Source organism: Bos indicus x Bos taurus, chromosome 27, assembly GCF_003369695.1.
Source record: "Bos indicus x Bos taurus breed Angus x Brahman F1 hybrid chromosome 27, Bos_hybrid_MaternalHap_v2.0, whole genome shotgun sequence".
NCBI lineage: Eukaryota > Metazoa > Chordata > Mammalia > Artiodactyla > Bovidae > Bos > Bos indicus x Bos taurus.
The window spans coordinates 5,130,284-5,202,372 of NC_040102.1; the positions used below are offsets into that span (position 1 = coordinate 5,130,284).

At 39.9% G+C, this 72,089-nt stretch overlaps 1 non-coding gene across 1 annotated transcript; it reads left to right on the forward strand.

Annotated features, from left to right (window-relative positions):
• Nucleotides 1–1,166: 1,166 nt before the first annotated feature.
• LOC113885100 lies at nt 1,167–1,274 on the forward strand. Its single transcript, XR_003509141.1, has one exon. It is a non-coding gene; the product is annotated as a U6 spliceosomal RNA (small nuclear RNA).
• Nucleotides 1,275–72,089: the final 70,815 nt, after the last annotated feature.

Consider the following 72,089-nt stretch of genomic DNA (forward strand, 5'->3'; position numbering starts at 1 on the left):
GAATTACATGGAGCAGTTTATACACACTCATCCTAAAAACAGGTAGTCAGCTTAGAGCAGTAGATATATTTATTTTTAGTTGTTACTGTTCTTAATGCAAAGAAATAGATGAAAACAATAGAACAGGAAAGACCAGAGATCTCAAGAAAATTAGAGATGCCAAGGGAACTTTTCATGCAAAGATGGGCTCAATAAAGGACAGAAATGGTATGGACCTAACAGAAGCAGAAGATATTAAGATGAGGTGGCAAGAATACATGGAAGAACTGTACAGAAAAGATCTTCACGACCCGGATAACCATGATGGTGTGATCACTCACCTAGAGCCAGACATCCTGGAATGTGAAGTCAAGTGGGCCTTAGGAAGCATCACTATAAACCAAGCTAGTAAAGGTGATTGAATTCCAGTTGAGCTATTTCAAATCCTTAAAGGTGATGCTGTGAAAGTGCTGCACTCAATATGCCAGCAAATTTGGAAAACTTAGAAGTGGCCACAGGATTGGGAAATGCCAGTTTTCATTCCAATCCCAAAGAAAGGCAATGCCAAATAATATTCAAATTACTGCACAATTGCACTCATCTCACATGCTAGCAAAGTAATGCTCAAAATTCTCCAAGCCAGGCTTCAACAGTACGTAAACTGTGAACTTCCAAATGTTCAAGCTGGATTTAGAAAAGGCAGAGGAACCAGAGATCAAATTGCCAACATCCACTGGATCATCAAAAAAGCAAGAGTTCCAGAAAAACACGTACATCTGCTTTATTGACTATGCCAAAGCCTTTGACTGTGTAGATCACAACTGTGGAAAATTCTGAAAGAGACAGGAATACCAGACCACCTGCCCTGCCTACTGAGAAATTTGTATGAAGGTCAGGAAGCAACAGTTATAACTGGACATGGAACATCAGACTGGTTCCAAATTGGGAAAGGAGTACATCAAGACTGTATATTGTCACCCTGCTTGTTTAACTTATATACAGAGTACATCATGAGAAATGCTGGGCTGGATGAAGCACAAGCTGGAATCAAGATTGCCAGGAGAAATATCAATAACCTCAGATATGCAGATGACACCACCCTTATGGCAGAAAGTAAAGAAGAGCTAAAAAGCCTCTTGATGAAAGTGAAAGAGGAGAGTGAGAAGTTGGCTTAAAACTCAACAGAAGTGCTCGCTTCGGCAGCACATATACTAAAAATTGGAACGATACAGAGAAGATTAGCATGGCCCCTGCGCAAGGATGACACGCAAATTCGTGAAGCGTTCCATATTTTTCCCAGTGAGGAAAAGAGCAAAGAGAGGAATCAACCTGTTGTTGAATAAAAATGTTTTGAGATGGGAAAAAAAAAAAAAAAAAACTCAACAGAAAACTAAGATTATGGCATCTGGTCCCATCACTTCACAGCAAATAGATGGAAAACAGTGGAAACAGAGAGACAGACTTTATTTTTCTGGGCTCCAAAATCACTGCAGATGGTGACTGCAGTCATGAAATTCAAAGACGCTTACTGCTTGGAAAAAAGTTATGACCAACCTAGACAGCCTATTAAAAAGCAGGGACATTACTTTGCCAACAAAGGTCCATCTTAGTCAAAGCTACGGTTTTTCCAGTAGTCATGTATGGATGTGAGAGTTGGACTGTGAAGAAAGCTGAGCACCAAAGAATTGATGCTTTTGAACTGTGGTGTTGAAGGAGACTCTTGAGAGTCCCTTGGACTGCAAGGAGCTCCAACCAGTGGATCCTAAAAGAAATCAGTCCTGAATATTCATTGGAAGGACTGATGGCAAAGCTGAAACTCCAATATTTTGGCCACCTGATGTGAAGAACTGACTCATTTGAAAAGACCCTGATGCTGGGAAAGCTTGAAGGCGGGAGGAGAAGGGGACAACAAAAAATTAGATGGTTGGATGGCATCACCGACTCAATGGACATGAGTTTGAGTCAACTCCAGGAGTTAGTGATGCACAGGGAGGCCTGGCGTGCTGCAGTCCATGGGGTCACAAAGAATGAGCAACAGAGCAACTGAACTGAACTGTTCTTACTAGTGTCAGTTGGCATCTCAATATAATTTTAGTTGAATCAAGAATTTTGAAAACATGTTTCAATTAAAACATACTTTTGTTTTGTCAGCAACAAAGTTTTAAAAATCACAAATCATTAGATCTCAATTAAGAGTACGAATCTTTGAATGTGGTAATGCTAACAGCTAGCAGCCACAAAAAAAAAAAAAAAGGAAAGAAAGAAAACAATTATTCCCCAAGCCGAGGCTCACGTTAATACAAGAGCTGAATACAAGTACAAGTTTAAATGAAGGAAGAAAACTTCTTTAATCTTACTTATAGGTAAACCTATAAAACTCAAAAGGTATCCCATCCCAGAGAATTTTCATTGCTTAAAACAGATTTTTTTTTTAGAACTTTTATTATGTCCTTAAATATTTTAAGTGATTTGAATTTCAGTTATGTTTATCAATCTAAAAAATTTCCACCCATTGATTTTTAGATGATGGCTTGAATTAAGATGATACTGAGTCATAGTCAATTTGTAAATATGTACCTATAACACAATTTTCTTTTAAAAGTTAGTAACATGTAGATTAGCCAACTGAAAAAAGCTAACTTGCTTTTATCAGCACATTTTTAAATAACAGCTAATCAAAGAGTAGACATTCATTTGCTCTGAACAAAAAACACTTGCTTCATTAAACAACATGTCGACAGTTCACATGATAAATTTAAATAACAAATACAAATTCTGCAAGCACATTAAATGATAACGAGAGGCAAAAGAACATACTTTTGAAAAAGGTGATTTCTTTATGTAGATAATTTTATCACATTTACTTGAAATACACATGAAAGAGCACTGATGTTGAATAAGTTGTTACAGAAACCCAACTTTAATTTCTATTATAATACTATCAAAAGAAAAAGACTGTGAGTAGCAGATGAAGAAGAGGAAATAACAGATCAAATAAACTTAAGTTCAAAGGGTAAGCAAAGTATTCAAAGAACACTTTCATCCCTAAAGATACATTTTTGTTGAAACAAGATAGGAAAAAGAGTTACATGTATTAACCGCTCAATTGAAATTTGAGTACCCTATTATTGAAGATGGGCTTCCCAGGTGGCACAGTGGTAAAGAACCCTCCTGACAAGCAGGAAAAGCAGGAGATGTGAATTCGATTCCTGGGTCAGGAAGATCCCCTGGAGAAGGAAATGGCAACCCACTCCAGTATTCTTTCCTGGAAAAGTCCACGGACAGAGAAACCTGGTGGGCTACAGTTCATGAGGTCACAAAGAGTCGGACACTACTGAGTGCACACACGCACATTACTGAAGATCTCTTCCTCCATCCACTGCTTCCAGAATAAATCACATCTTTTTAGCAAGATATAAACACTTTGCTTCCTAATATGATTTCAGTGAAAACTGCAAGAATCTCAAGTGTCTTACAACAGTGAAATCTCTAGTTTGTGAAGCGGTTTTAAGCTCCAGGAGATGGTGAAGGACAGGGAAGCCTGGCGTTCTGCAGTCCATGGGGTCAGAGTCGGACATGATGTTGGACATGACTGAGTGACTAAACAACAACAAATTCCAAACAAAATGTTTAATTTATGGAGAGAATTCTTGTGCCTTTTTATTGCTTTTTAATATTATTGACAGAACTTAACTAGCACATAATAACCCATTTGTTTTCTGAGCTCCTGAGTTACCCAAATCAGCTAATAACTAACTTGTAGTGAAATTCTTATAGGTTATTTCATTTCTATCAGTTCAGTTCAGTCGCTCAGTCATGTCCGGCTCTTTGTGACCCCATGGACTACAGCACGCCAGGCCTCCCTGTCCATTGCCAACCCCCAGAGCCTACTTAAACTCATGTCCATTGAGTCGGTGATGCCATCCAACCATCTCATCCTCTGTTGTCCCCTTCTCCTCCCGCCTTCAATCTTTCGCAGCATCAGGGTCTTTTCAAATTAGTCAGTTCTTCACATCAGGTGGCCAAAGTACTGGAGTTTCAGCTTCAGCACCAGTCCTTCCAATGAACACCCAGAACTGATTTCCTTTAGGATGGACTGGTTGGATCTCCTTGCAGTCCAAGGGACTCTCAAGGGTCTTCTCCAACACCAAAAAGACAAGACACTGAAAGTTGAACTCCCCAAGTCAGTAGCTGCCCAATATGCTACTGGAGATCAGTGGAGAAGTAACTCCAGAAAGAATGAAGGGATGGAGCCAAAGCAAAAACACACCCAGTTGTGGATGTGACTGGTGATAGAAGTCAAGTCTGATGCTGTAAAGAACAATATTGCATAGGAACCTGGAATGTCAAGTCCATGAATCAAGGCAAATTGCAAGTGGTCAAACAGGAGATGGCAAGAGTGACCATCAACATTTTAGGAATTAGCAAACTAAAACGGACTGGAATGGGGGAATTTAACTCAGATGACCATTATATCCACTACTGTGGGCAGGAATCCCTTAGAAGAAATAGAGTAGCCATCATAGTCAATAAAAGAGTATGAAATGCAGTACTTGGATGCAATCTCAAAAACTACAGAATGATCTCTGTTCGTTTCCAAGGCAAACCATTCAATATCACAGTAATCCAAGTCTATGCCCCGACCAGTAATGCTGAAGAAGCTGAAGTTGAACGGTTCTATGAAGACCCAGAAGACCTTCTAGAACTAACACTCAAAAAAGATGTCCTTTTCATTTCATTTCTATAGTAACTCATTAAACTGGTTTCTGCAAATGTCTTCTCCAATGCCAGAAGCCAACTTACTGTATAATAGAAAAAAAAAAAAAAAAACTGATTCCTTATTAGATTTGTTTCTTTTCTTTAAACTTTATGCTTACTCATGCAACTCTGATTTAAGAATCATTCCTCAGAAACATGCTAGCCATCACAATCTGTATGTGTTCCAAAATCTCAGAGGCTTAACATAATAGGTTTACTTGTTTCCCACAAGAAATTCAAAAAGAGTGTCCATGGTTGTCAGGGAGCCTTCCATCTAGTCATGAGAAGACCCTGGATCCTTCTGTTTCAGAACGTCCTCTAGGGTTCAGTCAGTGCATTTGGCCAATAGTTGGAAAAATCAGATCCATCACTTCTAGTCCATTCTACTGTGTGGAAATCAGCTATATGATGCGCACCCCTGAGAAGGGAGTATAATATGTACAGTAACTGTATGACCAGAGAAGAAAGAAGTGTAGTGGACAGCTAGACAGTCACTGATACACAAGTGACTTGCCTGCTCTTCCTTGTGTTTTAACCTCTGAAGAGGTGTTATATTCCTTTGGCCCATACATAAGGACTCACAGGGGAACACAGCACAGAAACTATACTTTAGCATTTTACTTCTAAATTGTTCAACAATTACTTTCCTCAGTCTTCATATACTTTCTTAAAAATTTGAGTTAACACTCAAAATCCTCTCCCATGAGAAATGCAGTTGCTGTCACTCATCAAGATTTCCCACAGATGCATTGGTTTTTGGTCTGTTTGCTTTTAGAAACTGTCAAAGAAATTTGTTCTGTGAATGTATTTGCTTCAAACACACCTCTGTTCCAGCAGCTGCATCAGCCTTCATCTCGTGAGCCAGATCTGCACCCAGCTCTCTGCAGGCCCCTGAACCTTGGAGGCACACCCCCCTGTTCTCAAGCCAGGTCAGAATGACTTCACCTCAGGTTGGGTTTTCACTCGCTGCCTCATAAAGCTGTCCTCGATGTAATTTAGGAACCATCTGATGGCTGCAGTTATAACCCAGCAGATGTCTAGGTAGTTACAGCCCCCTGGAGCATGGTGCCGTACAATTTGGAACTCTGAAAGTGCTCCAGTATTTTGCACTGTTGCTATTTGCTTTGCCCCAAGGGACTCCAGCAGATGCCACAGATGCCCCTGGCATTTCTTCTCTCATCTCCATTCTTTATATACTCTAACACCCAATAATTTTCTTTTTATGAACCAACTACAGTCCCTTGGCAATACCAGTCAAAACAGCATCTTGAATGTAACTAATCCCTCCTCAAGAGGTGAAAAGGCTTCATGCGTGACGTATTCTCAATATGTTACACGAGACACAAAAGATGAGGTTGCTTCATTATACTGAACCAGCATTTTGAGAATTCAGAAGGAAAATAGCACTCTTATAATCTAATAATATTAAAATTTAATATTATGCATGCAATAATATTAAAGTTTATGTACTCTATTTCAACCTTCAAAATGAGAATTCATAGGGAAAAAAAAGTAATTTGGATTTTTAACAGAGGCAACTGAGTTCTGCTACCTTGCCAAATACTGTATTAATTATTCCTCTATGTGCTTTTGTTTAAATTGATTTCCATTGTACCACATGAACTGTCTATCACTGATTTAGAATGCAACATCCATACAAATTTTCTAAAACCCTCTTTCCTACCCTTCTCCTTCACACAGACACACACACTCAACACAGCACAGCCCCCTACAATCCAAACTACCCAGAAGTAGCATTAAATGGAGTTGAGGGTACAGATGCCAAGAACCCCATGTCATGTTCTGCAGAGCAGAATATTTTAACCAACACTTATTTATGATAGGATCTGTACTTGTTGATTTGCCAAGATGAAACAGGCTCAACCTAGAAATTGGAATCTGAGTTTAATGAGAACCTGACAATCCTTTAACTAAAACAGAAGGAAAAAATATTGTTACAGGATCATAAAAACAACTATATGAGTATGCACCCCAAAGAGAAGCCAAAAAATTTTGGCAATATTCTCCACTCACAGAACAATTTATTATAATGAAATAAATTTCCTCTCACTAAGATGATGTGAGAGCAGTTTTATTTTGGAGCTCCTATTTTTCACACCATACAGAATATTTTCAAATTCATAGGCCATGTTTCCATAGACATAATTATTTAATTCACCTACGCACTGCATAAATTCCACATCAAAATAAATAGCGCATATTAAACAGTGTATTTGTTTCAGAATTTCAATATTTATTAAATAGATTTTGAGATTTTAGGAGAATTTTTCTTTAGAGAGATTTTTTTTACCCAACTCTCCATAGCACCAAAACAAAGCTACACAAGGTAAGGAGCATCTTAAGGTGATAATACTTTATTTTAATGAGGATATCACACATATTTAACAGAAAATATCCGCACTTAACTCATCTTTCACTCCTAAGCCAGCAAAAATAAACAAGCCAAATATTTAATTAAGCATTGGTAGAACTCTTTGCTGATTCTTCTGGGATTGAATTGGCAAGTGGATATCAAAGTTGATTTACTGAAAATATTGTATCCAGTTCCTTGACTATAATTAACCCAAATGTCTGAAGAAGAAACTTAAGTTTATGCCTTTTATTTGTAAGCAACTTTGTTTACATAGTTGTTTGTGATCCTAAAACACAGTTTACAAAGAAATATTTTTTTTAAAAAAACGTATTTATTACAGGCTCCCAGACTTGGGTTTGCACTGTGATTCTTACCAGGAGGTACCTTCCACAACTTCTTCCACACGGTTTCTAAACTTTAATTCTGTCAATAGTTATGTAAATTTACACAATCAAGTGAGCTGAATAATGCCACATCTCTATTTTGACCACACCATACTTCTTCATTTGCTTTTTCCAGACAGAACTAAGGGAGGAGGTGTGGCTCCCTGTTGCTCAGTTTTCTGTCTTCATACTCAGAGCTGCTAAGTACCTACACTTCATTTTAAACATCCTTAGGAACAATGCAGTTGAGAGAGAATTTCACAACAGTTTTGTCTATAACAGTCCAAACAGGAAGTTAATGGGAATTTAATTCTCCTGCATAAGCCCTCACAGGTCTTGCCCCTGTGTTCCTGGGTTAAACAGTGAGACCTGAGGTGTGGGAGAAGGAGCCGGAGGAAGCTGAACTTCCAGACAGCCCCCAAAACCACCCTACCCGGGGAAATAAATGATACCAGACAAACGCCAGGACCTACTTTTAATGTGAAAAAGTGGAAGTGTTAGTTGCTAAGTCATGTCCCACTCTTTGCAACCCCTTGGACTGTAGCCCGCCAGGCTTCTCCATCCATGGGATTTTCCAGGCAAGAGTACTGCAGTGGGTTGCCGTTTCCTTTGACCCAGGAATCAAACCCAGGTCTCCTGCATTGAAGGTGGATTCTTTCATGACTGAGCCACAAGGGAAGCCCTATACAGGAATGGGTTGTCATGCCCTCCTCCAGGGGAACTTCCTGACCCAAGGATTGAATCCAGAGTTCCCGCTTTGCAGGCAGATTCTTTACCATCTGAGCCACTATAAACACAGATAAACCAGGACAAGAGGCTTCTCCCACCCCCACCATGCTACCTGAATTCCCACCTCCTCACAGGTCTCTATGCACACTTGGAACAAAAAGATCTTCCCTCCACTAACCTGTGTTTGCAACCAAAACAAGGCAATTGTAAAGAACAAAGTTTAATGAAGTAGGAAACAAATATAGCCTAGAAAAAGGCAGCAATGCTCAACTGATGGTTTTTTTTTCTTAAATAAAATAAATAAACCCTTAGTAAGACTAATAAAAAACTAAAAGGTAACAGTACCAATATCAGGAAATAGGAAAAAACAACAGTATAGATCCAACATATATAATATCTTTTATAGGAATATGAACAATTCTTTGCCAGTAAATAAAACATTTAGGTAAAATTGACAACTATAATTTTAGAAAACACAAATAACCAAACTAAGCATTTTAAGAATTTTTAATGAGATTTTCTTTTGTGTACTAAAAAATTAAATATAGAACTAAAGACTTCTCTAAAAAGAAAACTCTTTGCTTACATGGCTTCATTGGTGAATTCCTCCAAAACTTCAAGGAAGAAATAAAGCCAGACATTTACAGAAACTAAAAAAAGGTGGACAAATTCCAATTTTAATTTGTTAGGAGGCCAGAGGAGCTCATTACTAAAATCTGATGAGGGCATGATAAAGAAAAAACATCCTCAATAAAACATTAGTAATAAAATTGAGAGATATATTGAAAGACAATATATTTCTGCTTCTAGGGAGAGTGGTGCAAATTGTGGGAAATCCTAAATCACTAGAAAATAAAATGAACTATTCTCCCCACAAAAGAAAAAAAAAAAAAAAACCTATTTGAAAGCACAGAAGAAATACCGCAAAGTGAGAATTAGTGGACTTCAGATCCTAACCAATGTTGTGAACTCACAGGATGCCTGGGTACTTGCCAGTTTTAGATGCAAAGCAAAATGATAAGAATTTGGGGCTGCTGCCCCTGCAGAGTTGACAAACCAGCAGAATTTTTGACCATCCTCCAGGGCCAGAAAGACAAAAAATGAATGCTTGACAGATGTACAAAAGCATGGGCATTTTCCCCCAAAACATCTCCTGTACCTTGAAACTGCCTGGACAGGAAACTATATTTCTAATGGGATAGGCTTTGCAAAGCAAGTGGAGTTTTCCAGTTCTCACAGTGCGACAGAGACAAAAACTGGAGTTCAAGAGACAGCCTGCAAACAGAAGAGGCTTTTGGCCCCCAGGTGGCATGTCTCTATGCCCCAGCACCTGCGAGGAATGGCACGTCACCCTGTCCAGAGTGTGGCCCACCTGCCATCCAGTCCAGCTCCTAATTTCAACCATTCTTTCTCCCTAGAAGAGGATAAAGCAGGGATCCTCTATATTATTTATAAGAGCTTTCTCATTCAATAAAAATGAATAAGCACACTAAGATAAAACAACATGAAACCAACCCATCAATAAAAATAATAGAAATAGATTTATGTTTCATTCAGATATGAAACTTAAAAGGATTTAAAGTAACTATGATGAATATGTTTGATGGAGAAAAACAATGAAAATTTGGAGAATCTCAGAAGAAAAATAGGCTCTCAAGAAAGATTAAAGTTGGTTCTTTAGGAGAAAAAAAATAATACCAGTAAACATGTAGCAGTGAAAGTGGAAAGTCACCCAGTCGTGTCCGACTTCTTGTGACCCCATGGACTATATAGTCCATGGAATTCTCCAGGCCAGGATACTGGAGTGGGTAGCCATTCCCTTCTCCAGGGGATTTTCCCAACCCAGGGATTGAATCCAGGTCTCCCACATTGCGGGCAGTGTTTTTGCCAGCTGAGCCACCAAGGAAGCCCAAGAATACTGGAGTGGGTAGCCTATCCCTTCTTGAGCAGATCTTCCCAAACCCGTAATTGAACCAGGGTCTCCTGCATTGCAGGCACATTTCTTTACCAGCTGAGCTATCAGGGAATCCCAACATCTAGCAAGAAAAATATTGAATAAAAGTGGGGAAAAAAAACATTATAATATCAGGAATGAAAAGAGAGTATCACTAGAAGTCCAAGGAATACTAAAATATAACAGTTCTTTTATAAATGACTTCAAGCATAGAGTTTTGAAGACTGCTTGAAAGAACTAAATTCCATGAAAAATATAATTTATAAAATAAGACACAAAAGAAATAGAAGATGTGATTGCTTATAATGCTATTTTAAAAATTACTTTGTAGTTAAAAATATTTTCAAAAACAAAACTCTAGGTGTCTTCATCAGTAAATTCCTCCAGTAACTAAAAATAATGCCACTCTAATTAAAGTTATTCAGTTAATTTGGAAGGAATAAAAAGGACTTCCCAAATTTATCATGGTGATCAACTTGATAACTGCAGAAAAAGCATTTGATAAAATTCAAACCCCAGTTATGGTTTTAAAAATTAGCAGACAAGGAATAAAAAGTAATTTATTTAATCTGGTAAAAAAAATATGCAGAAAAATGCCTACAGACTGCAGCATACTCATTGATGAATTATACATAAAAAGCTTTCTCACTGAGAATGTATCATGACACTTACCACTGCTATTACTATTTAACACTTTACTGAGGGGATAGCCAATGTAGTAAGGCAGTAACATGGAAAATCTGAAGACTGCAAATAGGGAAAAAATTAGTCATTTTCCCCATGTGATATTTTCTTTACAGAAAATCCAAAGGAATCTAGAAACAAAGTATTAGGATTAGTGAAAAAAATTAGCAGTCTTTGAATGCTATTTTTAAAAATATCAGTTATTGCTACTCAATGAACAAACTGGAAAAGAATTTTAAATATCTTCATTACAATAGCATCTGAAAAGTATCAAATTTCAGAAGATATGCATGATCTCTACACAGACAAATAGAGCTAACAAATATGATAAATAACCCCCAAACTGGCCTTCACCAAAGAGCTTCCTATATTTTGACAAAACTCTAGGAGAAGTGCAGTGGAGAAAGAGTGATTTTTTTCAATAAATGGTTCTGGAGCCAACACATACAGACAAAAAGGAAAAAAAACTAACTTTGACTCCTATACCTTGGTGGGAAAAATAATTTCCAAGGGAATTCTAGACCCAAACACAGAAGCAAAGTGATGTGGTGAATGCCAAAATTTTCAACAGAATACATAAACAATAAACATAAACAAAGGAAGTAATTGACAATATCAATTTAATAACATCTCTTCATCAAAAAAACACTACTAAGTGAAAAAGCAAGTCTTAAACCTCCCTTTCCTTCATTCTGTGCAATAGCTGACAGTGAGAGACCCAGTGCAACAAGGCAGCTTCCAGTGGTTTGTGTCACAACCAGTAATCCATCCACTGACCCTCCATTCACACACCCACCCATCTATCCATTGACCATCTGCACACCCACCTGTATTTACATGTATACATGCATTTCTGTGTGTATGTATTTGAAGTGTAAGCGATAGAGCCATTAAAGGCAAATGGATTTACATCACTTTGAATTTGTACATCAAATCTCTTGATTGATGTCCCTGGGTCACTAAGTGAATGACTTTCAAGTCTGTAGAAGTATGTATAATAATACCTCATCCCATAGCTGTGTGACTCAATTGAAAGCACCATGAATCATATGAAGCATTATCTAGAGGGCAGCATATTTTGTCATATTTTTTTTTAAATACTGAAAGTTCTTTAGTTCTGTGACTAAATTCAGCATACATTGTCCTGTTCTTATGCTTATCACCACATAAATTTTGACCTTGGATGAATGATGGGATTTTTTTTCATATAAATGAATTCTCCAGAATCACAATCATCTTGTGATCTATCTTAAGGCTAAAAACTATCTGACGATGCTTCTAGCTACATAAGTATATGTTCCTCTGCCCTCAAGACACAAGGGGCCAACCAGAGGCCTGGTTCAGAGAATCAAGGTATGTATACACCCTCAGCAAAGACTGTCCTTCCTTTTCTTCCCTTATGATGGATTTAATATGTTATCTTACAGACATGGTTGCACAAAATTTGAGAACTGCTCTGGAGTCACCTTTCTCTCCTTCTACCGTGACCCAGACAATCACTTGATGGAGAGTAATACACGGCAGAATTCTAAGAAGTCAGTTTATGAGCATGTTTTCATGATGTCATCATATTCTTCGCTTACGAGGTGGAAATTCAAATGTTTCTAAACTCCTGAAGCTATGTATTACCCTTGGAAGTTCTTTAAAAAAAAAAAAAAAGAATGAAGAAATGTGTTACTTTTAAAAACTGATTAATGTTCACATAAGAATTTTGAGCACACTGTCTAAATAATAACTACTACTCATAATACACTGGCAAAAACAGTCATACAATGGATAGTAAATTCTACTTCACTGAAAACAGTTAGCTGGTGAGGTTGAACTTTTTTGACAATATGAAGTAATAAGAAACTTAGAAATACACTGCTTTTGAAGATGGATGATCATGCACCAGTCTACTGCAAAATGGACCTGAAACATTTTGATTTCTCACTTAGTTACAAAAAATGTTTCATATAACACTGAGCTGAGAATGATTCCAAGATGGACTTTGAGCTTAGAGTCAAAGAGAGATTGATTCATGGAGTCCCCCACAGACACAGGCAGATGCCAAGGCTGCACAGACTTGTCACTCAGATATACAGACCATCATTCTGTATGTTTAGGTGGTTTTCACAATCTTCTTCTCCTGTTCAGACCCCTATAACCATCTGCGACCTGGGCAGTGCTATCTAGCTCCACAAGGGAGACCCCCAACCGAGGTTTCCAATAGCATCAAATACAACAATGTACTGCAAAAATTGTATGTTGTTTATATGATTAACAGGCTTCCCTGGTAGCTAGATGGTAAAAAAATCCACCTGCAATGCAGAAGATCCCAGTTTGATTCCTGGATCAGGAAGATCCCCTGCAGAAGGAATGGGCTACCCACTCCAATATTCTTGGACTTTCCTGGTGGCTCAGACAGTAAAGAATCCAACTACAATGCGGGAGACCTGGATTCAATCCCTGGGTTGGGAAGACCCCCTGGAGGAGGGCATGGCAACCCACCCCAGTATTCTTGCCTGGGAAATCCCGTGGACAGGAAAGCCTGGTGGGCTACAGTCCATGGGGTCGCAAAGAGTTGGACAGGACTAAGCGACTAACCACAGCATATGATTAACAAAAGGTTATCAAGTCCAAAACCTGAACGTACTACCTATTGCCAAATCTCTTTTACTGATGTTTTCTTTTTCTGAATTGTGTCATTCAAATTCAGGGCCACTATGTACAGCTGTATAAGGCTCTTCTAACTCCCTGGTACCATTCATATACCGGGCAGTATTAAATGGTCCCCTAGAGGTGTGTATTAAATGGTCCCCTAGAGTTGGAGAAGGAAATAGCAGCCCACTCCAGTGTTCTTGCCTGGAGAATCCCAGGGACGGGGGAGCCTGGTGGGCTGCCATTTATGGGGTCGCACAGAGTCAGACACGACTGAAGCGACGTAGCAGCAGCAGCCGAGTTGTGTAGGGGCTTCCCAGGTGGCACAGTAGTAAAGAATCTACCTGCCAATGCAAGAGACACAAGAGATGTGGGTTTGATCCCTGGATAGGGAAGATCCCCTGGAGGAGGAAATGGCAACCCACTCCAGTATTCTTGCCTGGAAAATTCCATGGACAGAGGATCCTGGCCGGCTTAGAGTCCATGGGGTCACAAAGAGTCAGACACAACTACATGACTGAACTCACACACACAGAGTTGTGTGGCACAGGCGACCTGTCACTCCCCCTAGAGTGACATCAAAAACCTAGACTCCACCATGTCCTTAAATCCAGTGGCCAACACATCCTTGCATCTCAACATCCCCCAGCCCTAAGACTGCCTTATCTCCATCCCCACGCCCACTGCTTCCGGTAAGCTGTCTGCCTCTAGCGTGAGCCAGCATGAGAAACTGCCTCCATCTGTGGTCCCTTCTAAGCCAGTAACCACAACAGGCAGAGTCAAATGTTTAAAACACATGCTTGTTGTGACAGTTCCTTATTTAAAACACTCCAGCGCCTTCCCCTCCATCTACAGCATAAAGTCCAAACTCCTCAGCTCGGCACTCCGGCTTCCAAGATCAGACCTGCCTCCCCCTCCATCCTCTCCTAAGAGCAGTCCCTCCTCTGCTGAAGCCCTGCCCCACACCCCCCAGCTCCAGCCTCGGTGGAGAACACAGGCTGCCTCACACACGCTGTGGTGTGTGTCCACGTCACGCCTTCATGTCTCCGCAGCTCCACCATCCATAAAATGCACGTTTTCACCTGTCCCCTCGTTGAAGTTTCCTACTACTCCTCCCTCTGCCCCGCGTCACTGCTAATTCACCTTATTAATATCCACCCACACTGAGAGTAACTGTGTTCATGTCACTTTTCCTTACCAGACCGTTAGGTCCTTGAGAACACGTCAAAGGCACGAGCTACAGTTATATCCTAGACAGCTACCACAGTGAATGGTACTCAGTGAGGCCCAATAAATGCTGCTGAATGCATTAACAGAGGTTTTAAATATCACCAACTTCCTGCTTCTATTGTTCGAGTAAACTCATAAAATTAGTATTAAGAAAGAGAAGCTAGCCTATATACAGTAAAATCATACAGATACTGAATAGAAAAGATACAGAATACATAAGTACTTCAAAGAAAATGAAGGTAAGTTGCAGATGGAGATTAACCTTGGTTAATACAATTTTTATTTCATGAAAAGCATCTCATTGAGAATGCCATCATGGAAGATTATTGACCATTCATGGCATCTTGCTTTAATTCAAAGGTCAATGGGTTTCTTCATTAGAAAACCTATTTTCTTGTTTCAAAATGAGATTTGAAAAAGAATAAAATCTCATGGTTCTAATTCATAATAAAATATTTGAATAAATTTCATAAGCTCCATTTGAAAGGATAATTTTTTTTGCAGTGGATTCTTTTTTTTTTTTTTAATTGGAGGATAACTGTTTTACAAAGTTGTGTTGGTTTCTGTCATACAACAATGAATCAGCCATAAGCATACAATGTGCCCTCCCTATTGCCTGTACTGCAGGAGACCCAGGTTCTGTCCCTGGGTCAGGAAGGTCCTCTGGAGAAGGGCATGGCACCCCACTCCAGTACTCTTGCCTGGAGAATCCCGTGGACAGAGGATCCTGGTGGGCTGCCGTCCATGGGGTCGCACAAAGTTGGTCACGACTGAAGCTACTAAGCAGCAGCATCAGGATACCACAGGGAACAAACACTCCATATTGTGTAATTAAGGGGAAAGAATCTAAAACAGAAAAATATATACACACACATATATATAAATGAAGTGCTATGCTGTATACCTGAAACTTACATATTGTAAATAAACTATACTTTAATAAAAAGCAAATAAACATTCCCTTTTATAAATTCGACTATTTTGACTTTCTCTTTGAGCCTGTTACATCATCTGCCTTGGGCCCCTATATCATGAATTTAAAAAATCCCTTAACCCACACATACAGTCACACATATACATACACAAATCAGAGTCTGAAATGCAGCCACAGCTTTGTTGTTGTTCAGTTGCCAACTTGTGTCTGACTCTTTGCGACCCCATGGACTGCAGCACACCAGGCCTCTGTCTCTCACCATCTCCTGGAGTTTGCCCAAGTTCATGTCCATTAAATAAGTGATGTCATCCAGCCATCTTATCCTCTGTCGTCCCCTTCTCCTCCTGCCCTCAACCTCTCCCAACATCAGGGTCTTTTCCAATGAGTCAGCTCTTCACATCAGGTAGCCAAAATATTGGAGCTCCAGCTTCAGCATCAGTCCTTCTAATGGATATTCAGGGTTGACTTCCTTTAGGATGGACTGTTTGGATCTCCTTGCAGTCCAAGGGACTCTCAAGAGTCTTCTCCAATACCACAGTTCAAAGGCATTGGTGCTCTGCCTTATTTATGGTCTAACTCTCAGCCACAGCTACATATCCACAAACAACCATCCATTGACAAGGAAATCATGACTTGATACACAATCATCATCTTGCAAAACTCCAGGCTACTGCAGCTAGATGTTCGGTCAGGTTACAGTGGACATATGGTGAAGCCCATTATTCTGCCAACTCCTGCTTTAATTCAATCTAAAAGTATCCTCCAACTCAAAGCTGCAGCACTTTAAATTGTTTCAATGTTTTTAAAGGTAGACATCCAAGGACACAGAGACCTCTGAGCAGACATACCAACTCACAGGCAAGCTGAAGCACCAGGCACCTAGAGGAGAAGCTCTTTCCAACAGAATAATTGTGAGAAAAGCCACAGTGCTTGTTAATGAAAAGCACCTCCTTTAATAAGTGCTGATAAAGATTATAATTAAAATTTAGCCTTTGAACACAAAGACTGAGAAATGTTTGGAAGAAGTCTTGAAAAATCCTTATAAAAAGCCAAAACCTTTCCAAAACAGACTGGCACAAGGCAAAAAAAAAGTAGCAAATGAGCCAGAAATATGGATTTAAAACAATATATAGAAGATTTCCATTAGCACAGTCTAAGGCTTTCACAATGCTTTAATAAGGCTGTAATAGAAGTTACATACAAAGCACATGCATGAATATATATGCACAGACACCTCACAAGGCGACTGTATTCCACATGGCATGAGGGTTTCATCCCCTTGGTGGAGCTCCAGTTATTCACAAAGTTTCCTTTCCACATGTGTCATACCTGGGGTCCATTTTGACTAGTAGCAGCACTGTGCTGTGCTTAGTCGATCAGTCATGTCTGACTCTTTGCCACCCCAAAGACTGGAGCCCACCAGGTTCCTCTGTCTATGGAATTCTCCAGGCAAGACCATGCATATTTGTAATTTCAGCAGCTAGAAAATATTTGCAAAGTGCCATTTTAACACTGGATATCTAAACGATGAATATTGTACTATCTGAAATTACTCTATGGATATAAGCTGCAGATTGCCTTGAAAATGCTTTGGTATAGGCAGGGAAAGTGTGTGCTTTTGTTTTCCTTTATAAATTCATCATCTAGTATGGGACAGACAAAGAAAGCTGAAATCAATAATATTAGGGACAGCCAAGAGACCTATTCTGAAACTTAATAGCATGTAAATTTGTTCCTTACAAGATAAAGAATCCCTACCTTGTTTCATATCATCTCCATCAATCTGAAAAGAAATTAAATTTAGACTGTAGTCAATCAAGATAAAATCCGGGGCACTGTAGTCCAGTTTTTTAAAAAATAGAACTAGAAAAACACAGAATGACAAACTAGGAACAAAAGCATACCACTGAAGAGGCGGTGTGTTCAGTTGCCCAGTCGTGTCTGACTCTGAGACCCCATGGACTACAGCACACCAGGCCTGCCTGTCCCTAACCATCTCCTGGAGCTTGCCCTAGTGCATCACCACTGCAATGAACATGAATGCATGAAGAGGTCGTAGGACATTAATACTGGCATCAAAAATCTGCCAATTAGAACTTACAGATATTTTACAAAAGAAAACATACAAATGGCCAACAACACTAATTATTAGAGAAATGCAACTAATTATTAGAAAAATGCAAATCAAAATTACAATGACATATCACCTCACACCTGTCAGAACAGTCATCACCAAAAGTCTACAAATAACAAATGGTGGAGAGGGCGTGGAGAAAAGGGAACTCTCCTACACTGTTGGTGGAAATGTAAATTAGTGCAGCAACTGTGGAAAACAGTGTGGTTTCCTTTAAAGGCTAAAAACGGAGTTACCATACCATCCTGCAAGCCCACTCTTAGGCATATATCTGGAAAAGATGAAAACTCTTGTGCCGGGGACCAGCCCCGGCTGATCCAGGGTATTCGAAGCGGGGACGGCGTCGGCGAGGATCAGGAAACAACTGCTTAATTAAACGTTAATTAAGGATATAAAGAGTAATAGAATGAGGATAGCTCAGTGAAGAAATTCAGTGGAGAAAAGAGGCTGAATAATTCAGCCAGAAGGTAAGAGAAAGAACGACATGGTGAGACCAAGTTTCGGTGAACAAGGCCCGCACTTTATTTTTCAAAGTAGTTTTTATACCTTAAGTTATGCACAGAGGATAATGGGGGAAGGGGTAGAGTCTTGCAGCAAACTAGGCTTTCTTCCTGCAAACTTATCATATGCAAAAGCTTAGGTGATTTGCATCATCTTCTGGCCCGGAGGCCTGTTAACATTTTAAGACCTTTTCTTCAGGAAACTTATTTTTCTCTAAAGGTGATTGGTCAGGAGCCACCCTCCAAAAGCATTAGATAAAGTTGCATTCCTACAGAGCAAAGGTGTGGTGGGCTACAACAAGAAAAAGAATTAACTCAAGGGTCCCAGGTTACAAACATTAAAGCTACTATTTACACCAATTATATTAATCAATACACTGCCAGGGACACAGCAGGTAAGGGATATGGAGACTTAGCAGCAAACATTGGCCCAACAAGTGAAAATCCCTTCACCAATACAATTTCTAATCAATCTTTTAACTGCTCAAAGGAATCTGTATTTAGACAGTTTAGAACACCTCATGCCTCTCACAGTTTGGAGGCTCTGAGCAATCACATGTGGCCAGAAAAACCTATTCAGGCAGGCTAGAGGACTTCCAAGGGAGTTTGTAGGTTGAAACACTGTCACACCCAGGAATTATTAACTGGAGCTGTAAGCTAACTCTTTTTTCAGAGAGGTAGTGGGGGACAGCCCCCCATAAAGTCAGAGGTGTAGGTGAAAGCACAAAGCAGAAAGTAGGCAGACTCTGGTTTTCGGGGTAGATTGCTCGAGAATTTCCAGGGAGACTCCTGAGGCTTGATCCCGCCTTTGCGTATGCCAAGCCTCCTTCCTCATGACCTTTGCCAGAGGCGGAGCTCGCTCCCCGCACTCTTGATTTTAAAAGATGTATGCACCACAATGGTCAAAGCAGCACGGTTTACAACCTCCAAGACATAGAAGCAACCACTGATGGATGAGTGGATAAAGATGTGTGTATGCACACACACACATAAAACGGAATGCTACTCAGCATAAAAAAGAATGTGATAGTGCCATTTGCAGCAACATGCTTGGACCCAGAGATTATCATATTAAGCAAAGTCAGTCAGACAAAGAAAGATAAATATCATCTGCTATCACTTATACGTGGAATCTAAAAAACCCATACATACGATCTTATTTCAAAACAGAAATAGACCCACATAGAAAATAAACTTATGGTTCCTAAAGGGGGAAAAGGAGAGGAGGGGAAAAAAAAGCAGTTTGGGATTAACAAACACACACTTCTTTAAAACAGGTAAACAATAAGGATCTACTGTATAACACAGGGATCTATAGTCACTCTTGTAATAATTTATAATAGAGGTGGGAGGGGGGTTCAGGATGGGGAACACATGTACACTCATGGTGGATTCAAGTCAATGTATGGAAAAATCAATACAATATTGTAAAGTAAAATAAATTAATTAAACTAAATAAATAAATGTTAGCAACTAAAATAACTTGTAATGGAAAATAATTTGAAAAGGAACATATATATGTATATATAACTGAATCACTTTGCTGTATACTTGAAACATTTTAAGTCAACTATACTTCAATTTAAAAAAAATTTTTTTAAGTATAATTGAAGAATACGTTTAAGGAATTGAAAAGGCTGGAAATCCAAGTGGGCTAAGAATGCCCCAAGTAAAAATTAATAAATATAAACCAATGACAAGACAAATACTGATAAAATTCTCCAATTCTTCTAAAATTTAGGAATTCTCTGCTTTTTGAAACAGAGAGTGACTGAGAGAGATGCAGGTGACATGGAGACAGAATGAAGGTAGAGAGGGCAAAACTGAGATTCTCTTCATAGCAGGGGCTGCTCTGGGTGATTTTATCACAAAATGGTAATGTGAGAATGTAAGAGTATGATTGTCTAAGAATCCTTTAAAAACTGTGATGCAAGAAAGCCAGGAAATGAAAGAAGCCAAGTCGTCACTTTTTGTGAAGGCAAAATGACAGGTGCTGAGACCCACAAGCTTGAGGACTGAGGTGCTTCTCAGTCCACAGATGGTGGTGGGTGGGCTGAGAGAGGGAACAGGAATAACCTTGCATGAAGAGAGCACTGCAGAACCTTACTGACAGGATGAATAAGACCAATTAAACAATTTGGAGAAAGGAAAATATCATGAATGTAGGTGATCTATTCCTGACACAAACCAAGAATAAATAAAACTAAGCATGAAGAATGTTGCTAATTAGTATAATTAACTATAGCAACTAATGAAACAAACAGGATTTTTTTAAGGATGGAGAAAGTCTGGTTTCCAGTCTGCAAATGAAACTGATCACAAATACAAAGACAGGCAACAGGATAGCTGAAAGGCTAAAAATTCTTCATATTCACACAAAGAAATGCAAGACAAGGTGTATGAATGGAGAATAGTTAGACAACCACAGAGATGCAGCCATAGACACAACTTCCTTTCGAAAAGGAGAAGGACCCCATGGGGCTCTCTGAGGGCAAGGTGACGGGGACAGGATTTCCCCCACCTCTGCTGTTTTAGCTCCTCTCTGGAGTACCAAGATAACAGTATTCGAGGCACATTTCCTGAATCATTTTGCAGATGTGAAAAACCCCCCACCAAATGGAAGATTTAACCACTTGATGGCCATGAGTGCTCAGCCCCAGGCCTCCTGGAGCCTGAGGCTGATAAAGATACTCCCTGTGACACCACCCGATTGATTCCCTTACCTCAGAGAACTGTGCACAAGCTGATCACACACTCTGCAACTCCCCCCAGCTCCACCGCCATCACCTGGCTTTTAAAAGTACTTGGGGGTGGCGGGTAGCTCGGGCTTTTTAGGGCATGAGCCACCTGTCTCCTTGCATGGCCCTGCAACAAACCTTTCTCTGCTCTGAACGCTGACATTTCTGTTTGACTTCACTGTGCATCAGGCAAGAACCTGGGCTAACACTTCCAATAAATAGCAGGAAGGATCTTGATACTCAACGATGTCTCACTAAAATGAACATTTTTGCACTCATTCCACTTCAAGGTGCAATTGCTTGGACCACCTACAAGGACTTTGGGGTCCCTGAAGCCTCTTGCCAAGATGCCCAGATTTGAGGGTTCAAAGACTACATGAAACAAGTTGGGGTGTAACCAATAGGACCTGAAATAGATTTGAGCAAAAAGCTATACTTGTGAGGTGCAAGACAGGTGCCTGATGGACCACAGACTGTACAAGGGTTTTCACTTGTATATTTGACTTTCAACAACCCCGTGAGATAATTATTACCCACTACAGGAATCAAGAGAAGTAAGATTAAGCAAATTGGCAGAAATGCTGGCTTTGGTTGCTGGCTTCTAGCCCCCAATCCCTGGTACTTGCCAGTAATCCTCTTTTTCCTGGAAAATGGGGTATTTATTCTGTTCATTCTGTAAGCCTGGGGAAAGATAGTCTAGACTTACCACTAGGCTGGAATAAATGCCACCAACCACCATTTACCAAAGTGCCAGGTGTGCCCTGGTTCCCCCACACCAGAAGGGGCACATCTCAGTCTGTTCGAGCTGCTATAACAAAATACAATAGACCCAGCAGTCTGTGAACAGGAGAAATGTATTTCCCACAGCTCTGGAGTCTGGGAAGTCCAAGATCATGGTACCGCCAGATTGTGTGTCTGGAGAGGGCCCACCTCCTGGATCTCAATGTGTCCTCAGTGGTGGAAGGGGTGAAGGGGCTCTCTGGGGTCTCCTTTCTAAGGGCACTAATCACATTCATGATGGCTCCATCCTCATGACCTAATCACCTAGTCCCCCGACCAAACCCATCACAGGGGGTTAAGATTCAACATATGTATTTGGCTTGGGGCAGGGGACACACAAATATTCAGTCTCAGCAGGGCACATATGGGGACTGGTCAGCAAAGACCCTCCTATGCTATGACACTTTGAGGCTCTATCTGCTGCCCATTGGAGCAGATGGCTGAGAGGAGAGATGGCTGGGGACCTGGGATTCAATTTAAGAAATAATTCTTCTCTCAACCCAATACTGCTGGTTCACAATAAAGTATGTAACTGATGCCTAGATTCCCCTCAGACAAGGGCTGTAACTGCCACTGCATTTTAATCTGTGTTTCCACATGGCAGCCATCAGCCATCTCTGGCTGTTGAGCACTTAAACTGCAGGTGGACTGAACTAAGTTGTAAATGCAAAATGCACTGGATTTTTAAGATACAGTACCAAGAAAATGTACAACATCCAGTATAAATAGGTTTATACTGGTTACATGTTAAAATGGTATTTTGAGTATATCCAGTTAAGATGTTACTAAAATTAAATTCACCTGGTTTTTATGTTAATGTGAGTACTGGACAATTTGAAATTACACGTGTGGCTCATGTTATGTTTTAGCGCTGGTCTGAGTAGCCCTTAATAGATTACAGATGAGAGCAATCAATCAATCTTTTCAACACGCCCCATGGTCTAATATTCACAACTATGATGCTCACACTTGAACACATGTGAGAACTGCCAGGAGGGGCTGGTCAGGTGACAGACCACCGCCCTCACCCCCTCTTTCCCACAAACTGTCTGAATCAGGGGGTCTGGAGTGAGCCCATGTAATTGCATTTTGAACACAGATGCCAGGGATTAGCCTTTGAGAACCACTATTACCACATGTGGTCAAATTTACTCCACCAGCTCCAGTGGCCTGAGAATAACCTTGAGAAAACTGTTTTTTTGTTTAGGTTGTGCAGTACCTTCTAATTAGACACCCTAACGTTTATTTAAAAATAAAATAAAACCTTCCAGTAACAGACCACTCACCAATATATTCTGGGATCACACACCAAATAAGATTAAGGTCAATAAGACATTACTTAGTATTCTGAGGCTATTATTAGGTAACCTGCCTGAAGTTATCATTGATATACAATAACACAGAAAATGCTCAGGGCAAGAGTGGCCAGATTAGTGCTCAGGTTGTAAGAGGTGATGTATGCAGATGCGGAAATACAGAAGTTAAAGGAGGCAGAGGACTTATTAAAACTTGAACCTCAAAATGTACACTGAATCTATTTATCGCCTCTTACACCAAGCAGGCTGCCATAGTGCTGAGCACAGGGGTTTGCTTTTTCAGCCTAACCGAGGTTAATCTTTCCCTCTCCTCTCTTCATGTTATATTCATGACCTGAAAAGTTATTGCAAAAAAGGGAGTTCCAGGCACCAACTCGTCCCTTCTCCTAATGGGAAATCAGGGTATCTGTGAGCAAGAGTTCAAGATTGATTTATTTCCTGAGATTAGGAGCTACTGATCTCAAATGGTGATTGAAAGTCAACCAGCTTAGGTCAACCACTAAGAAAGTACTAGAAGCATAGGCCCATGGGGATCTTACAGGAGACCACCTCCACCAATTATTTCACTGGACTTCTGAGTCTTTATTTTCTATCATTTAAAGATTTTATATTTTAATGCTACTTTGTGACATTATAAAGCTAAGCTCTCCTATAGTCAGAGGACAACCACCTGCATCTCCCACCAGGAAATGTGTTGCATTCGTTTTTAGAGTTTAGTTTAGGTATGAACTTGATTTTAACCAGTTTACCTTGTTAATTCTCAATGAACTTCTATTTCACAAAGTCCACACTGAGCACCCCAGAATGCACACATTCAATCTTGCTGATTTACACACATATCATTGGTAGACTGCAATTAACACAAACTGTGCACCCACAAAGACATTATCACTCAGCAGAGGTTTCCAAGGTGCCTGTTCAAAAGTCCTAATTCTATTGGCTATATTAATTAACATATGGAATTTTAATTTAACTACTGAAGAGAAATGTCATTCTTGAATTTAGAGAAACTATTATCTAAAGAACAAAGTAATACAGTCCCAAGTAATTCACGCAGAAAAATACAAATTAAAAATAAAAATTTGCATTCATCACTCCTCACACCAATACCACTGCCCTCTCTAAAGGAAAATTCTATTACCATTTTGATGTAAATGTTTCCAGAACATCTGATAGGTGTTTAGATGTATATCTGCACATATGCAAATCTTTTGCTTTCACATAAATGCAAGTATACTAAACACATTTTTTGAAAAAATTTGTTCCTTAAGAATATTCTAATATTTGGGATTATATTTTGTATCTTTCTGAAAATAGAATTATTACTTTACATATACTCGAACTGCATGGGGGTTGGGATGGGCTAAGATGCTGAAAATAGAATTATATGTATGTGTTAGTGTGTTTACAAGCACTCAGGCATACATCAGTCTTTTTACTACTGGAAAGTATATCAGAGTATGGATATGCCTTTGTTTTCTGTTATTAATTATCTGCGTGCATGCATGCCAAGTCACTCTAATTGTGTTCGACTCTTTGCAACCCCATTGACTGTAGCCCACCAGGCTCCTCTGTCCATGGAATTCTCCAGGCAAGAATATTGGAGTGGGTTGCTATGCTCCTCCAGGGAATCTTTCCAACCCAGGGATCGATCCCATGTCTCCTGTGGCTGCTACATTGCAGGTGGATTCTTTACCGCCGAATCACTGGGGAAACCCATTAATTATCTAACCATTCCCTTATTTTAATTTTCTCTTCAATATTTCTTTATTGCCAATGATGCTATGATGAACACTGTGCTAATGAACAATGTATCAGGCGAACACTTTTCCAAAAGAGAAAACTAGAAACAGAATCGCTTAGGTGTTTTTTTTTTTTTTTTTGGATGTATATTGATATTGCCCACCTGCTTTTCAGAACAATTGATCCATTTTATACACCCAGCATCAACATTCTCATGCAATGTTAGATGTTATTTTTTACTGTTAAAATATGAGAATGAGAATGCACACAAATTTAGAATAAGTTTCATCAGATATTGTACATATCCCTGGAGAAGGCAATGGCAACCCACTCCAGTACTCTTCCCTGGAAAATCCCATGGATGGAGGAGCCTAGTAGGCTGCAGTCCAAGGGGTCACTAAGAGTCGGACAAGACTGAGCGACTTCACTTTCATGCATTGGAGAAGGAAATGGCAACCCACTCCAGTGTTCTTGCCTGGAGAATCCCAGAGGCGGGGGAGCCTAGTGGGCTGTAATTTATGGGGTCCCACAGAGTTGGACACGACTGAAGTGACTTAGCAGCAGCAGCTACATATCCATCTTTCAATGTATCCGACCCTGTGCCTACAGCACATCTGTTTAAATACTATAGTTTTACTAAAATTGAAATTATTTATTAAAGCTGCTTCTGGCTGTCTCTTTGACCTCAAAAATGCAATCCTCAGACAAGCTGCTCCCAAGCCCAAACCACATCTCAGTCTCAATCCCAATCTTCCTCAACGTGGACACAGTGCCTCTGAGGAAGACTACTGGCCTTCTGTCAACTACATTCTCATCTGTATGGGAATAACAGATGGGGATAACTATTTGTATGGGATGGGGATAACTATTTCTCCCTCGGAGTGACTTACAGCTGTCTGGTATACAGCTGGTGCCTAATTAATGTGGGTCCCCACACCTCACTCACTTCTGCTTCTCCAACACTCCCCCACTCTCATTAAACTCAGAGTGCCCTGACAGCGTTCCCTTCCTCACAACTCTATGCAATGCCTTAAAATTCAACTGCTTTGTCTGGCACATGCTGGCTCCTCGAAGTAGACTGTCAGTGCTGCCTCATTAGTAAAGAAACTAATCCAAAACTTGGCAAGCAGGAGGGCTCTGCTTCCTCCGTCCAAAAGGACCCAAGATGGCAAGTCAGAGGCACAAAATGCCAAAGGCCTGATTGGTCCTGATGTAATCCCCTGCCAAGGTTCCACAGTCCTCAGAGAGGGCGCTGTGCTCGCTGATGACACTGAAAAATTGTGTGAAAAGAAAATCAAAAGGAACTTAGTTCTGCCTAAGCACTTCAGCATGGGCTTGCTGCTGTCTTAGATAAGGAAATGTGCAGAGTTGTGTGAAGACTGCTGGCTGGAGGCCAGCGGACACCACAGACCCTTGGAGGGGTGCCTGGGCCAGGGTCCAGAGCCAGCCTGGGCAAGGAGCAGCCTGGCAGCCATGGAAGGGCAAGCGCTATCACTGTGGGTCCAAGGGACCTTGAAGGTCCATGGTAAGGTTCCCAGATATGATCCCCTGAATTGTAGTCCAAAGTGTGCTCATATGTGTACGTTTTCTCAGGGAGAATTCCATCTCTCTCTGCAGATTCTCCAAGTGGTCCAGGACTCACAGCCAAGAAAGAAAAGAGGAAGTAGAAAAAATAGAATCCAACATCTTTGCAAAAGCAGATGAAGCTGAAAGCCTGTTTTCGCCTGTCAGTCTTTTCTGTTTCATCCTGTATTTTACACTAACTAGCCCTCTTTGGTTGGAAGCTATCAAGATACTTCACCCACTTTCACCAGCCTCCCTTAAAAGATATGTCCCAATCTTATTAGTTTCACAAACCACTACCTCAAAAAACATGAGAAAATAAGAGATCAATTTTATTCAGTTCAGTGGCTCAGTCATGTCTGACTCTCTGCAACCCCATGGACTGCAGCACACCAGGCCTCCCTGTCTATCACCAACTCCTGGAGTTTACTCAAACTAACGTCCATTGAGTTGGTGATGCCATCCAACCATCTCATCCTCTGTTGTCCCCTTCTTCTCCCACCTTCAATCTTTTCCCAGCATCAGGGTCTTTTCAAATGAGTTAGCTCTTCGCATCAGGTGGCCTAAGTATTGGAGTTTCAGCTTCAGCATCAGTCCTTCCAATGAATATTCAGGACTGATTTCCTTTAGGATGGACTGGTTGGATCTCCTTGCAGTCCAAAGGACTCTTTAAGAGTCTTCTCGAACACCACAGTTCAAAAGTTCAACTGTATTAGTCTACAGTCTATCCTTCTGCCAAATTAAACTAAATATTTTTTCCTACTTTTCCTTTTTAAAAATTTCTGTATTTGTTGTCACTCACGAGACCTGACAGCGTAAGACCTTGAACCCTTTGTCCTCCAGTCACTTTTCTACTCTCCACTGAAGCCATTCTAGATCAATCTCCATTACTCCATATTGAGGGGCCCAGAGTGAACCAGGGCCCAGAGTCCAAAAATATCACCTGTCTGCTCCACCTGAAGGTATCCTACCCAGCATTTCAAAGGAATGCCATACTGGTCACAGCCAAACTCCTGATTATCAGAAACTGTATCTACCTTATATTTTTCCTCATGGGATTCATTTCTTTAATGCAAATCACTAGTGGTTTTTCTTCTCACATGGCTAATCTTAATTCTCATCCTTGATTTCATGCTGAACATCCACTAGTATTACACACAGCTATGGATTAACTTTGGAGAAGGAAATGGCAAGCCACTCCAGTATTCTTGCCTGGAGAATCCCATGGACAGAGGAGCCTGGTGGGTACAGTCCATGGAATAGCAAAGAGTCTGACATGACTTAGCAAATGAACCACCACTATGGATTGACTTCTGTCTGCCAGATACAGTCTGCAACTGGGCATCGTGTCATTCACACGTCGGAAGAACAAAATCCCTGACCATTAAGACATTTTCATTTGGTAGACAGGACGGGAGTTTCACAAACCACTACCTCAAAAAAAAAAACAACATGAGAATATAAGAGAAATACATGGGAATGCCTTGAGGCTTCGAGCAGAGAGAACTAACACAGTTAACTGCAATCAAAAAGGCTTCCTGGCAGAGATGGTACCTCCCAGCCTTGGAAAAGGGCAGGAAACATGGATAGCACCAAGTAGTTATACTGGGCTGATGCTTGCGTTTTATTGTGAAAATGTTCAGTGTAGATTGTTGCCATCTCATGAAGCTACAGGCATGAAAGAGCCTAAGTAACTCACTGGACTTGTTAGACTGTGGCTCATTTTTCTCTATTAGTAATAAATATGGCTTTCATCATTCTCCCTGAATAATCGTTCATTAACACATAGCTAACTAAGGAATGCAGTCTTCCACAGGTGGGGTTTCCTCATATACCAAACACTTGTTCCTTCAAAGGTCGATTATTTTTTTTCATTCCTTTTAGGTTATAAATCTTTCTAAACTTTATAAAACACATCCCCGTATTATCAGTTTTCCCTCAACACATGAACTTATTTCTTTCGCGTCCAAGACTAGCCTTCACATGGGAATCCGGAGCACCCAGCACGGAACAGACGCCCAGCCATCAGGGCATGCGTGGAGGAGAGGGCGAAGCCCGCCCACTACACCCGCAGGAGAAAAGCCTGTGATCGTGGAAGCACTTCCGGTGACCCCAGAGATGGCGTCACGTGCATGCAGGCTGACCACGACATTTTGTAATTACAAAATGGATGGAGGTCTGACACCTGAGTAAGTGGAACGCTGTGGTGGATTCTTAAAGACTGTTCCTCACAAAGTAATGAGTGAATTCACAGGCCTCACATTCCAGTTTAGTACCCACGGATTTGTTAATCTGGAAAAGATTGAATATCCATTCCTGCCAAAACTCGGTGGTAGCCTGCTGATTGTTTGATATATACCAGGTACCATTTTTAGTACTTTTTCTAAGAGTTTAGTTAATTTGCACAACGCCCCACCCTGAGAAAAGTACTATAACTAGATGCCCCATTTTAAAACGAGACCAGACCAGCAAGGCACAGAGAGGGCAGGGAAGTCTCTACAGTAGCACAGCCGTTAGCGAGGAGGCTAGGAGTCTGTGAGCTTAGCCGTCTCCCCTCTTGTTTTGTGTAGCTCAGGAGTTTCCATTTTTAGTTGCCAATAATAATTTTTATTATTATTTTAATCCAGTATTTCAACAAACTTAGCTTTCATGTGCTCAACCCTATCCAAAGATTTTAATTCACTTTCTAAGTAAAGCAGAGTAAACAGTGTTAGTCCACGGGCACTTACGTCTGTTAGCTGTTTCCTAAGAGCCATGCAGTGTCCTAAGGACATTTCCAGGAATCATCAAGGAAATTGATTCCTCATGACATACTCATGGTCTAGTCCACTTTTTCCTGCATTTCAAGAGTCTTAGATCCTAGTTTCTAATTTATTCTCTGACATAAAATGACTGGCTCTTTGCAATTGGTAAAATTTTCCTAAAATACCCAAATCAGTCTGCATAATTTTAAATGGTAAACTCTGGTTTGTGATTAAATTATAGATTAAAGATATAGTTGCTTCCTTCACAAATGGAGAAAGACTCCCTTAAAATGTAGCAGGGAAAATCCGTTTCACAGAGAATAAGAAACTTAAGTGCATTTTGATAAAAATAAACAACTACTAAGAAAAAGAAAGTAATCCAAATTTCCAGGACACGTTCAGGCATTAGGATGCACTTGATTGACCTCTAAGGGAGTGCAGAACAAAGGGGTTAATCTTTAAAAATAAAGTTCTTGATGGGCACTAATGGGAAGATTAAGGGTTGCTGAAAACTGATGTCAAGTCATGATCACCCCAATGAACCAGGAATCTCAGGGCATGGGGTCCTCAGCTGTACCGCCCGACTGGGCCATTTTGCAGACAGACTGGTGAGCACAATTCTTACCTTTGAAGCCAGAAACAGAGACGCGGTGTGGCCCTCTCACTCGCACTGAATTTTCATCTGCATGCAAACTCGTGTGGGGCACTGACTCTCCAAGTCAGTCCAGAAAAATTCCAAGAAGTCAAGGGAACTGAGCAGAAGGACCAGATGGACTTTTGAAAAAGTCTCCCCTGACATCATCAGATGAAAGGGAACTGGGCCCACTGGAGAAACAAGCTTCCCAAGTTCATGTAACAAGTACAGTAAGCATGATAAGTGAAGGAGCAGTTTCAGAACACAGTTCTCATCTCCTAACACAGGCTTCGAGGGACTTCACAAAGGCAGAGCAGGAGAAGAAGTCAGCAAGCACCCCAGAGCTGCACCCGGCCCAGTCCAGCTTCTCCCTCCTTGCTGAGCCAGTGAGGATTCCAGGCCTGAGGAGGCGCAGACAATCACCGAGCATCGCCGTCACCTGGGTCTGTGTGGGCCTCACTGCCCAGGCGATTGCAGAGCGGCCTCACCTGATCACACACGAGCCCCAGCTCTCCTAACACAGAGCCTGCTTGCTGACTCAGAACAATAAGCTCCTGTGAGACCCATGTCCTATTTGGCAAGGTGTGCATGCCTGCTCATTCCTGTAGGATTCTTTGGGACCCCATGGACTGTAGCCTGCCCGGCTCCTCTGTCCATGGGTTTTCCCCGGCAAGGATACTGGAGTGGGTTGCCATTTCCTTCTCCAGGGGATCTTCCTTCCCAACCCAGGGATTGAACCCGCATCTCCTGCATTGGCAGGCAGATTCTTTACCCCTGAGCCACTTGTGAAGCCCTCTTATTTGGCAACCTCCAGGCTTAAATAAACCTGTGGAGACTCTCCTAGGCTTCCACTGCAGCTTTCTCCAGTTTTTCTCAAAACCCTTCCCCTTGGGCAGTTCATATCCCCCTGGTCTCCTGAGTGGCCCCTGGAGCTAGGCTTCATTGGGAATGAACAATGCAGCCATCAACATCTCGGGCCAACTACAAAGCCAAAACGCGTCTGGTGTGCTGCGGACGTGAAGGTGGCTGAGAGGCCGGAGAAAGAGCAGAATTTCCAGCAGCTGCTACAGAAATAGCACAGCCAATTAAGATGCCAGCTGCACAGAGGCAGCAATACAATCTGGAGCATTAATAACTCTGGATGTGCATTTTTAGGAAAACAGATTTGCCTTTTACCTGCAGGTTTGGTGATAAAGATTTAGAGCAGGGCCAGCCAACTGGCATCCCTTAAGTCCCTCCCCGCCCTGTGTGTTGTAACCGGATCCTCCCAACTACACTTGCTTGGCTCTGGCCTCCTGAGTACCTTTTGGTTCACGTGCTTGTACAGCTGGTCTTCTCGAGTTGAGGTCAAAGAGCTTAACCAAAATAGTTCTCAGGAGAAGAATAAGATTTAATAAGGAGAGAAAACTAAAGGAAAAATTGCATCCATGGAAATAGCTACATGGTGTGTGAATACAGACACTATTTCAGTGACTAGGAACAGAGTTCCATAAAGTGAACGTCGATACCTCACATTTTACGTGGTTGTGGCTGAATAGATTTCCAGGGCTCTGGCATCCTCTGGCAGGGGAGGAAAACCAACCTTACGTCCAGGACCGAACGTGAGCATGGTGAATGAAGCCCTGTTTCATATCAGAGCCCAAAAGCATTTCCAGTTCAATCCAAGCCCTCATTGGTGAGAGAGTAAACAAAACATCTGTTTGTTCTCAAACTCCTGCCTGCCCAATTTTTTCCATCTCAGTCAATGGCAGCATCAGCCACCAAAGTGGATTTAAGTTGCTGAAAATACAAACCTAGATTTTTCCCTTGATTCTTCCTTTTTCAAAGTCTTCAGTAAGTCCTGGTCGTGTTATTCCCAAGAAATGTTTTTAGTTGCCTTACTCTTTTTTTATGTCCACGGGCTTCACGCTGGTCCAGGCTGACATTATCTCTGCCTCTTCCCTAGACAATCACAGGGCTCCTGATACTTCTCAGGATCTTGGGTAGCATTGCCTGATACTGCCACCCATGTGTGTGTGTGTGTGTGTGTGTGTGTGTTCGAGAGTGTGTGTGTTAGTCACTCTGCTGCTGCTGCTGCTAAGTCGTTTCAGTCGTGTCCGACTCTGTGCGACTCCAGAGACAGCAGCCCACCAGGCTCCCCCATCCCTAGGATTCTCCAGGCAAGAACACTGGAGTGGGTTGCCATTTCCTTCTCCAATGCATGAAACTGGAAAGTGAAAGTGAAGTCACTCAGTCACGTCCAACTCTTTGGAGTCCATGGACTGTAGCCAGCCAGGCTCCTTTGTCCATGGATTTCTCCAGGCAAGAATACTGGAGTGGGTAGCCATTACCTTCTCCAGAGGATCTTCCCCACCCAGGGATCGAACCTGCATCTCCTGCTTTGAAGGCAGATTCCTTACCATCTGAGCCACCAGGGAAGCCCAGTGCCACCCTTGCCCATGCCATCTCCTCACTATCCATTTGCCACACATATCTTACATGTGAGTCAGTCATTCCCCATCATTCCCCATAATCTCCCAGCAGCTTCCCATTATCTTTAGAATAAACCCCAAATGTCCAAGCCTCTAAGCCCTCTGTGCCTGGCAGAGCAGAGCCCCTCAACTGGCCCACCAGGTACCCCGTTGTGGGTCCCCAGTGCTCCAAGCACCTCACCTCTTCCCATGACTGGCTCCCCAGACAAGCCCCCAGGGTCAGTGAGTGCAGACTTTGCATGTGTCTCTCCAGCATGTGCAAAAAGCTGGCACAACCCTGAGGTACTGGGAGAAGGGGTACAAACTTGGGCATCCAGGGACCACCACAGGGAAAACAAAGACACTCTCAGCACCCAGCTGACTCTGTGGGATCTGGAGAAGGCATGCCATCTCCAAACCCCCATCCCAAGAAGGAACTGCTACTGCTACTGCTGCTAAGTCACTTCAGTCGTGTCTGACTCTGTGCAACCCCATAGATGGTAGCCCACCAGGCTCCCCCGTCCCTGGGATTCTCCAGGCAAGAACACTGGAGTGGGTTGCCATTTCCTTCTCCAGTGCATGAAAGGGAAAAGTGAAAGTGAAGTCATTCAGTCGTGTCCGACTCTAGCAACCCCATGGACTGCAGCCTACTAGGCTCCTCCGTCCATGGGATTTTCTAGGCAAAAGTACTGGAGTGGGGTGCCATTGCCTTCTCCGCAAGAAGGAACAAGAGGTGTTAAATAGGAATCCCCATAGACAAGGTCTGAGCAAGCATCAGAATTCCTAGCCAGGCTGACTGATGAAGGTACTTCTCTCCTGAAGCCAATCAGTAAGAACAGGAGGGCAGAGTCCAGTAAGTGACAACTACTGTTCTCTTGTGTGAGCTAGTTTCAACATTATAAAAGGCAGGAGGTAAGAGAAAAGAAAGATATTACTGGAAATAGTGGAGTAGTCAAAACCTCAAATCGATCATTTCCTCCCTAAAGCAAACACTGGCCAAGTTGTCAATATCAACTCTATTAGAACTCTGGAAATCAACAAAATGCTTGAAAACAATGTATCATGTGAAGATATGTTCCACCTTATTAGTTTATGCAGAAAAGGAACTGTGAACCAAAATCCAGTAACAGGTTACTTCTTGGCAAAATGGTGCAGTCACTTTGGGAAATAGTTTAGTGATTGCTCAAAATTTACTTACAGAATTATCATATGATCTAGCAATTCTGCTCTAAGGTGTAGAACCAAGAGAACTAAAAACACATCTCCCCCACAAACCTGTGCACAGATGTTCATAGGAGCATTATTCACAATAATCCAAAAGTAGAAACGGCCCAAAGGTCATGATAAACAGATAAGCCAAAAAAAAAAAAGCATATGCATACAATGGAACAGCATTTGGCCATAAAAAAAGAATGCTGCGACTTGCACAGGCCTTGAAAACATCAAGCTAGGTGAGGTAAGTCAGACAGGAAAGGCCGCATATTATACAGTTTTACTTTGAAATGTCCAGGATAGGCAAATCCATCAAAACAGGAAGTAGATAGGTAACTGTCAGGGCTTGGGTGAGGAGATATAGGGCTGCTAATGAAGATGTTTCCTTTTACGGTGATGAAAATGTTCTGGAATCAGATAATGGTCATCGTTGCAAAATACTGTGAATATACTAAAAACCATTATGTTACATACTTTAAGTGGGTGAATTTTATGGTATATGAATTATATCATAATTAAAATAAAAGCTTCAGTTAGTATTAATAAGTATGCTGGCTACTACTTTATACTTATTTTAAGAAATAAAAACTCACACCCACAATGGAAGATATGAAAGATCAAGACCAGCAAATTGTTCCAAGAAAGATAGAGAAGAATGGGAAGATCAATAAACTTGTAAAACAGTAACAGGGAACATTTTATGAAAAGGGAAATTTTCATTAAGTTTTTCTGGGATGATTGCATAAGTGTGGGCATATATGTAAATATCATTAGCTATACCTCCAGTGTTTATGTGCTTTACTGTACATAAACAATACTTCAATTAGACCAACAAAGAATACGTTTTGCATTAAGATTTAGTACACGTCCATGTACATACACTCATGTACACTCATACACTTGAAAATTGTTTCAAGAAACAAGATTCCTCTTTGTCTTAGGATACATTCCAATCTATTCTAATCTTGTCTATTGACACAGAGCAAACAAGGTAACAGCATTAAACACTTGAATTCATCTGGAAAACACTAGAGTCACTCTCTTTTTCTAATGAATAGGAGTTTAAGCAAAAAATTTAATTATATTTACATACATATATATCATATCCCTATAGATTTTAACAAGTCCTTCTCTCACCTGAATAAATTTTTCATTTCACTTTCAATTTATTGTCTTAGTATCCTTACGTTCCCATAACTCTTCATGAATGATTTTGATTAACAAAAGAAAGTCAAGAAAATTCTTCCACCAACAAATTTTCTGGCATTTTAAAAAAAATCCAGTTGTTATCCATCTCATTAGAACTGATTCAAATGTATTCTTTTTAATGGCTGAGTAATACTCCATTGTGTATATGTACCATGGCTTTCTTATCCATTCTTCTGCTGATGGGCATCTAGGTTGCATCCATGTCCTGGATATTATAAACAGTGCTGTGATGAACATTGGGGTACACGTGTCTCTTTCCCTTCTGGTTTCCTCAGTGTGTATGCCCAGCAGTGGGATTGCTGGATCATAAGGCAGTTCTATTTCCAGTTTTTTAAGGAATCTCCACACTGTTCTCCATAGTGGCTGTACTAGTTTGCATTCCCACCAACAGTGCAAGAGAGTTCCCTTCTCTCCACACCCTCTCCAGCATTTATTGCTTGTAGACTTATGGATTGCAGCCATTCTGACTGGCGTGAAATGGTACCTCATAGTGGTTTTGATTTGCATTTCTCTGATAATGAGTGATGTTGAGCATCTTTTCATGTGTTTGTTAGCCATCTGTATGTCTTTTTTGGAGAAATGTCTATTTAGTTCTTTGGCCCATTTTTTAATTGGGTCATTTATTTTTCTGGAGTTGAGCTGTAGGAGTTGCTTGTATATTTTTGAGATTAGTTGTTTGTCAGTTGCTTCATTTGCTATTATTTTCTCCCATTCTGAAGGCTGCCTTTTCACCTTGCTAATAGTTTCCTTTGTTGTGCTTATTATACAGAGTGAAGTAAGCAAGAAAGAAAACACCAATACAGTATACTAACGTATATATATGGAATTTAGAAAAATGGTAACAATAACCCTGTGTACGAGACAGCAAAAGAGACACCGATGTATAGATCAGTCTTATGGACTCTGTGGAAGAGGGAGAGGGTGGGGAGATTTGGGAAAATAGCATTGAAACATGTATAATATCATGTATGAAACGAGTCGCCAGTCCAGGTTCGATGCACGGTACTGGATGCTTGGGGCTGGTGCACTGGGCCGACCCAGAGGGAGGGGAGGGGAGGGAGGAGGGTGGAGGGTTCAGGATGGAGAACGCGGATATACCTGTGGCGGATTCATTTCGATATTTGGCAAAACTAATACAATATTGTAAAGTTTAAAAATAAAATTTAAAAAAATAAATTAATTAATTAAAAAAAAAAAAAATCCAGTTGTTATCTTTTGAAATAACCACCACGATTTCCAAAAGTTTCTCTTTGGAGGTTATAACCATCAATCATTTTTATCACTAAAGGCAAAGTGATGTTTTTAAGCTCTTTATGCCCAAAGCAAGTCTTTATCATCACCATTGTGGTGATAAGTTAGGATTATAATGAAGATTCACTCAGCGGTGACCCACGGCTGACCCTGGCCCTATTTAGGGTAAAGTGCAGCAACACAGTCCACCCAATTCCGCGAACTGAGACAAACAAGACAGACCACCAGAGTGGGTACAGATACCTCTGCTACAGGCTGGGCTCCTGGGATGAACTGGTTTTCCTGGTTCTGACAGAAGATTCGCTTCCTTCCAATTTCTGACATAGTTTAGCTTGCCGGAATCCCCAAAGACTCATCTCAGGATCCCGCAGCGATCCCTTCCACATCTGAACAAACCTTCGGACTCACTTAGGACTTCTCTGTACTTCTCCCCCAACTTTTATTCTGAATCTGCGTGTGGAACTCTTTTTAATGCCTGTAAAAAAACATCATCTTACTGAATTGGTCTCACTGTTCTTGCTTGTGTGTTTTTTATTTAGCATATATTTTACATATACATATATTGGGGATTCTAAATCCTACAATATTTCTCCCTCACAGTATCATATCTCCAAGTATAAGCATCTACTGAGCATATAAGTATAGCAGAGGGGTCCATGAGAAGAAAAATGATGTTGTACCTGGTTCTGACCACCAGAGCCAAGATAGAAGACCTGGAAGTCACTCTCTCAGTCAGCTGTCACTACAGTTCACCTTTATGAGCTGCAAGTTATATGTTTCCTCATCATTGTTCTTGTTCCAGGGACAGATGTCTGTCTTTAGGGGGGACATGAGGCCACATCTACATTTTAAAATAATTTATAATTATTAAATAGTTAAAATATACAAAAAAGTACATTCAGTAATTGAATAAAAGTCACAGATGTATTTAACAGAATGATGTCATATTTACTTAGAACTTTTTTAACGTGCTGCTGCTGCTGCTAAGTCACTTCAGTCATGTCTGATTCTGTGTGACCCCATAGACAGCAAAATACATTAAATGCCATGACTATCCCCTTTCTTGGATTTCCCTGAATACAATACAGCGATGAATATACATGAACAAGAGTTACATGTATAACAAAGGAGGACCTGCTAGGACAATGCAAAGTTATGTGAGAAATGTTAGCTACAAAAGACTACATCTTATAGAACATATAGGATTCTGTATATTATGGATACAGACGTGTATGTCCATACCACACACATAAACATGCTATAGAACCACAAGGAAGTTCATGCACATGATAACTGCTAACTGTAGCATTTCCTCTCTTCAATTCTGGAAAGTAAAGACAGACAATGGGATTGGGGAAATCACACGTAAAGACAAATAGTCAACTACATGTCCACCTACGACCTAGCAATTCTACTGGTAGGTATATAGCCTAGAAAACAGCGTCTTTGAACTTGAGCCAAAGATATTAACATGAAGTCAGAGTACAGGCACTCAAGAGATACCTGGAGCAATAGGCAAGCTTGAACTTGGAGTACAAAATGAAGCAGGGCAAAGCCTAACAGAGTTCTTCCAAGAGAATGAGCTGGTCATAGCAAACACCCTCTTCCAGCAACAAAATGGACATCACTAGATGGTCAATACCAAAATCAGATTGATTAAATTCTTTGCAACAGAAGACATAGAAGGTCTATAGAGTCAGCAAAAACAAGACATGGTGTTGACTGTGGCTCAAATCATGAACTCCTTATTACAAAATTCAGACTTAAATTGAAGAAAGTAGGGAAAACCACTAGGCCATTAAGGTATGACCTAAATCAAACCCCTTACGATTATACAGTGGAAGTAACAAATAGATTCAAGGGATTAGATCTGATAGACAGAGTGCCTGAAGAACTATGGACAGATATTTGTAACATTGTACAAGAGGTGGTGATCAAAACCATCCCCAAGAAATGCAAAAAGGCAAAATGGTTGTCTGAGGAGGCCTTACAAACAGCTGAGAAAAGAGAAGCAAAGGCAAAAGAGAAAAGGAAAGATATACACATCTGAATGCAGAGTTCCAAAGAATAGCAAGGAGATATAAGAAAGCCTTCCTCAGCCATCAATGCAAATAAATAAGGAAAACAATAGAAAGGGGAACGACTAGAGATCTCTTCAAGAAAGTTAGAGATATTAAGAGAACATTTCATGCAAACATGGGCACAATAAAGACAGAAGCGATATGGACCTAACAGAAGCAGAAGATATTAAGAAGAGGTGGCAAGAATACACAGAAGAACTATATCAAAAAAAGATCTTCATGACCCAGATAATCACAATGGTGTGATCACTCACCTAGAGACAGACACCCTGGAGTGAGACGTCAAGTGAGCCTCAGGAAGCATCACTGCAAAAAAAGCGAGTGGAGGTGATGAATTCCAGCTGAGCTATTTCAAATCCTAAAGATGATGCTGTTAAAATGCTACACTCAATATGCCAGCAAATTTGGAAAGCTCAGCAGTGGCCACAGGACTGGAAAAGGTCAGTTTTCATTCCAATCTCAAAGAAAGGCAATGCCAAAGAATGTTCAAACTATTTCACAGTTGCACTTATCTCACACACTAGCAAATTAATGCTTAAAATTCTCCAAGATAGGCTTCAACAGTATCAACAGTGAACCAAGAACTTTCAGAAGTTCAAGGTATAGTTAGAAAAGACAGAGGAACCAGATATCAAATTGCCAACATCCGCTGGATCATCGAAAAAGCAAGAGACTTCCAGGAAAATATCTACTTCTGTTTCATTTATTATGCTAAAACATCTGCCTGTGTGGATCACAATAAACTGTGGAAAGTTCTTAAAGAGATGGGAATACCAGACCACCTTACCTGCCTTCTGAAAAATCTGTATGCAGGTCAAGAAGCAACAGTTTCAACCAGACATGGAAAACCGTTCTGGTTCCAAACTAGAAAAGGAGTACATCAAGGCTGTACATTGTCACCCTGCTTAATTAACCTCTAGACAGAGTACATCATGCGAAATGCTGGGCTGGATGAGCACAAGCTGGAATCAAGATTACCGGGAGAAATATCAATAACCTCAGATATAACGATGACACCAACCATATGGCAGAAAGTGAAGAGGAACTAAAGAGGCTCTTGATGAAAGTGAAAGACAGAGTGAAAAGTTGACTTAAAACTCAACTTTCAGAAAACTAAGATTATGGCATACAGTCCCATCAATTCATGGCAAATAGATGGGGAAACAATGGAAACAGTGACAGACTTTATTTTCTTGGGCTCCAAAATCACTGCAGATAGTGACTGCAACCATGAAATTAAAAGATGCTTGTTCCTTGGAAGAAAAGCTATGGCCAACCTAGACAGCATATTAAAAAGCAGAGACATTACTTTGCTGACAAAGGTCTGTATAGTCAAAGGTATGGTTTTTCCAATAGTCATGTATAGATGTGAGAGTTGGACTATAAAAAAAGGACTATAGTTGGACTATAAAGAGCATTGAAGAATTGATCCTTTTGAACTGTAGTGTTGGAGAAGGCTCTTGAGAGTCCCTTGGACTTCAAGGAGATCAAACCAGCCAATCGTAAAGGAAATCAGTCCTGAATATTCATTGGAAGGTGAATACTTTGGCCAATACTTTGGCCACCTGATGGGAAGAATTGACTCATTTGAAAAGACCCTGATACTGGGAAAGATTAGGCGGGAGGAGAAGGGGACAACAGAGTATGACAGGGGATGACAGAAGATGAAATGGTTGGATGGCATCACCGACTCAATTGACATGAGTTTGAGTAAGCTCTGGTAGATGAAGCCTGGCGTGCTGCAGTCCATGGGGTTGCAAAGAGTCAGACATGACTGAGTGGCTGATCTGAAGTGAATTTGAACATAAAAGATAGGTGTGTGTCCAGCCACTGGACAAAGTCTATACAATCCCACCCACATGAAGTTCAGAGTTGGCCAAACTATTTTCTAGTAAGAAATATAAGGAAAGAAATAAGAAAAGTGATTAACAAGATAGCCCAATAGTGAATGGGAGGAGGCATCAGGAAACCTTAGGGTGATGAAAATGACCCCTATCTTGGTCTGGATACTGCTTAAATGTGTGTAAGTTCATAGAGTTATACCCTTAATATTTGTATGTATTTTGTATTTAAATTGCATCTCTATATTGGGGATTCCCAGCTGGCTCAGTGGGCAAGAATTTGCCTGCAATACAGGAGACTTAAAAGATGAGGGTTCGATCCTTGGATTGGGAAGATCTCCTGTAGAAGGGAATGACAACCCACCCCAGTGTTCTTGCCTGGAGAATTCCTTGGACAGAGGAGCCTGGTAGGATGTAGTCCATGGGGTCACAAAGTCAAATACGACTGAGCATCTGACCATGCATGCATTCTAAAATAAGAAACAAAGCACTTCCTTCATTATCATATTTCTGAGACTTTCCATTCTTTTTGCCTTTCCACACTCTGGACTCAGGTTTGAATACTTCTGAAGTCTTAATTAACAAACAGTGCCTATCCTGGAAAAGGGTTCCTGGGAATTACTGGGGTCTTTCTTCTGTTGTTACTATTTCCTTTATTAGACAGTTGTTGTTGTTTTTTTTTTTTTCTTTCACCATTCTGCTCAATGTTTCCGTAACCTCTGATTGCTATATTTTCAGTTTTAAGACCTTTGGCTTAGATATGCATTTCTCCAAATAACCTGTTCTTTCCCATAATCCTAAACTTATACTTAGTGTTTCAAGATCCTGAACCATGCATCAGAAAGTAAAATCTTAACTCCTTTTGTTTCCCAGAATTTGAATGGGAAGGAGTTGGAAAAACTGCACTTTTAGACACCAGACAGAGGTGTGCATGAGTGCGTGCTCAGTCATTAAATCATACCCAACTCTTGCAACCCCATGGACTGTAGCCCACCAGGCTCTTCTGTCATGGGATTCTCCAGGCAAGAATACTGGAGTGGGTTGCCATTTCCCTCTCCAGGGGATCTTCCCAAGCCAGGGATTGAATCTGAGTCTCCTGCTTGGCAAGTGAATTCTTTACCACTGAACCACCTGGGAAGCCAAACCCAAAAGATGAGAAACTGGAGGTGGTTACACAAACGACCCAGAATAAAATACCCTGGAATAAACACAAACTAACCTCTTCTATGCAAATATACTCTATCAGCTTGGAAAACAGGCACTTCTGTTGGACACGCATAGACTGTTTCATTAACATCTCTATCACCGGGATCCCGAGCACACCAGCATCAGTGGCCTAAAAATTAAAAAAAAAAAAAAAAAAATCTTATGATGCTTATCTGAAATCCTCATCTTTCAAGATTTCATGTATATATGTAAACCAAAATAACTTACAGAGAGCTTTCTCAATCTGACTGAAAAATAAATAAAAAGCATTATTTCCAAGTCCTTGGAAACTGGCTCAAGGCCGACACCTCTCACTGTGCCTAATGTTATAAAAATCTATAAGCCATTAACTCTAGCCACATTAAATATATAAAAATCAATTCCAATGCCCTGTACTTCTTTCAAAGTCCCAGTGCACAATGGGAAATATATAAGAAAATGCTGCTTGCTCCCCGATGTTCTTCAGATGTTTCTCTGATTTATCCTGGAAAGTCAGTCAGTTGTGCCCACCTGTACCAGGGACATTAGGAAGCAGTCAGCTAGTCTTATGGTCTTTGGGAAGTTCATGGTCAGACTCTGTTCAGAGGCCAGGCCCAGCTCTCAGGCGGTCAAGCCCGGCCTCCGTGGTACTAGAGCCACAGCCTCTGGGGGAAATCACCTGTTACCATGGTCCAACACCAGACGTTGACTCACTGTACAGGACTCACTTCCTTCCTTCACTATGAAAATACAGGGAGTTTTACTTTCTGGGGAAGTTCCAATTAACCCAGGGATTACAGCTGTATGGTTGACAGCAACTTTATCCTCTCCCCTTTCAATATGCATGTGTTTATAGATAGAAGATGCAGATGACACCACCTTTATGGCAGAAAGTGAATAAGAACTAAAGAGCCTCTTGATGAAAGTGAAAGAGGACAGTGAAAGAGTTGGCTTAAAACTCAACATTCAGAAAACTAAGATCATGGCATCCGGTCCCATCACTTCATGGCAAATAGATGGGGAAATAGTGGAAACAGTGGCAGACTTTATTTTTCTGGACTCCAAAATCAGTGCGGATGGTGATTGCAGCCATGAAATTAAAAGATGCTTACTCCTTGGAAGGAAAGTTATGACCAACCTAGATAGCATATTGAAAAGCAGAGACATTACTTTGCCAACAAAGGTCCATCTAGTCAAGGCTATGGTTTTTCGGTGGTCACATATGGATGTGAGAGTTGGACTGTGAAGAAAGCTGAGCATCGAAGAATTGATGCTTTTGAACTGTGGTGTTGGAGAAGACTCTTGAGAGTCCCTTGGACTGCAAGGAGATCCAACCTAAAGCAGATCAGTCCTGGGTGTTCACTGGAAGGACTGATGTTGAAGCTGAAACTCCAATACTTTGGCCACCTGATGTGAAGAGCTGACTCATTTGAAAAGACCCTGATGTTGGGAAAGATCGAGGGCAGGAGGGGAAGGGGACAACAGGGCATGAAATGGTTGGATGGCATCACCAACATAATGGACGTGGGTTTGGGTAGACTCCGGCAGTTGGTGATGGACAGGGAGGCCTGGCGTGCTGCAGTTAATTGGGTCGCAAAGAGTTGGACCCGACTGAGTAACTGAAGTGAACTGAACTGAACTGATAGCTAGCAGATTTTTAAAATGTAGTTGATTTACAATATTGTGTTAGTATCAGGTGTACAGCAAAATGACTCAGTTATCTTTTTTAAATTGTATTCCATTATAGGCTATTCTAAGATATTGAGTATAATTCCCAGTGCTAAACAGTAAATCCTGGTTGCTTATCTATTTTCTGTATAGTTGTTTGTATCTGTTAATCCCAATTCCTAATTTGTCCCTCTCTCCCTCCCTCTCCTTTTTGGTAACTACAAGTTTGTTTTCTATGTCTGTGAGTCTGTTTCTATTTTATATATAGATTCATTTGTGTCATTTTTAGATTTCACATATAAGTAATAACGATATCATATTTGTCTTTGTCTGACTCACTTCACTAAGGATAATATTCTCTAGGTCCATCCATGTTGCTGCAAATGGCAATACTTCCTTCTTTTTATGGCTGAATAGTATTCCACTGTGTATGGATGTGCATGCATATATACACACACATACTCACACCACCCCTTCTTTATCCATTCATTTGTCGATGGACATTTAGGTTGTTTCTGTCTCATGGCTATTATAAATAGTGTTGCAGTGAACACTGAGATGCATGTATCTTTTCAAATTATAGTTTTCAAAGTTTCCAGATATATACTCAGGAGTGGGATCACTGGATCTTACAGCAGCTCTATTTTTAGTTTTTTAAATACCTCCATGTTGCTTTCCACAGAGGCTGCACCAATTTACATTTCCGCCAATAATGTATGAGGCTTTCCTCTGTCTCCACACCATCTCTAGCTTTAACTATTTGCAGACATTTTATTAGGCTTCCCTGATAGCTCAGATGGTAATGTGGGAGAGGGAAACCCAGGTTTGATCTCTGGATCGGGAAGATCTCCTGGAGAAGGGAATGGTAACCCACTACAGTATTCTTGCCTGGAGAATCCCATGGACAGAGGAGCCAGGTGGGTAGTCCATGGGGTAGCAAATGTAGTGTTTTTTGTTTTTTTTTTTTTAAATTGGAGATGAATTACTTTACAATATTGTAGTGGTTTTTGCCATACATTGACATGAATCAGCCAGGGGTGTATGTGTGTTCCATTCTCTAATAATTAGCGATGGGCTTTCCCCATGGCTCAGTGTCAAAGAACTTCCTGCAGTACAGGAGATGCAGGAGATGTGGGTTCAATCCCTGGAGGAGGGCATGGAAACCCACTCCAGTATTCTTGCCTGGGAAATTCCATGGACAGAGGAGCCTTGAGGGCTACAGTCCATAGGATCACAAAGAGTCAGACATGACTGAAGCAATTGAGCACAAGCACAAATAATTTGCAATACTGAGCATTTTTTCATCTGTTTTTTGGCCATCTGTATGTCTTCTTTGGAGAAATGTCTGTTTAGGTCTTCTGTATTGTCCTAATAAATGTGCACAGAAAGGTTAATGAAAAATTATGAATGAACTTTAAAATTTTCAGCCTAAATCACAGATAAAGAAGAGAAGTTTATTATATCTAGTACCATCAACCAAAAAAGGATTTGCTAATTATAGTATTTAGAGAAGTACTGAGAAATCAGAGAATAAGAAGTTATAAAAATACATTAAAGCCAAAGTCTATTCAACAGCTCTCCTTGAAGGCAAACTCATAGGATCAAATCAAAGCCAAACATACGAGCACCTGGGTGAGGTTCAGCATCCTAGTCCAGCACACCCCAAGCCCCATGCAGCTCAAATGTGTATAAAGTAGAAATGCTTGAGGCACTAGGTACTGTCAAGATTCGTATTGTTTGGAGTGTAAATAGTTCTTAAAGATTTACTGAGCAAGGCCTTGCCCACCAGAACAAGACCCAGTTTTCCCCACAGCCAGTCGTTCCCATCAGGAAGCTTCCACAAGCCCTTTATCCTCATCCATCAGAAGGCAGACTGACTGAAAACCATAATCATAGAAAACTAACCAAACCGATCACATGGATTACAGGCTTGTCTGACTCAATGAAACCATAAGCCAAGCTGTGTAGGGCCACCCAAGATGGAGAGGCATGGTGGAGAGTTCTGACAAAACATGGTCCACTGGAGAAGGGAATGGTGAACCACTTCAGCATCCTTGCCTTGAGAACCCCATGAACAGTATAAAAAGGCAAAAGTGTATGACACTGAACGATGAACTCCCCAGGTTGGTAGTGCCCAATATGCTATTAGAGAATAGAGAAATAGCTCCAGAAGGAATGAAGAGGTTGAGCCAAAGCAGAAACAATGCCCAGTTGTGAATGTGTCTGGTGATGGAAGTAAAGTCCGATGCTATAAAGAAAAATATTGCACAGGAACCTGGAATGTTAGGTGCAAGAATCAAGGTAAATTGGAAGTGGCCAAACAGGAAATGGCAAGAGTGTACATCAACATTTTAGGAATCAGTGAACTAAAATTTACTGGAATGGGTGAATTTAATTCAGATGACCATTATATCTACTACTGTGGGTAAGAATATCTTAGAAGAAATGGAGTAGCCATCATAGTCAGCAAAAGAGTCTGAAATGTAGTACTTGGGTGCAATCTCAAAAATGACAGGATGATCTCTGTTCATTTCCAAGGCAAACCATTCAATATCACAGTAATCCAAGTCTATGTGCCAATCACTAATGCCGAAGAAGCTGAACAGTTCTATGAAGACCTAAAAGAGGCCCTAGAACTAACATCCAAAAAGATGTCCTTTTGATCATAGGGGACTGGAATGCAAAAGTAGGAAGTCAAGAGATACCTGAGTAACAGTCAAGTATGGCCTTGGAGTACAGAATGAAGCAGGGAAAAGGCTAACAGAGTTTTGCTAAGAGAATACACTGGTCATAGCAAACACTCTCAATAACAGAAGAGACGATTCTATGCATGGACATCTCCACATGGCCAATACCAAAATCAGATTGATTACACTCTTTGCAGCCGTAGATGGAGAAGCTCTATACAGTCAGCAAAAACAAGACCTGGATCTGACTATGGCTCAGATCATGAAATCTTTATTGCAAAATTCAGACACAAATTGAAGAAAGTAGGGAAAACCACTAGGCCATTCGGGTACGACCTAAATCAAATCCTTTACGATTATACAATGGAAGTGACAAACAGATTCAAGGGATTAGATGTGATAGACAGAGTGCCTGAAGAACTATGGACAGAGGTTCATGACACTGTACAGGAAGCTGTAATCAAAGACATCCCTAAGGGGGGGAAAAATGCAAAAAGGCAAAATGATTGTCTGACAAGGCCTTACAAATAGCTGAGAAAAGAAAAGCAAAAGGCAAAGGAGAAAAGGAAAGATATACCCATGTGAATGCATAGTTTCAAAGAATAGCAAAAAGAGATAAGAAAACCTTCTAAAGTGAACAATTTAAAGAAATAAGGAAAACAATAGAAAGGGGAAAGACTAGGGATCTCTTCAAGAAAATTAAGAGATATCAAGGGAATAGTTCATGAAAATAAATGGGAAAAATAAAGGACAGAACCGATATGGACCTAACAGAAGCAGAAGATATTAAGAAGTGGGTGCAAGAATACACAGATCTTACTGACCCAGATAACCACGATGGTGTGAACACTCACCTAGAATCAGACATCCTGAAGTGTGAAGTCAAGTGGGCCTTAGGAATAATAACTATGAACAAAGCTAGTGGAGGTGATGAATTCCAGCTGAGCTATTTCAAATCCTAAGAGATGATGCTGTTAAAATGCTGCATTCAATATGCCAGCAAATTTGGAAAACTCAGCAGTGGCCACAGGACTGGAAAAACTCCTTTTCATTTCAATGCCAAAGAAGGGCAATACCAAAGAATGCTCAAACTACTGCACAATTGCACTCATTTTACATGCTAGCAAAGTAATGCTCAAAATCCATCAGGCTAGGTTTCAAGAGTATGTGAACAAAAAACTTCCAGATACACAAGCTGGATTTAGAAAAAGCAGAGGAACCAGAGATCACAATGCCAACATCTGTTGCATCATAAAAAAAAAAAAAAAAGCTAGAGAATTCCAGAAAACTTCTGCTTTGTTGACTATGCTAAATAAAGCCTTTGACTGTGTGGATCACAGCCAACTGTGGACAGTTCTTAGAGAGATAGGAATACCAGACCATTGTACCTGCCTCTTGAGAAATCTGTATGCCAGTCAAGAAGCAACAATTAGAATCAGACAAGAAACACAGACTGGTTCAAAATTGGGAAAGGAGTATGTCAAGGCTGTATATTGTCGGCTCTCTTTATTTAACTTATATGCCAGTTCAGTTCACTTCAGTACAGTTCAGTTGCTCAGTCGTGTCCAACTCTGCAACCCCATGGACTGCAGTACACCAGGCCTCCCTGTCCATTACCAACTCCCAGAGATTACTCAAAATCATGTCCATTGAATCGGTGATACCATCCAACCATCTCATCCTGTTGTCCCCTTCTCTTCCCGCCTTCAATCTTTCCCAGCATCAGGGTCTTTTCAAATGAGTCAGCTCTTCGCATCAGGTAGCCAAAGTATTGGAGTTTCAGCTTCAACATCAGTCCTTCCAGTGTACATTCAGGACTATTACCTTTAGGATGGACTGGTTGGATCCCCTTGCAGTCCAAGGGACTAAGACTCTTCTCCAACACCACAGTTCAAAGCCATCAATTCTTTGGCTCTCAGCTTTCTTTACAGTCCAACTCTCATATCCATACATGTCCACTGGAAAAACCATAGCCTTGACTAGATGGACCTTTGTTGGCAAAGTAATGTCTCTGCTTTTTATATGCTGTCTAGGTTGGTCATAACTTTTCTTCCAATGAGCAAGTGTCTTTTAATTTCATGGCTGCACCCACCACATGCAGTGATTTTGGAGCCCCCCAAAAATAGTCTGCACTATTTCTATTGTTTCCCCATCTATTTCCCATGAAGTGATGGGATTGGATGCCATAATTTTAGTTTTCTGAATGTTGAGTTTTAAGCCAACTTTTTCACTCTCCTCTTTCACTTTCATCAAGAGGCTCTTTAGTACTTCTTCACTTTCTGCCATAAGGGTGGTATCATAGTTATATCTGAGGTTATTGATATTTCTCCCGGCAATCTTGATTCCAGCTTGTGCGTCCTCCAGCCCAGCATTTCTCATGATGTACTCTGCATATAAGTTAAATAGGCAGGGTGACAATATAGAGCCTTGAAATACTCTTTTCCTGATTTGGAACCAGTCTGTTGTTCCATGCCCAGTTCTACCTGTTGCTTCCTGACTTGCATACAGATTTCTCAGGAGGCAGATCAGGTGGTCTGGTATTCCCATCTCTTTAAGAATTATCCAGAGTACATCACTGAACTGCTGGGCTGAATGAAGCACAAGCTGGAATCAAGATTTCTAGGAGAAATATCAATAACCTCAGATATGTAGATAACACCACCCTTATGACAGAAAATGAAGACGAACTAAAGAAACTCTTGATGAAGGTAAAAGGGGAAAGTGAAAAAGCTGACTTAAAACTAAACATTAAGAAAATTAAGATTTGGGCATTCAGTCCCATCACTTCATGTCAAATAGATGGGGAAACAATGAAAACAATGATAGACATTATATTCTCCAAAATCACTGCAGATGGTGACTGCAGCCATGAAATTAAAAGACACTTGCTTCTTGAAAGGAAAGCTAAGACAAACGTAGACAGCATATTAAAAAGTAGAGACATTACTTCTCCAACAAAGGTGCATGGAATCAAAGCTATGGTTTTTCCAGTAGTCATGTATGGATGTGAGAGTTGAACCATAAAGAAGGCTGAGTGCCAAAGAATTGATGTTTTTGAACTGTGGTTTTGGAGAAGACTCTTGAGAGTCCCTTGGACTGCAAGGAGATCAAACCAGTCAGTCTTAAAGGAAATCAATCCTGAATATTAATTTGAAGGACTGATGCTGAAGCTGAAGCTCCAATTCTTTGGCCACCTCAATGCCAAGAACCAACTAATTAGAAAAGATCCTGATAGGAGGAAAGATTGAAGGAGGAGGAGGAGAAGGGGATGATAGAGGATGAGATGGTTGGATGGCATCACCAACTCAATGGACATGAGTTTCAGCAAGCTCCAGGAGATGGTGAAGGACAGGGAAGCCTGGCAAGCTGCAGTCCATGGGTTGCAAAGAGTCGGACATGACTGAACTACTGAACAATAGTCCATGTTGACATTGAAGAATCAGCACTCAGGTACTTATCTGAGAAAGTACCACCCACTCATTTTCACTAACCATAGATTTCCCCTTGGTTCTTCACGTTGACATCAGTTTTGGTTTTGCTAATTACACCTCCAGCCTTGCTGCCTCAGATGTGGAATATAGCTCTCCAGCTTTTGGCATGCAATTTCTTAAAGGAAAATGTTTTTTTCCTGTTAGAAGCTAAGTTACTCATTAAGGGATCTCTACCTCAATAGCACTGTGATTTAACCAACTGGGCAGACTGCCTTGACCTTATATACCTAGACTGCATACAAAAAGGAAAGAAATTGCTGGAATTCCTTTGCTGTCCTAAATTGCTTTTGGTCTGGATTTACTTAAACTACTCAAGAGTCGGGTTCCCATCCAATATTTAAAACACTCAGGAAAGAGACAATCAGATGTTAAAAGTGTCAGAGAGCTTCTGAATACACAGGACCGAAGGGACCCACAGTCCAGGGAAGGAAGAAATGTTAGAAAGTCAGCTGAACACCTGCAGACACCTTTCCCTGGGGGGCATTTGCCAAGCCACTGAGAAATAAGTTTGGTTTAGGCAGAAGCCACAGCTGGGGGCAGAAAAAATGGTAGAGAGTTTGGTGTCCATAAGGGGCTGGAATATCAAAACTAGAGGCTTGTGTGTATCAATACAGTTAGTCTCAAGATGTTTGCCAGTTTCTGAAGCAATGCAAAGCAGGAGGCTAAGGAATTAGCTTTAAAAAAATCTGTGAAGTAGTAGAAAAAAAGTACCCAAAGTCTCTGTCTTAAGGAGACAAAGACCCACCAGGCTCTCAATAAAGATGTCGTCAAATGAGGTAATGAGCCAAGAAAAAGGATTCAGGAAACGAGAGCAAGAATACACCCTACAGGGAGAGAGGTGATGGGAAGCTTGAGCCCAGGGTGAGGGTGGTGTGGTGTGCTAGAGGGCATGTGGACCAGCAGAAACAGGAAATCTCTAGAAAGATGTTTCCTGGAGGAAAATGGTAAAATATTTCATACACTGGAGTAGTTGGAAAATATTCTGGACAGACATTTGGCAGATATGTTGAACCACTCCAAAAAAAAAATATATATATATATATATGTATATTATTGATGGGAACATAAAAATCCTGTACCAAAATTGAGGCAAATATTTCCTTGAGGAAAAATTAAAAGTGAGCATGAGCTCACTACTTCATTTGACCAGGAACATTAATAAAAGTTTGGCTATTGCTTCCAAAAATGCAATGCAGGCATATTAAAAGCATGTAAAGAGAAAAATTGTGATGGAAGGGGCTGTGTAATGAGCTAAATCTTTACCCATCAGAGAAGGAAACCAATAAATAATATCTAAAATGGAAATCTGTGAAAGCAATAAAGCACAGTATTTAGCAATAAAGCACAGTATTTAGCAATAAAGACCTAACAAATACAGGAACAAAAATAATTGAAATATATTGTCTAGTTGGGGCTGAGGGAGGGAAAGTGAATGACTGCAGGTTTTACAGTAAGGCTTTTAACACTCTTGACTTTTAAACTATATCAATGTACAAGCTAAACTTTAAAAATAAGAATTAGCATATCTTACATGTCATGAAATAATTGTATAAATATTTCCATTGAAAATTAACAAAATAAATTTTCATTCCCAAGAAGTCAACTTTTTTTTATGTAAAACTTTGAGTTGCATAGAAGAGCTAAAAGGGGTTTCTAATATATGTTGTGCAGAATATGTGCATTAATACAGCATCTGAGAACTGAGAAAGTTCTATCTCTTGGCTCTCAGTTCTAACAATTGTACACCTTGGGGTTTCTGGAAAATAATTGCTTGCAAAACCAACAAACCACCCAAGACACAAATTATGCTTAACAAAGCTCAGCTTTCTAAATTGCACCATATAATCACCATGTTTGAAGTTTTCAATGTAATGATATAATTATCTTTCTGTGAATTTTTGTACATTTTTCCAACAAATATATATTGACACTCTGCTAATTGCCATGCACTCACTAACTACTTAGAGTACAAAGATAAAGCTGAAAAATAAGTCTGCTGTCAGGAAGTCCATAGGAACTCACACAATCTCTCATCATTGCCATTATATCAAAGAACAAAGATTCTAAATCTCCATTTTCTGGATTACCTCAAAATTTAACCCTGAACCAAGTCAATATTGAGAGAGATGTTCTTAACAGAAAACCTCTTCAGGGATTTTTGTGTGGTGGTTCTAATAGTGTCAATATAATTCCCAAATAATTCTAACCACCATTTAGAATTCCAAAAGAGACTAGAGAATTCACCTGCCAATGCAGGAGACACAGGAGACTCGGGTTCATTCCCTGGGTCAGGAAGATCCCCTGAAGGAGGAAACAGCAACCCACTTCTGTATTCTTGCCTGAGAAATCGCATGGACAGAGGCTCCTGGCGCGCTACAGCCCATGGAGTCACGAAGAGCTGGACACAAGTGAGCACCGAGCACAGGGAGACTAGGACTTTAGGATCAGGGAATAAATATCCACTTCAACAATTTCTTGCTTATTGTATTTACCACAACAGTTCACGTACATGCAACTATGAAGAAATAAGACTATTTTCTTTACGCCACACGTGAAAGTCAGTGGAATACATGTATTTAAAATCGTGTCTTATTTTAAAGGGCTTCCCTGGTGGCTCAGATGGTAAAGAATCCACCTGCAATGCAGGAGATGTAGGTTCGATCCTTGGGTCAGGAAGATCCCCTGGAGAAGCTAATGCCTACCCACTCCAATATTCTTGCCTGGGAAATGCCCTTTACTCATTTTGATATAGGAATAAAAAACTGTAAACTCATTTCATCTAATTCAATATAGTTCTGACTTTCTATGCTTTTCTGCATAAAGATAAAACACTAGTCGCCATTCACTTCGATACATGGATTACTAAGGAAAGGGAAAAAATGGGTCAATAATATTTCATTTGAGGCAATCTCTCTCTCTTTCTCCTTTGGGAAAACAAACCTCAATCTCATATTCAATATTAGCTTGCACTTTTAACTTAGACAGAGAAACAACCAATTAAATCTTCCCTTAATACTAACAAGAGTTTATAGAAACAACACAGAGCGATGCCCCCAAGGAAATCTGTAATGAACACAAATCAATCTGTATCAGGACCTATTGACTTGGTTTTTAGACACTTAGGATCACAGAATGGTGAGTCTCTTCAGTAAAAGGAGTCAGTTTGACCAGAAAGAGCATCATTTTTTTCATTATCAGTTTACAATTTATTTCTTTTAAAAGACACTATTGCAAAGTAGTACTGGAATTTGACAGCCTGAGTTTGATTCGTGATTTTGCTATACTGTCAATGGAAGTAGGTCACTTAACCTCTCTAAGATTTAATTTTAAAGGGATAATAATAACCAGTCTTTGATCTATGCTGAAAATCATATGTAATATATACAGCAAATAATAATTGTAAATGACCTGTAATTATGTAATTAGCATAATTATAATATGAAAAAATACAATATATTGTCATAAAATGTTCCTACAACATTTTAAATCCCCAAATCTGTAGTTACATTTTCTTTACATTTGTAACATTGTGTTTTCTCTTTTTGGGACAAACTTGGAAAAAAGATATTTATTTTGTTGTTCTTTTCCAGATAATACATAAAAATCATAAAAACAAAAGTAAGCATATAGAGGTAAGTAAATATCAATTAATGTCTAATATATTCTTCTTGCACCCTAATAAATTACTTTGAGCATTCCCTTTTTAGTAATTATTAGATGGATAGATAAAATTGTAATATTTCTCTGGGTTCTCCATTTAAAGCAAAAGAGCCCAAAAGGCTGAAAATATTTATAATCACTTGTATTGTAAGTGATTGTAAACATTTACAACTGCACCTTGGAAAAAAACAGGTTGCCAGTCCTCATTATGTCTTAACAAATAACAGCAGTTCACAACTACAAAATATATGGATGATTCCTCTAATAAATTGGTGAGCAAAAACATCAGGGACACACTGAGCTGTTGGTTTATGTAAAGTTGTAATATATATAAAGCTCATCTATGTTGCTGGAATTTGGGGTAAAAATCGCCTGAGTGGCAGGACGGTGACCAGAAGGTGGAGTCAGACAGTGCACTCGCAATCTTCCAATTCTTGATCTGAACTCTGGTCAAATGACACATTTATTATTTGTTCACTTACATGTCTACGTTTTTGTCAATAAAAAGCATTTGTTTTATATATTAAAATAAATTATTATAATGTATTTATATATTTTAAAAATTTATGAAGTATGGTCATGTGGTACAGTATTGTTCAGTTCAGTTCAGTCGCTCAGTCATGTCCGACTCTTTGCAACCCCATGAATCGCAGCACGCCAGGCCTCCCTGTCCATCACCAACTCCCAGAGTTCACTGAGACTCACGTCCATCAAGTCAGTGATGCCATCTAGCCATCTCATCCTCTGTCGTCCCCTTTTCCTCCTGCCCCCAATCCCTCCCAGCATCAGGGTCTTTTCCAATGAGTCAACTCTTCGCATGAGGTGGCCAAAGTACTGGAGTTTCAGCTTTAGCATCATTCCTTCCAAAGAAATCCTAGGGCTGATCTCCTTTAGAATGGACTGGTTGGATCTCCTTGCAGTCCAAGGGACTCTCAAGAGTCTTCTCTAACACCACTGTTCAAAAGCATCAGTTCTTCGGGACTCAGCTTTCTTCACAGTCCAACTCTCACATCCATACATGACCACAGGAAAAACCACAGCCTTGACTAGACAGACCTTTGTTGGCAAAGTAATATCTCTGCTTTTCAGTATGCTATCTAGGTTGGTCATAACTTTCCTTCCAAGGAGTAAGCGTCTTTTAATTTCATGGCTGCAGTAACCATCTGCAGTGATTTTGGAGCCCCAAAAAATAAAGTCTGACACTGTTTCCACTGTTTCCCCATCTATTTCCTATGAAGTGATGGGACCAGATGCCATGATCTTCGTTTTCTGAATGTTGAGCTTTAAGCCAAATTTTTCACTCTCCACTTTCACTTTCATCAAGAGGCTTTTTAGTTCCTTTTCACTTTCTGCCATAAGGGTGGTGTCATCTGCATATCTGAGGTTATTGATATTTCTCCCGGCAATCTTGATTCCAGCTTGTGCTTCTTCCAGCCCAGCATTTCTCATGATGTACTCTGCATATAAGTTAAATAAGCAGGGTGACAATATACAGCCTTGACGTACTCCTTTTCCTATTTGGAACCAGTCTGTTGTTCCATGTCCAGTTCTAACTGTTGCTTCCTGACCTGCATATAGTATTGTTACCATGAGATAAACTGGTATCACCATAAGCAAAATAGGAACATAACCCTGGGACGTAAAAGCTGGACCGTAACATAAAGCATCACTGACAAGTCGGACATGACTTAGCAATTGAATAACATCAACAACATAAACACATTAATTTCCAATCTTTCCTTCCTTACAGCTAAAGAAAATAAAGCCAACAGAAGTCATTCGATTTGGTCAAATTACTATACTTTGTTGTTGTGTTGCAGTCCCTCAGTCGTGTCCCACTCTCTGTGACCCCAGGGACTGCAGCCCACCCGGCTACTCTGTCCATGAGATTTGCCAGGCAAGAATACCGCAGTAGGTTGCCATTTCCTCTTCCAGGGGATCTTCTCAACCCAGGGATCAAACCCACATTTCCTGCATTGGCAGGAGGATTTTTTCACCTCTGAACCACCTGGAAAGCCCTACTTACTTTGTATAAGAGGACAAATGAGATCCAGTTTTCTGGCTTAAAAATCCAGTACTTTTCCGACCACACAACATGCCTTAGTACTCTTCGCCTCATCAAAACAAAAGAAAGTAAAATAGCCAAAAAATGCAAGTCTTATAACTTAATACCAGTGATCATCTTCATGAAATTACTCTATCATAATTTACTATTTAAAGTGGCAAATATTTCAATCATTTGTATAGTTCAATATGTCTTTTCAAAGAGAAGAAAGAAACAAATATCAAAATGTGATGATTAAAAAGTTTGTCCTCAAGAAGTTTGAAAACAGAATTTATGGCCTCTCCAAGCCATGTGATCGTTCCTATCACCGCACTATGATAAACACAAAAATTCATTTTTTAAATTTTTAAACATTTAATAATAAGATACTTCAACCATCCAGAAAATATGCAAAATAATAGACACCAATCTTAGGGTCTTAGAATCTTAGATCTAGTTATTAACATTTGATCTATATGATTGATATCTTTATTAGGTTTTAACTTAAAGAAGTGTAGCTGGAGCCAGTCACTGCCATATACCTAGCTCCCTGCATTTTTCTCACTCCCAAGAAGTAACCCTTAAACTCAATTTGGTATTTTTTTCATGCTTTCAAGTATTATTTTACTTAAAGATACAAATTCTTTATGTACTTACATCACTATGAAATATTGTTTTGTATATTTTAAATTATGTAAATAAATGTTCTGAATGTATCCTTATTTTAGATGGAAAGTTTTTAAGATTTGCTTCCAAATAACTTTTCAAACCTTCCTGAGACAGAAATCACTTGACTTTCATCCTCAAAGTGCTTTGAAAGGTAGATTATAATTGCAGTGTCCTATTCTGCCTGTCATATTTTATTTCTTAAGCTGCCTACATGTGAGTTCAATCTGGTATCTATGTTTATAATTAATTAGATCCCAAAATAGAAATGGCAGCAGAGAATAGAATTTTGTTGTTGAAAGTATCAGAATTGACTGCAGTGTCCTGATATTTCCTTATAGTCTGTGCAACCTTTTTCCACTTACATGAAATCTCAATAAGGAAAAGAATTGCTTTCTATTTCCCAACTTCAACAAGAAGGTCATTACTCTTTTATTGGGCAGCTTTGCAGTAAATAGCATTCATTCGTAAAGCTTTGATTTTTAGCTTCATTTTAACTCTGCTCCACTGTCAAGTATTTCTTCTCTGAGTCACCCTCTCCCACCTCCCATCCCAGATCCTCTCCATTAACACCTGTCCATCTTCTCTACGGTCATTGCCACCTTCTGGAGTCACATCACATCCAACTCCTTCATGCGACTTCAGTTTAACCAAATCTGCCACTGTGTCCCCTAATCTGATCTCATTACAGCTGCTCTAAAGGAGATATAGGAATCTCAGGTTTCTAACATTCTCTAAATTTCTGCATCTTAAAATTCTTATTACATCTCTGACCTCACTGGCACCAGTTCCCACACAGTCTCTACCCTAAAACTATGGTGGGCTCTCTCAGTTTCTAGACTGTTCCATGCTCCTCATCCCTCCTGAGAACCCTGGTGGAACCTTTGCTCAGGGCTCTGTCCTCCACTCCAGACACAGTCCTTTTCCTAAGGAGACCTCTGCCCCCACCACTTCATCTACTGTACCTTGCTGTTTTTCTTCACAACCTTATCAGTGTATCTGTGTGTGTGTGTGTTACTGTTTCCCTCCCTCATTAAACCTTAAGCTCCATCAGAGCAGAGACTATATCTACACTGTTTAACATTCAACACTGAACCCCAGCACTTCGCATAACTTGGCTTATAGTAGGTACTTCCTGAATAGTTGTTCAATTATTTTAAAATGTGAGTTTGTATCAACTAATGAATATGTAAGCAAGTGGAGGGCGGCGTACCCAGTATTCAGCAGTGTTTGCTTACAGAAAGTGAGGCGAGATATATCAAGGCAGCACAACCTTACCAACTAGAGAATCAGCCGCAGCTTCCACAGCTCACAAAAACTGCCCTGTAGGCTCGCCTGTGTGTGGAACCTCCCTCACGTTCGCTAGTCAACCTGCCCGCCTGTCTTCACGGCTTCAACTGCCAGCGAGCTAAACAAAGTTCTAAAGGCAGGACCCTTTGGGAGGTGACAGAGCAAGAAAGCAGAACCTGTGGAAGCTTAAGGAAGTGAGAAGCTTAGGAAGCAGTCATAGGAGAGAGTTATAAACACACGTGCGGTGCAGGAACTCAGTCTTTATTCTCCGCTTTAGCTCCTGACACTTCTGGTGAGAATGCAAGGAGAGAGAACACCAGACAGGGAAAGATGTGGGCAGCGCAGGACATTCAGTCCTCTGTAGCCGCCTACTGGTCACCTTCCTTCTTTTCCACGCCCATGAGCCATTATCCTGTCAAAACAGGAAGTCCCAGGGCTTCCCTGATGGTCCAGTGGTTAAGACTTTGCCTTCCAGTGCTGTGGCTATGGGTTTGATCCCTGGTGGGGGAACTCACATGCCATGGGGTATAGTCAGAAAGTTGCGGAAATAAAAACAAACAGTAAAACAAAGAGTTTGGAAACACCATCCCATCTTCTCCTGATGCTGAGAACATCCGCTCTTTTCCACATTCAGTGTATCTTAAACCACTTGTAAACAAAATACTCTTCTTAAGGAGAGTGTTTTCCTTATCTATTCTCACATGCAAAGGAAATAAATTAGGAAAGATTAAGATTTTTGTATTTAAAAGCCTTACTGCAAATCCCTGTGAATGTATCTGTAATCATGTCTATTTCAAGACATGGCATAATCTTTGTTTTGCCCTTGCTGTTAATCTACTTATTAAGGAGTCTAAGAAGCTGGGGCCTCTGAACTGTCTAAAAGTGATGCCTTCCTAGGGTTTTAAGATGTTCCATTTACTTTTAAAGATAATAACAAAGCGTTACTAGAGGTGACTTTGACACCTTTTGAAACTGAACAAATAGTGGTCTAGTTGTTGGCTATCAGATTCATAGAGGAAATTCATCCTACAGGTGAAACACTTCCAGCCTGGGGCAAAGACATGTGAAACAGATGGTGCAAATAAAAATGTACACAGATCATGCAAAGACTCAAAAAATAAAAAAAATACCCATGAAGACAAGTATATTATTACCACTTTGGAATTCACATTTTTATAATTCTCTGGGTATGCAACACATGCACTCTGAATAAAAGTAAACTGAGAATTATTCTTCTAGCTGTCAAAACTAATCATAAATTTTTATTAATAAGGACAGTAAGGTTTAAGAACAGGCAAACAGACAAATGAAACAAAAGTCAAAAAGTAACCCCATATACAGATAAGAATGTGGTATATAATAGAGGTGCTATTATAATTAAGTGAGGTTATTTTAAAAAGTGGTAGAGCATTTGCCTATCATTGCAGAGAGGTAGGGATTTCTCTTCTTCATGGGCACATGGCTAAACGGCCTTTCTTAGCCTCTCTTGAATATAGATATGACCTTGTACCTGAGCTCTGGCTGATGGAAGGTGGGCAGGATCAACACACCCCCAGGCCTGACCCACAGAAGACTCCTGTGCTATCACTGTGGCTTCCCCACTCCTCTGGCAGCCTTGAAGCCCACTGTCAAATAGCAGAGCCACTGTATTCTTGCCTGGAGAATTCCATGGACAGAGGAGCCTGGCAGGCTACAGTTCATGGGGTCTCAAAGAGTTGCCCACAAATGAGTGACTTTCACTCACTTAACAGTGTGGAAGGAGCCCAGGTTTCTGAGGCAAGTCTTAGAGGAGGGACTCCTGCCAATCAGAAACACCCGTTTTCAACTTAGCTGAGAGTTAGTCGCTCAGTCATGTCTGGCTCTTTGTGACCCCATGGATTGTAGCCCGCCAGGCTCCATGGCATTCTCCAGGCAAGAATAGTAGAGTGGGTAGCCATTCCCTTCTCCAGATCTTCCCAACCCAGGGATTGAACCCAGGCCTCCAATATTGCACGTGGATTCTTGACCACTGAGCCACCAGCAAAGCCCTAGCTGAAAGAAGTAAACTTTTATTGGGTTAGACCACTGAGATTTGGGAGTTTATTTGTTAAAGTAGCTACCACTGTGTTTTCTAATACAGATTTTCTTTTCATACCATACACATGATACCTATATTATTAAGACCTAAATATCTTTGACACCCTCCAAAACAGAATATAAGAAAAAATATATTTATGACATTTAGGTAGAACTGGAACACTTAAACAAGACACAAATGCAAAACAGCAAATCATAAAGGAAGAATCTACCTACATTCAAAGGAAAAAGAAATCTGTTATAGAATACATATAAACATATCAAATCATAATCAAAACAATGTAAAGCAGAGAGAAGATATTTATAATGCACATGACTGACAAAAAAGATTAGTAAGGAGAACATTAAAATTCCTATAAATATTTTTAAACAAAGAACACAATAAAAATGAACAAAGGATGAAATCTAAATAGCCAATAGAAACATGGTCAAATTACTATCAAATTATGAGTAATTGAGGAAATGCACAGTAAACCATAGTGAAAAGTTTGACACACATTTCAAAACTGAGTAAATTTAAGGGAGTGTAAACACACAGTCTGCCCACAGGGCTGGGAGTTGGTTCAGGCATTTTAACACAGAGGTGGAAATATCTAGTTCATATGCACATGTAATCCCACTACAGCCCAGCCAATTCCACTGCAAGGCATATAATCCAATGAAGCTAGCTCACATACATACATACAAGAAAAATTCCTGTAGATACATTAAGAGTTGTAGAAACTTACAAAGAAACCTTTAAAGTCCATCAATTAATAATAGATAAATTCTGGAATGTTCATAATATTAAATGATCAGTTCAGTTCAGTTCAGTAGCTCAGTCGTGTCCAACTCTTTGCGACCCCATGAATCGCAGCACACCAGGCCTCCCTGTCCATCACCAACTCCCGGAGTTCACCCAGACTCACGTCCATCGAGTCGGTGATGCCATCCAGCCATCTCATCCTCTGTCGTCCACTTCTCCTCCTGCCCCCAATCCCTCCCAGCATCAGTCTTTTCCAATGAATCAACTCTTCGCATGAGGTGGCCAAAGTACTGGAGTTTCAGCTTTAGCATCATTCCTTCCAAAGAAATCCCAGGGCTGATCTCCTTCAGAATGGACTGGTTGGATCTCCTTGCAGTCCAAGGGACTCTCAAGAGTCTTCTCCAACACCACAGTTCAAAAGCATCAATTCTTTGGCTCTCAGCTTTCTTCACAGTCCAACTCTCACATCCATACATGACCACAGGAAAAACCATAGCCTTGACTAGACTGACCTTTGTTGGCAAAGTAATGTCTCTGCTTTTCAATATTAAATGATATGTGACAGTAAATACTAACAAACTAGATGCATATGTTTTAACAAGTCTAATATTGGTAAAGAAAAAGCAAATTGGAGAATGGTTAACACAGCATGAGGGTTTCCCAGGTGGAGCTAGTGGTAAAAAACCCACCTGCCAATGCAGGAGACATGAGAGATGCAGGGTCGATCCCAGTGTTGGGAAGGTCCCCTGGAGAAGGGCATGGCAACCCACTCCAATATCTTTTTTTTAATTAATTAATTTATTTTAATTGGAGGCTAATTACTTTACAGTATTGCGATGGTTTTTGCACTACATAGACATGAATCAGCCAGTGGTGCACAGGTGTCCCTCCCATCCTGAATATCCCTTCCCACCCCATCCCTCTGGGTTGTCCCAGGGCACCAGCTTTGAGTGTCCTGCTTCATGAATTGAAATTGCACTGGTCATCTATTTTACATATGGTAATATACATGTTCCAATGCTAGCCTCTCAAATCATCCTACCCTCACCCTCTCCCATATAGTCCAAAAGTCTGCTCTTTATATCTGTGTCTCTTTTGCTGTCTTGCATATAGAATCATTATTACTTTCTTTCTAAATTATATATATATATATATATATATATTCATTAATATACTGTATTGGTGTTTCTCTTTCTGACTTACTTCACTCTGTATAATAGGCTCCCGTTGCATCCACCTCATTAGAACTGACTCAAATGTGTTCTTTTTTATTGCTGAGTAATACTCCATTGTTTGGAAGGAAACTTATGACCAATCTAGATAGCATATTAAAAAGCAGAGACAGGAGAGGAGCCAAGATGGTGGAGGAGTAGGACGGGGAGAACACTTTCTCCCCCACAAATTCATCAAAAGAGCATTTAAACATCGAGTAAATTCCAAAAAACAACTTCTGAATGCCAGCAGAGGACATCAGGCACCCAGAAAAGCAACCCAACTCTTCGAAAGGAGAGAGAAGAAATACACCTCCACCCACCAGAACACCGACACAAGCTTCCCTAACCAGGAAACCTTGACAAGTCACCTGTACAAACCCACACACACTGAGGAAACACCATAATAAAGAGAACTCCACAAACTGCCAGAATACAAAAAGGACACCCCAAACTCAGCAATTTAAACAAGATGAAGAGACAGAGGAATACTCACCAGATAAAGGAACAGGATAAATGCCCACCAAACCAAACAAAAGAGGAAGAGATAGGGAATCTACCTGATAAAGAATTCCAAATAATGATAGTGAAATTGATCCAAAATCTTGAAACTAAAATGGAATCACAGATAAATAGCCTGGAGATAAGGACTGAGAAGATGCAAGAAAGGTTTAACAAGGACCTAGAAGAAATAAAAAAGAGTCAATATACAATGAATAATGCAATAAATGAAATTAAAAACACTCTGGAGGCAACAAATAGTAGAATAACAGAGGCAGAAGACAGGATTAGTGAATTAGAAGATAGAATGGTAGAAATAAATGAATCAGAGAGGATAAAAGAAAAACGAATTAAAAGAAATGAGGACAATCTCAGAGACCTCCAGGACAATATTAAACGCTACAACATTCGAATCATAGGGGTTCCAGAAGAAGAAGACAAAAAGAAAGACCATGAGAAAATACTTGAGGAGATAATAGTTGAAAACTTCCCTAAAATGGGGAAGGAAATAATCACCCAAGTCCAAGAAACCCAGAGAGTCCCAAACAGGATAAACCCAAGGAGAAACACCCCAAGACACATATTAATCAAATTAACCAAGATCAAACACAAAGAACAAATATTAAAAGCAGCAAGGGAAAAATAACAAATAACACATAAGGGAATTCCCATAAGGATAACAGCTGATCTTTCAATAGAAACTCTTCAAGCCAGGAGGGAATGGCAAGACATACTTAAAATGATGAAAGAATATAACCTACGGCCCAGATTATTGTACCCAGCAAGGATCTCATTCAAGTATGAAGGAGAAATCAAAAGCTTTTCAGACAAGCAAAAGCTGAGAGAATTCTACACCACCAAACCAGCTCTCCAACAAATACTAAAGGATATTCTCTAGACAGGAAACACAAAAACAGTGTATAAACTCGAACCCAAAACAATAAAGTAAATGGCAACAGGATCATACTTATCAGTAATTACCTTAAATGTAAATGGGTTGAATGCCCCAACCAAAAGACAAAGACTGGCTGAATGGATACAAAAGCAAGACCCCTACATATGTTGTCTACAAGAGACCCACCTCAAAACAGGGGACACATACAGACTGAAAGTGAAGGGCTGGAAAAAGATTTTCCATGCAAATAGGGACCAAAAGAAAGCAGGAGTAGCAATACTCATATCAGATAAAATAGACTTTAAAACAAAGGCTGTGAAAAGAGACAAAGAAGGTCACTACATAATGATCAAAGGATCAATCCAAGAAGAAGATATAACAATTATAAATATATATGCACCCAACACGGGAGCACCACACTATGTAAGACAAATGCTAACAAGTATGAAAGGAGAAATTAACAATACCATAATAATAGTGGGAGACTTTAATACCCCACTCACACCTATGGATAGATCAACTAAACAGAAAATTAACAAGGAAACACAAACTTTAAATGATACAATAGACCAGTTAGACCTAATTGATATCTATAGGACATTTCATCCCAAAACAATGAATTTCACCTTTTTCTCAAGCACACATGGAACCTTCTCCAGGATAGACCACATCCTGGGCCATAAAGCTAGCCTTGGTAAATTCAAAAAAATAGAAATCATTCCAAGCATTTTTTTCTGACCACAATGCAGTAAGATTAGATCTCAATTACAGGAGAAAAACGATTAAAAATTCCAACATATGGAGGCTGAACAACACGCTGCTGAATAACCAACAAATCACAGAAGAAATCAAAAAAGAAATCAAAATTTGCATACAAATGAATGAAAATGAAAACACAACAACCCAAAACCTGTGGGACACGGTAAAAGCAGTCCTAAGGGGAAAGTTCATAGCAATACAGGCACACCTCAAGAAACAAGAAAAAAGTCAAATAAATAACCTAACTCTACACCTAAAGCAACTAGAAAAGGAAGAAATGAAGAACCCCAGGGTTAGTAGAAGGAAAGAAATCTTAAAAATTAGAGCAGAAATAAATGCAAAAGAAACAAAAAAGACCATAGCAAAAATCAACAAAACCAAAAGCTGGTTCTTTGAAAGGATAAATAAAATTGACAAACCATTAGCCAGACTCATCAAGAAACAAAGGGAGAAAAATCAAATCAACAAAATTAGAAATGAAAATGGAGAGATCACAACAGACAACACAGAAATGCAAAGGATCATAAGAGACTACTATCAACAATTATATGCCAATAAAATGGACAACGTGGAAGAAATGGACAAATTCTTAGAAAAGTACAACTTTCCAAAACTGGACCAGGAAGAAATAGAAAATCTTAACAGACCCATCACAAGCACGGAAATTGAAACTGTAATCAATAATCTTCCAGCAAACAAAAGCCCAGGTCCAGATGGCTTCACAGCTGAATTCTACCAAAAATTTAGAGAAGACCTAACACCTATCCTGCTCAAACTCTTCCAGAAAATTGCAGAGGAAGGTAAACTTCCAAACTCATTCTATGAGGCCACCATCACCCTAATACCAAAACCTGACAAAGATGCCACAAAAAAAGAAAACTACAGGCCAATATCACTGATGAACATAGATGCAAAAATCCTTAACAAAATTCTAGCAATCAGAATCAAACAACACATTAAAAAGATCATACACCACGACCAAGTGGGCTTTATCCCAGGGATGCAAGGATTCTTCAATATCCACAAATCAATCAATGTAATACACCACATTAACAAATTGAAAAAGAAAAACCATATGATTATCTCACTAGATGCAGAAAAAGCCTTTGACAAAATTCAACATCCATTTATGATAAAAACTCTCCAGAAAGCAGGAATAGAAGGAACATACCTCAACATAATAAAAGCTATATATGACAAACCCACAGCAAACATTATCCTCAATGGTGAAAAATTGAAAGCATTTCCTCTAAAGTCAGGAACAAGACAAGGGTGCCCACTTTCACCATTACTATTCAACATAGTTTTGGAAGTTTTGGCCACAGCAATCAGAGCAGAAAAAGAAATAAAAGGAATCCAAATTGGAAAAGAAGAAGTAAAACTCTCACTGTTTGCAGATGACATGATCCTCTACATAGAAAACCCTAAAGATTCCACCAGAAAATTACTAGAAATAATCAATGACTATAGTAAAGTTGCAGGATATAAAATCAACACACAGAAATCCCTTGCATTCCTATACACTAATAATGAGAAAACAGAAAGGGAAATTAAGGAAACAATTCCATTCACCATTGCAACGGAAAGAATAAAATACTTAGTAATATATCTACCTAAAGAAACTAAAGACCTATATATAGAAAACTATAAAACACTGGTGAAAGAAATCAAAGAGGACAGTAATAGATGGAGAAATATACCATGTTCATGGATGGAAGAATCAATATAGTGAAAATGAGTATACTACCCAAAGCGATTTATAGATTCAATGCAATCCCTATCAAGCTACCAACAGTATTCTTCACAGAGCTAGAACAAATAATTTCACAATTTGTATGGAAATACAAAAAACCTCGAATAGCCAAAGTGATCTTGAGAAAGAAGAATGGAACTGGAGGAATCAACCTACCTGACTTCAGGCTCTACTACAAAGCCACAGTTATCAAGACAGTATGGTACTAGCACAAAGACAGAAATATTGATCAATGGAACAAAATAGAAAGCCCAGAGATAAATCCACGCACATATGGACACCTTATCTTTGACAAAGGAGGCAAGAATATACAATGGATTAAAGACAATCTCTTTAACAAGTGGTGCTGAGAAATCTGGTCAACCACTTGTAAAAGAAAGAAACTAGACCACTTTCTAACACCATACACAAAAATAAACTCAAAATGTATTAAAGATCTAAACATAAGACCAGAAACTATAAAACTCCTAGAGGAGAACATAGGCAAAACACTCTCCAACATACATCACAGCAGGATCCTCTATGACCCACCTCCCAGAATATTGGAAATAAAATCAAAAATAAACAAATGGGACCTAATTAACCTTAAAAGCTTCTGCACATCAAAGGAAACTATTAGCAAGGTGAAAAGACAGCCTTCAGAATGGGAGAAAATAATAGCAAATGAAGCAACTGACAAACAACTAATCTCAAAAATATACAAGCAACTCCTACAGCTCAACTCCAGAAAAATAAACGACCCAATCAAAAAATGGGCCAAAGAACTAAATAGACATTTCTCCAAAGAAGACATACAGATGGCTAACAAACACATGAAAAGATGCTCAACATCACTCATTATCAGAGAAATGCAAATCAAAACCACTATGAGGTACCATTTCACACCAGTCAGAATGGCTGCAATCCATAAGTCTACAAGCAATAAATGCTGGAGAGGGTGTGGAGAAAAGGGAACCTTCTTACACTGTTGGTGGGAATGCAAACTAGTACAGCCACTATGGAGAACAGTGTGGAGATTCCTTAAAAAACTGGAAATAGAACTGCCTTATGATCCAGCAACCCCACTGCTGGGCATACACACTGAGGAAACCAGAAGGGAAAGAGACACGTGTACCCCAATGTTCATCGCAGCACTGTTTATAATAGCCAGGACATGGAAGCAACCTTGATGTCCATCAGCAGATGAATGGATAAGAAAGCAGTGGTACATATACACAATGGAGTATTACTCAGCCATTAAAAAGAATTCATTTGAATCAGTTCTAATGAGGTGGATGAAACTGGAGCCTATTATACAGAGTGAAGTAAGCCAGAAGGAAAAACATAAATACAGTATACTAACGCATATATATGGAATTTAGAAAGATGGTAACAATAACCCTGTGTACGAGACAGCAAAAGAGACACTGATGTATAGAACAGTCTTATGGACTCTGTGGGAGAGGGAGAGGGTGGGAAGATTTGGGAGAATGGCATTGAAACATGTAAAATATCATGTAAGAAACGAGTTGCCAGTCCAGGTTCGATGCACAATACTGGATGCTTGGGGCTGGTGCACTGGGACAACCCAGAGGGATGGTATGGGGAGGGAGGAGGGAGGAGGGTTCAGGATGGGGAACACATGTATACCTGTGGCGGATTCATTTTGATATTTGGCAAAACTAATACAATTATGTAAAGTTTAAAAATAAAATAAAATTAAAAAAAATAAAAATAAAAAGCAGAGACATTACTTTGCCAATAAAGGTCTGTCTAGCCAAGGCTATGGTTTTTCCAGTAGTCATGTATGGATGTGAGAGTTGGATGGTCAAGAAAGCTGAACGCTGAAGAATTGATGCTTTTGAACTGTGGTGTTGGAGAAGACTCTTGAGAGTCCCTTGGACTGCAAGGAGATACAACCAGTCCATTCTAAAGATCAGTCCTGGGTGTTCTTTGGAAGGAATGATGCTAAAGCTGAAACTCCAGTACTTTGGCCACCTCATGCGAGGACTTGACTCATTGGAAAAGACTCTGATGCTGGAAGGGATTGGGGGCAAGAGGAGAAGGGGACGACAGAGGATGAGATGGCTGGATGGCATCACTGACTCGATGGCCATGAGTCTGAGTGAACTCCGGGAGTTGGTGATGGACAGGGAGGCCTGGTGTGCTGCGATTCATGGGATCGCAAAGAGTTGGACACGACTGAGCAACTGAACAGAACTGAATACTCCATTGTGTATATGTACCACAGCTTTCTCATCCATTTATCTGCCAATGGACATCTAGGTTGCTTCCATGTCCTGGCTATTGTAAACAGTGCTGTGATGAACATTGGGGTACACGTGTCTCTTTCGATTCTGGTTTCCTCAGTGCGTATGCCCAGCAGTGGGTTTGCTGGGTCATATGGCAGTTCTGTTTCCAGTTTTTTAAAGGAATCTCCATACTGTTCTCCATAGTGGCTGTACTAGTTTGCATTCCCACCAACAGCTTATAAGAGGGTTTCCTTTTCTCCACACCCTCTCCAGCATTCACTGTTTGCACACTTTTTGATAGCAGCCATTCTGACTGGCATGAGATGGTACCTCATTGTGGTTTTGTTTGCATTTCTCTGATAATGAATAATGTTGAGCATCTTTTCATGTGTTTATTAGCCATCTGTATGTCTTCTTTGGAGAAATGTCTAATTCTTTGGCCCACTTTTTCATTGGGTCATTTATTTTTCTGGTATTGAACTGCTTGTATATTCTGAAGATTAATTCTTTGTCAGTTGTTTCATTTGCTTTTATTTTCTCCTATTCTGAAGGCTGCCTTTTTACCTTGCTTATAGTTTTCTTCATTGTGCAAAGCTTTTAAGTTTAATTAGGTCTCATTTGTTTATTTTTGTTTTCATTCCCATTACTCTGGGAGGTGGATCATAGAGGATCTTGCTGTGATTTATATCAGAGAGTGTCCTGCCTATGCTTTCCTCTAAGAGATCTATAGTTTCTGGTCTTATATTTAGATTATTAATCCATTTTGAGTTTATTTTTGTGTGTGGTGTTAGAAAGTGTTCTAGTTTCATTCTTTTACAGGTGATTGACCAGTTTTCCCAGCACCACTTGTTAAAGAGCTTGTCTTTCTTCCATTGTATATTTTTGCCTCCTTTGTCAAAGACAAGGTGTCCATAGTTATGTGGATTTATCTCTGTGCTTTCTATTTTCTTCCATTAATCTATATTTCTGTCTTTGTGCCAGTACCACACTGTCTTGATGACTGTAGCTTTGTAGTATAGTCTGAAATCAGGAAGGTTGATTCCTTCAGTTCCATTCTTTTTTCTCAAGAGTGCTTTGGCTATTCAAGGATTTTTTGTTTTTCCATACAAATTGTGCAATTATTTATTCTAGTTCTGTGAAAAATACCATTGGCAGCTTGATTGTGATTGTGTTGAATCCATAGATTGCTTTGGGTAGTGTCAATGACTATAGTAAAGTTGCAGGATATAAAATTAATACACAGAAATCCCTTGCATTCCTATACACTAACAATGAAAAAGAGAAAGAGAAATTAAGGAAACAATCCCATTCACCACTGCATCAAAAAGAATAAAATACTTAGGAATAAATTTACCTAAAGAAACAAAAGACCTATATATAAAAAACTACAAAACACTGTTGAAAGAAATTGAAGAGGACACAAATAGACAGAGAAATATACCATGGTCATGGATTGGAAGAATCAATATAATGAAAATGAGTATACTCCAGTATTCTTGCCTGGAGAATGCTACGGACAGAGGAGCCTGGCAGGCTACAGTCCATGGGGTCAAGAGTTGGACATGATTGAAACGACTTATACAGAATGAATGAATGTGTATAAATTTCAAAATAGAGAAAAATACTTTCTTTTGCATATAGAGATATACCTTTGTTACTAAAGTCCAGAACCTTGCATAGAAAGAATGCAGAATCCCTTTAATAGAGAAGGCACACAGGAAAAACAGGATGAAATGTGGGTTTGTGATGTCGACTGTCTTTCGAATATTTTAAATCTTTCAATAAAGGCAACTAAAGCAAACATACTTCAAAAAATGCATTAAAAATCTAGATCAGATGTTTGTTGTATTATTGTCCCCATAATTTAGAATATGTTAATATTAAAAATTAAGTGGAAATGAAATGAAGTCATAAATATGATAACCAAAATGTAAGAATAATTTATCCCATATCCTTTAGAATTAATGTCTTTTATGAGGACAGAAATGCTTTCACATACACTGCTCACCAAAAAAATTAAAAAGAGAAAGAAAAAAGGAACACTAAAAAAAAGAAGAAAAAGCAAGACAATATTTAGTTTTACAATATGTACTTTTTATCCAAATGAACAGATGACAATCTACCAGGAAGGAAAGTAAATTTTTCATACATTAATATGTTAAGGAACTAGAACTTTGCTGTAAATGTTCTTGCCTTTGGCCTTCTCAGCTCTTGATGCCTTGAACATTTAAGACACTCCAATCTTGTTAATCATCTAATTTAATCTTTGTAACAAGCCTATGGGTAGTAAAAATGATCCAAAGGACTAAGTTGCTCCTAGTTAAACAGCTGAACATAAGCCCAGGTCTTCTGACTCCTGACACACTTCCTGTGCCCTTAGATTACCGGTGCATACAAAACAGTCAAGCTCCAGGAACTCAAAGCCACCAACTTCCCCCAATAAGTGGAAGTCTGTCATTTTGTGACCCAACCACTTGTTTTAAAAACGATTATTCCAAACAGAACACACATCAGTCTCATTTGTCATTCTGAGCAGCTCATGAACCCATACCCATTTTCTCCTTAGGCCACACTAAACACTGAGAGGGTAGCTCTCACAAACCCCTGCAACCTGTTCTTTGGTTCATTCGAAGGAAAAAAAAAAAAAAATCTACACTTGAGAAGCTTTCAAGTATTCCCACAGAATCCACAGTGATCCTTGACCAGCACCTTGCCAACACCCCCACTGCATGCATAAGAAATGGCCTTTCCATGTAGGACCTGTCAGCTTCTGCAATCCACTTCTGTGTTGATCCATATACAATGCTTCTTCTGACGCTGGCTGGGATCCAGGCCTGGAGAACCGCCTAGCGAGAAGCGCTCCTGAGCAGGCACACGGCTATATACAGTGCATCTGTCACGCCAATGGGTGCAAACTGAATTGCTGACAAGGACCGTTTCTTCAATCAAAAAAAAAAAAAAAAAAAACAAGTAAAAGCTTCTTTTTAAGGTATAAGGAAGATAACTGTAAATTGAAAGAAGAGACTGGTGGGAGGGAGTCATGGTGTGGGCTTATCAATTCAAACTGTGAGAAGAGACTTCTCCTTTTCTGCACATCAAACCTCAAAAGGAGGACAAGTCAGAGTCAGTGACCTGAGTCCCCGTAAAGTGAATCAGCAGCTCTAAAATTCTCATTAATCCAGTAGTCTCCCACTGGAAATGGAAGGTGACTTCATTGCCTTAAAACTTAAGAAGCCTTAGCTTCTGTTTCTGTTCATGTCAGGGGAAGGGAATTTTAGGAAAAGCTGAAGACAGTATTATCAGGAACTGAAATATGATTTGCTAAAAAGGAAGCCTGATATTGCCTTTCAGTTTTGTGGCTCACAAAAAGAAAACTCTAACTCTTTCCTTTTATATAAAAACTGTTCTTTACTGTGTCTCACAGGAGAACCCAATTACCCCTAATTTCTGGCCACTTAAAAATGTTCAGGAGAAACACATGTTATTTCTAAAATAACATACAAATACATAGGACACAAGGAAAAGAAGCTGATTCATTTAAAAAAAATACATTAGGAGTTGATAAATTTTCAGTTTTCAGTTTTTCCTTTGAATAATTATAACTCATAGTTATTTGTTTTGCAGAAAGCCTTAATCCCACAATCATCTTTTGGCCAAGCCCCCAAAATAACATTTATATTCTCAAGAATATAAATTCCTCTAAAAAATACAATAGTGAATGTAACAAAAAAGCTGCAGACTCACAAACATAGAGAACGAACCAGGGGTTTCCAGTGGAAAGAGGGAAAGAGGGGTGATGGGGAAGACAAGGATCTATTTACAACACAGGGAATACAGCTAATACTTTATAATAACTATAAATGGAGTATACCCTTAAAAATTGTGAATCACTATATTGAATATCTGTTGCATATATAATATAGAGCAACTATACTTCAATAAAAATAAAAATTAAAAAAATTGAAGAACATGAATTTCCTCTTCAATTATTATTTCCCTATATATATGTATTGTTGCTGTTGTTAATCACTAAGTCATGTCTGGCTCTTTCATAACCCCTATGGACTGTAGCCCTCCAGGCTCCTCTGTCCATGGGATTTCCCAGGGAAGAATACTGGAGTGAGTTGCCATTTCCTTCTCCAGAGGAAGACAATCTATGAAGAAGGAAAGTAAATTTCCTGACCGAGGGATCAAACCTGCGTCTCCTGCATTGGCAGGTGGGTTCTTTACCATTGAGTCACCAAGGAAACCCTATATGTATATATTACCAAAGATTTATTTGATATTCAGTAAAATGCAACACTTTTCCATTTAAAAATTATAATATTTCCAAGCCTAAGGCTTACTGCATTTTTAAAATTTATATCTCATGTAAAGCTCATTTACTTCATCTCCACCAAATGAAAAAGTGGCAGCTGTGTCTAGAAATTCTGCAAGTATTGCTATTGCCATGAATCTCAGAACTCAGCTATCACTCCTAGATAGTTCATCACTCTAAGCTGTGAAGCTCTCTTGCGGATAAGATAATAGGCAGTTCATCCTGATTTCCTGAAAGTCCTGCAGTGAGCAAGAAAACTGAACTTCAGCTGTGACCCCCTAAAATCCTTAAAAGGTCATCAGGAGTTTGGAGTCTGTACTTGCCATGTGGCAGGGTCCTTGCCATCAGTACTGTAGCAAGAGAACTGCAGAGAGCAGATTGTGTTTTGTGGGTCAGGACCAAACTCGAAACAAGACGGTTCTGAAGGATAGAACAGTTCTAGACAGGTGAGCATGTCCAGAGGACAAAGGGCATGGAGCCGACAGCATGATCTGCACAGGAAGGAGAGCTCAGACCTGGCATAGAGAGGGGCGGACATGGGGGCACAACGTTTGCAACAGGGGTTGCCATGGTGAATGAGTATAAACCTGAGGAATGCTAAGGATTACATTAGATGGATGGGGTGGAACTGGATTATGGAGCATAAAAATGTGTTGCTGTTGTTGCTTAGTCACTCAGTCATATCTGACTCTTCTGCGACCCCATGGACTGTAGCCCCCAGGCTCCTCTGTCCATGGGATTTCCCAAGCAAGAATACAGGAATAGGTTGCTATTTCCTTCTCCAGGGGATCTTCCCAACCCAGGGATCAAACCCTTGTCTCCTGAGTTGGCAAGTGGGTTCTTCACTGCTGAGACACCAAGGAAGCCCATTAAAAACGTGGAGAAACAATTAATTACTGGATGAGACAGAACCAAAAATGGGGAGCAATAAAAGATTCCAGAGGAGGAATGTGACATAAGCAATGCTGGAAAACAGTAGCCCAGCAAAATTGGTGTAGGAGTAAATGTTTTATATTCTCCAAAAATTTGCATGTAAAACCTAATCCCC